Raw genomic sequence first — 72,089 nt, 5'->3', positions numbered from 1 at the left:
AAATAAAACTGAATTCCTTAATGGATTTATTAAAGAAGAGTTGTATACGATACAACTAGAAGGTTTTGTCGATCCTAAAGGTGTTAACTAAATATGCAAGCTCCAGGGATCCATCTATGGACTGGTGCAAGCATCTCGGAGTTGGAATATACGCTTTGATAAGTTGATCAAAGCATATAGTTTAATACAGACTTGCGGTGAAGCCTGTATTTACAAGAAAGTGAGTGGGAGCACTACAGCATTTCTGACAAGTATATGTGAATGACATATTATTGATCGGAAATAATGTAGAATTATTCTGTAAAGCATAAAGAAGTGTTTGAAAGGAGTTTTTCAAAGAAAGACCTCGGTGAAGCTGCTTACATATTGAGCATCAAGATCTATAGAGATAGATCAAGACGATTGATAAGTTTTTTTTCAATGAGTACATAGCTTGACAAGATTTTGAAGTAGTTCAAAATGGACCAGTCAAAGAAAGAGTTCTTGCCTGTGTTACAAGGTGTGAAATTGAGTAAGACTCAAAGCCCGACCACGGCAGAAGATAGAAAGAGAATGAAAGTCATTCCCTATGCCTCAGCCATAGGTTCTATAACGTATGCCATGCTATGTACCAGATCTATTGTATAACCTACACTGATTTTGGCAAGGGAATACAATAGTGATCTAGGAGTAGATCACTGGACATCGGTCAAAATTATCCTTAGTGGAATAAGGATATGTTTCTCGATTATGGAGGTGACAAAAGGTTCGTCGTAAAGGGGTTACGTCGATACAAGTTTTGCCACTGATCCGAATGACTCTTAGTCTTCATCTGGATACATATTGAAAGTGGGAGCAATTAGCTAAAGTAGCTCCGTGCAGAGCATTGTAGACATAGAAAATTGCAAAATACTTACGGATCTGAATATGGCAGACCCGTTGACTAAACTTCTCTCATAGGCAAAACATGATCACAACTTAGTACTCTTTGGGTGTGAATCACATAGCAATGTGAACTAGATTACTGACTCTAGTAAACCCTTTGGGTGTTGGTCACATATTGATGTGAACTATGGGTGTTAACCACATAAAGATGTGAACTATTGATGTTAGATCACATGGCGATGTGATCTAGATTATTGACTCTAGTGCAAGTGGGAGACTGATGGAAATATGCCCTAGAGGCAATAATAAAGTTATTATTTATTTCCTTATTTCATGATAAATGTTTATTATTCCTGCTAGAATTGTATTAACCGGAAACATAATACATGTGTGAATACATAGACAAACAAAATGTCACTAGTATGCCTCTAATTGACTAACTCGTTAATCAAAGATGGTTATGTTTCCTAACCATAGACAAAGAGTTGTTATTTGATTAACGGGATCACATCATTAGGAGAATGATGTGATTGACTTGACCCATTCCGTTAGCTTAGCACTCGATCGTTTAGTATGTTGCTATTGCTTTCTTCATGACTTATACATGTTCCTATGACTATGAGATTATGCAACTCCCGTTTACCGGAGGAACACTTTGTGTGCTACCAAACGTCACAACGTAACTGGGTGATTATAAAGGAGCTCTACAGGTGTCTCCAGAGGTACATGTTGGGTTGGCGTATTTCGAGATTAGGATTTGTCACTCCGATTGTCGGAGAGGTATCTCTGGGCCCTATCGGTAATGCACATCACATAAGCCTTCCAAGCATTGCAACTAATGATTTAGTTGCGAGATGATGTTTTACGGAACAAGTAAAGAGACTTGCCGGTAACGAGATTGAACTAGGTATTGAGATACGGACGATTGAATCTCGGGCAAGTAACATACCGATGACAAAAGGAACAACGTATGTTGTTATGCGGTCTGACCGATAAAGATCTTCGTAGAATATGTAGGAGCCAATATGAGCATCCAGGTTCCGCTATTGGTTATTGACCGGAGACGTGTCTCGGTCATGTCTACATTGTTCTCGAACCCGTAGGGTCCGCACACTTAAGGTTTCGATGACAGATATATTATGAGTTTATGAGTTTTGATGTACCGAAGGAGTTCGGAGTCCCGGATGAGATCGGGGACATAACGAGGAGTCTCAAAATGGTCGAGACGTAAAGATCGATATATTGGACGACTATATTCGGACATCGGAAAGGTTCCGAGTGGTTCGGGTATTTTTCGGAGTACCGGGGAGTTACGGGAATACGGAAGAAGAAGTATATGGGCCTTATTGGGCTTTAGGGGAGAGGGAGAGGCAGGCCGCGCGCCCCCCAAGGCCATTCCGAATTAGACTAGGGGGAGGGGCTGCGCCCCCTCCTTTCTTCTCTTCCCTCTTCCCCTTCCTTGTCTCCTACTCCTACTACATGGAAGGACTCCTAGTTGGACTAGGAAAGGGGGAATCCTACTCCCGGTGGGAGTAGGACTCCCCTAGGGCGCGCCATAGAGAGGGACGGCCCTCCCCTCCTCCACTCCTTTATATACGGGGGCAGGGGGCACCCCATAGACACACAAGTTGATCCTCGTGATCATTTTCTTAGCCGTGTGCGGTGCCCCCCTCCACCATACTCCTCGATAATATTGTAGCGGAGCTTAGGCGAAGCTCTGCGACGGTAGAACATCAAGATCGTTACCACGCCGTCATGCTGACGGAACTCTTCCCCGACACTTTGCTGGATCGAAGTCCGGGGATCGTCATCGAGCTGAACGTGTGCTAGAACTCGGAGGTGCCGTAGTTTCGGTGCTTGATCGGTCGGGCCGTGAAGACGTACGACTACATCAACCGCGTTGTCATAACACTTCCGCTTCCGGTCTACGAGGGTACGTAGACAACACTCTCCCCTCTCGTTGCTATGCATCACCATGATCTTGCGTGTGCGTAGGAAATTTTTGAAATTACTACGTTCCCCAACAACACCGGCATCCTCCGCCTCACCTCGGACTTGCCAGAGGTGCGATAGGGCGCGTTGCTCACGCGCGTTGGCCCTTTCCATGCCGGCGTGGTCCGCCGAAACTTCGGCTTCCAAGCGGGAAACCTACTTGACGAGCTAGTAGTAAAAATCAGCGTCGCAAACGCGTGTGTGCCCGACAGCCTCGGTTGCGGGTGCTCTGCTCGCGACTTAGAGTGTCGGTGCGCTGCTGCTCCATGTCCCGCTGGCGGCGCAAATCGGTGATACGCTGCTCCTCCGCCAGGCGGTCGCGCTCCAACAAGTCCTACTCCTCCGCCATGCGGTCGCGCTCCAACAACTCCTCGATCTCCGCATTGCCATCTAAAGACAGATAGAATGCCTCCTCCATCCGTCTGCCTTCCGGTGAAAACCTGAACACTAGTTCCGGCGGTGACCGCCTCCGGCATCGCCTACCGCGGACGGGTGGGGCATGGCGGACGTGGCGAGCGACGTCGGGCCGGTGGGGGATTATGAGGATATGGCAAGTTGGGTCACGGTGGCACCTGAGAAGGCCGGGAAACAGTACTTATAGGCGGAAGGTAGTGCGGCGGTCATCGGAATTCAATGCATAATGGCTTAGCGCGCCAGCTTGCCGTGGAAAAATAGAGAAACTGAAATTATGACTGTGCCGTCCTGTCCCGTCTGGGTCGCTCGCCGGCATGGCGGTCAAACGAGTGCACTCGAATCATCTCCCTCCTTGTCAATAATGATTCCATGGATTTAAAGCATATCTTTTTTCGCATTAGTTAGCTGCCTTAATTACGGCCGGCTGCATGCAGGCACTCAGAATCACTCGCAGGCAGTACGCGAAGTAGCATGCAACGAGTCGCAGCCGAGGCCACGCATGCAACCACTTAAATCGCTGTAATTAATTAGGCTTAAACTTCTGCATGCCGTTAATTATTGCCATGCCTTGGTCTTGCTGCTTTGCTCACGGGACTAATAAATCCCGGACGGAGGGAGTACCTTGGTTGGTGAGAGGTTTGAATTAAGCCCTGCAAACCGGAAAGGAGGTACTAGTACGTGCGTGATCCGCTATTTATCCGTGTAGGATCGAGTAGGTCGTTTCTTGAATTGAACCCTGCAAACCGGAAAGGAGGTAGTACGTGCGTGATCCGCTATTTATCCGTGTAGGATCGATAGTGTAGCTTGTCAGTTTCTTCAGAGGTAGGCATTTTTATCCGTGTAGGATCGATAGTGTAGCCTGTCAGTTTCTTCAGAGGTAGGCATTTTTATTCAAAAAACTGCCACTTCACATCTTGCGTCGCAAATAAAACTGCCAGGAGCGCATTTGTAGGCTAGCTAGTGATCGCTTAGTAACTTGTAAACACTGAGCGAACAGAAATAAGTAACTGTTAATGCATCTCAATGATTCACAGATCATATACAAATATGTAGCTCCAAAAGTAAAGATCAGCCACTTCGGATCTTGCGTCGCAACTAAATCTAACTAGTACGATTCCCATACATAAGATCAACATGTTAATGCATCTCAATGATTCACAGATCATATACAAATATGTAGCTCCAAAAGCAAAGATCTAGAAAAAACATCTGTTCTTCCTACTAACATGGATGCTTCTCTTGGCCAACATTCAGTACAGACTAAAAGACAAATTTGTTTGTGAAGTCTACAATTCCTCTTGCAAATGTAAGTGGTTTCACCAACAGCTGGAACCATGAGAATTAACCACACATGATGGAGGAACATCCACTGCAATATAGCAACGGGCACTTTGTTTGTTTGCCAAATAGCAACGGGCAGACATCTCTGTCTGCACAAATATCAAGAAGCTAGTAAACATATACCACACCTTGTATTTTCGGTTTAAACATGTCTCTTCCGCTTAGCATCTGTCATGTTCTGCACTGGACAATCTGATACAGTTATGTTTTGCCCTGGACAATTTCATACTGAATTGATTTGCTGGTTCAGAGCAGAAATATATCGCCTATTCTTCATCAGACCAAGGATATCCATGTTCGCAGTGATGGAAGAGGTGAAATCGGTACAACCAAAATTGAGCATCCAATCATTGAATCCTGTCCTACACCTCCAATGTAGGTCCACCCTGCCAATAAATTCACATGCAAACCAATAGTATTACTATCTAATGACAGTACAAAAAGAGTGTCAAGATAGCAGCAAACCATGTACCTTCGTAATGAACAGCTCATAGTGCCACCAATTGGATATAAAGGTTTGGAAAAAAACATGCTCCTAATGTTGAACCAGTTGGACTTTTTGTGCAGTTCCACTAAAATCGAGCATCCCTGTTTGCATAGATATTGAAAGTGTGATTACTCTAAAAGTGGCACTAGTTGAAGCATAGACTCACAAATATAAGGATTCCAATTTATTAATGGGAAAAAGTAGCAAGACTGTTTCTAACCACCTGTTTGAAGGAATAAATAAAGCAACAACGGCTGATGTCAGGAAGGCATACATAGTTTTTTCTGGAAAAGTGAGCCATTCTTGACCTTTCCTCTTCTTTTAAGCAAATTTTGTGCAGTTCTACTAAAATAAAATGCCATCACCGCCTTGACAATTCAGTGACACTATACAAAAGGAAATGACTTAACATTACATCATGATGTCAGGTATGTAGTCGACAGGCATTCGAGACAAACATACAGACCTCCACAAGAGAACAGCCGGAGGAGGTGCCCACTCTTGACCTTTCCTCTTGTCTTCATAATTGTCGGTGAAGTTTAACCAAAATAAAATGACATCAGCGCCTTGGCATTTTGGTGACACTGTACAAAAAATTAACTTATCTCATGAAAGTGAGGTATGTAATCTATAAGCATTAACAGTGCAAAAATCTGAAGGTAGTAACAAGTTTCATCGTTGGTATACTGGCTGTGCAACAACATTAGAATGCCTTAGCTGAAAAATCTTTAATACATCCACAATCAATAGCTAACCCTGAAATAATCCAATGACATTAAATGGAATTGCTTAAATTTATGGGTGGCATTAGACTGAGAGCGGCATTAGTTAAATGTGGCATCACTTTAGCAGTAGCATTGCTTGACTTGACTGCTGGCGTTATAGTAACAACAAAAAAGTGGCAATAAGTGCATGGGAGGCCCATTCGGACAGTGGGCGCACCAGTACGATGTACCTCCACGGACGTAGAGTGGTGAGGGAGGTATGGTTGCCCAGAGCAACAAATATCCAGGCAACATATGTGGATTACGTCCCATTTTTGTTCTCTTTAGCCACCTTTTTCCTATACGAGGACAACAAACCAATCGAACTGGTCATTCTCTATTGCGTTGTCATGCCTTTCTACCCTTCTTCAACCAAGAGACACGAGACTCGTTCCTTAGCTACTGATTTTCCCCTTTTCAACCTAAATGCAGGTTCGATGCCTACTCTCTTGGATAGTACAATCTCCCTTCCTTTCCTTATTCAACCCAGACATGGATTAGTCTGCATGAAGTAGGGTTTCCTTTAATAGTGCAAAATATGGTTTTCATCTGTGTGGCCAGCAAAGCAGAGGATAGCAAATTGGGAAGATGGTGGAGTGGAAAAAGATCCACATGCAACGATGTGGCAGATGGGGCACTAGAACAAGGTTATGGTTCGAAAAGAGGTAGCATACCTGAGGGTCGTCGGGAAGTGGCTTCGCTCGTGGTCGTCATCCTCTGCACACACTACGGCAACAAGCTTGGGGATGGAGGCCATCCCGCGCGGGTGCTAGGTCTGAGAGGACGGCCTTGTTGTCAGTGCGTGACCTCGCTCGCCGACGATGAGTGCATCAACGCTGCACGTCTTTTTCTTCCCCGGCGGATCTGTGACCACCGGTGAGGAGGGAGAGAGGGGCCGTCTTTTTTAGATCTGGAGAGAGGGTGGTAGTGTGAGAAGCAAGTGGGCAGCCCTTAGCAAGAAAGCGCTCAAGCTCCAGCCTATATATCTTTTTTATACTACTAGTACTGGAGGTGGAGTAGTGGTAGAGTAGTTTATATTTTCTCTGCGTATAGTACCAGTTAGTCGTGCTTCAAAACTGATCGGCACGCCATTAAAAAAATAAAGGTTGATAACTAATGCGGCACCTTGGGCCAACGCGGCCAGATCACATTTTGCACGAGAAATTACACACCATGTTTCGTTGACATGTGGTCCCGTTCCAACATATCAGTGAGACGACGGCGAGTAGTAGGAGTATTTCCGAACGGACGTGTAGGCCGGGGGCTCTTCGTGAACCGTGGCAAACTCGCAACCGTCCACCGACTCTTCGCCTTTACCTCTCGATTTGGAACTGCTGTCGCACGCTCTTCCTCTCCCTCCTCCATTTTCCTTCAGCCCTTCACCCTTTCTTCTGCCATTGTTCGATCATCTTCTCCATGGAGGGAACATGCCGGAAACGACCCCGTTATTCTTGCCCCGATCTAAAAGATGATGTGGTGGAGGAACTCATTGATCGGTGCGACGTCATCACCTCGGCTAGCATGGCAGGTTCGTTCAAGCCCATTCTCGACTCAACTAATAACATCATTACAAAGAACCCAAGAGTCAAGGAGCGGTTTGATCTCCCCTATCTTCTTCGCCGTGACCCTGATGACTGGCGCCGGCACGACGGAGGCCTCGCCCTGTGGCAGTTGATGCCGCTTGATAATGATACGTATGATGTTAAGATGCCATCGCTTGAGGGCAAGGCTTGGGCGGGCGCAAATGGAGATTGGGTTGTTTACATTGGGTCCAACTGCGAGTGGGAACTTGCGAATGTGTACACTCATGACCGGGTTCCACTTCCAAAACTCTCAGCAGACTGCCCAGAGGTTGAGCACACCGGTATTGTACACACGTTCAAATATGATCATGGTGATTGTCTTCTACGGAAGATAGCAATTTGTCGAGTTCCCAACCGCTCTTGGAATTACAACAACTATCAAGTTGTTGCTACCTTCGACAAGCTTGCTGCCGTCCTTCGTGGTTCGACTCGATGGATATTGCTCAAAAATCAGTTTCTGTACACGAATGAGTACTTTGATGCAATTCAATACGAGGGCCTTCTGTTTGCTGCCACCACTCGTGGCACTGTTTTTGCATGGGATCCTCGTAGTTTCGGTACGTTTGTCTTCCACCGTAATTATAATTGTTTCATCCACATGCATGCGGGTTAGCAAATTTCCCTTTACTAATTAACCTTCTTCTTGTGTTTCCAAGGTCCTGTGAACATCCCACCACCTATACTTGAAAATTTTATAACCAAGGGGGAGATGACGATGGTGATGACCACGAGCATGAGGACGAGCAGAACCCATATACTCAGTGTCGCCTGGCAACTAATTCTGATGGATCACCTCTTCTTGTGTGTATACAACCCACTGATGATGTTACTACTAAGGAAGCAGGTGTAGTCTCCCATGGTTGCACTCTCCGGACCTATTCCAACACCCGTTGCATGGTATTCGGGATGGATACTAGTGTGCTAGCACCAACTCCTTCTCCCTGGTACAGAATTGATAGTCTTGGAGAAAACTCCCTCTTCCTTGGACAAAACTATCCGATGATGGTGAAAGGCGATCCAACTGCTGTTAACACAATGTTAACAATACCATTTATGAGAAGCAACTGTGTCTATACCTCGGACATTTGGGTGGTTCCCTACCCTGGTACTAATATAGTAGGCCGCTTCAGCCTGAATGATCAGTCCTGCATTGGTTTCCAGATCGACAATCGATGGCCCGTCCCAGAGAATCACTTGTGGTTCAAAGCAAGCATTTCCAACGCCGAGGAATGGTTGAGTTTAAGTTCATTTCATTGCTTGTTATTTGTTGTGTGGTGAAAAATTTAGTATTTATAATGTATACTCGTTGTCGATGTGGGTTGATGACCTGTTGTATGTAATAAAATGATATGCCTGTGATAAACTTACTAAATTTATGAATGGCTTTCGAGTCGCTTCTCTGAGTGAGTGGTGGAACGAGGCAAAAAAATATTTTCCAAATACATAATTGTACGTGCATTGCAACAGGTTATCGGATGATCCCAATCAACAATAGTAGTACACTATTTGTACTAGCTTCACATGCTTCGCGCGTCGAGCAGGTGTTTTTGCTGTAGCCATATGTTAATGTGTTCGCTGTATGTAACCAACACCTCTAATCCTCGATACTAGTACTATATAGTAGGAGTAAGTAGTAGGAGTAGTAGGGTGGCATGGGCCAGAACAAGCATTCACGTCCAGGAGTACGGCACACGCCACCACCACGACATCCATCTGACACCATATTATTTCTTGGAGTCCGTGCTAGAGCAATCTCTTCAACCTCATCATTTCTCTAACTTCAGCCACCGCACGGCGGACAAGGTGGGGGTTTGCGGATAGTCGGTTTCCTTAACTGTGGTCCCACTTGTAAGGCCAACTCCAACGCACGACCCCAAACGCACCTCCATTTTGCACGAACTCCAACGATAATTTTGACTAGAAAAGCAAGACCAAAGAAAACAAGAACCACAAGAATACATTTTACTACTCCTGTAAGTTGGATTAGTGCCTTCTCGATGCATTCATTGTTGATCTGCGGAGGCCTGATCTTGCGTCTGTGCTAGCTAAAAGTGATAGAACATCTACTAAATTGAGCTCTATCAATATATGGATGTACTCTTCTTCCCAATACAAAAACTTGCATCCATTCTACTCCCTCCGTTGCACAATACATGCCTTCTATTTGTCAAAATATATATGTATCTAGACATGTCTTAGTATATAGGTACATCCATTTTTGGACAAATGGAAGTCAAGTATTTTGGAACAGAGGGAGTACACAATAAAATTTTTAAGTTAGCACAACTAGTCTAATCCGAGAGCAGAACCGAAGATTTGGTCGGGTTCTTCCTCCTTTTGCCGACACGTGGGACATCCAGCATCCAGGTCGTGTCATGAAAGAAAATAGAGTGGTAGTTGAATCCACGAGATGTGCATCTTGGGTTAAACTGTAAATAGAATTTTACTACTCTTGAGTAACTCCAAAAGCGGCCACCGAAGATCTTTATTGGATTTGTTTTTCATCACCAGCACATCGAGGTGAAAGATGTGCAGGTTCAGTGGGTCCTCTTGCGTTTTCACTGACATATGGGGCCGCATGTGAGCAAACAGATGATGGGCTCCGCGCGTCCGCTGGCTGGCTAAGAAGAGAGATAGAGGAGGGCTGAGCATGGACTGCAGGAAATTTGTTCTACGTACCTCGATATAGGCTCGATATAGTGGGGTGGCATGGGCCATAACTAGCATTCACGTCTAGCAGTATGGCACACGCCACCCACATGAGTCCCATCCGACACCAATTTTCTTGGAGTCCATGCTACAGCCATCTCTTCTCCCTCCTGTTTTCTCAGCCATCACGCGGTGGGCGGGGTGGGGGTTTGCTGATAGTCGGTTTGCTCAACTGCGGTCCCACTTGTAAGTGAAAATGCAACACCACACGCATTCCCGCTTGAGCGGTGTGCCGGACCAACCGTGTGGGGGTGCGACGCGAACACGGCAGGCTTTTCCTTTTAAACTCGTAACTTGTAAAATTGGGTTCTGCTCCATGGCGCGACCGATAGATAGAAAATAACGATTTTGCCTAGAGTAATGAGAAGTTTGGTTCTAGCGCTGTTCATGCATGGAGTATGTACGAAAATTATGAAGTTGATGCGAAAGGTAAGATAATTACTGTAGTATCATATACTACTACATGGATTTGACGAACAACAACAACAACAACAACAACAACAAAGCCTTTAGTCCCAAACAAGTTGGGGTAGGCTAGAGGTGAAACCCATAAGATCTCGCTACCAACTCATGGCTCTGGCACATGGATAGCAAGCTTCCACGCACCCCTGTCCATAGCTAGCTCTTTGTCGATACTCCAATCCTTCAGGTCTCTCTTAACGGACTCCTCCCATGTCAAAATCGGTCGACCCCGCCCTCTCTTGACATTCTCCGCACGCTTTAGCCGTCCGCTATGCACTGGAGCTTCTGGAGGCCTGCGCTAAATATGCCCAAACCATCTCAAACGATGCTGGACAAGCTTCTCCTCAATTGGTGCTACCCCAACTCTATCTCGTATATCATCATTCCGGACTCGATCCTTCCTCGTGTGGCCACACATCCATCTCAACATACGCATCTCCGCCACACCTAACTGTTGAACATGTCGCCTTTTAGTCGGCCAACATTCCGCGCCATACAACATTGCGGGTCGAACCGCCGTCCTGTAGAACTTGCCTTTTAGCTTTTGTGGCACTCTCTTGTCACAGAGAATGCCAGAAGCTTGGCGCCACTTCATCCATCCGGCTTTGATTCGATGGTTCACATCTTCATCAATACCCCCATCCTCCTGCAACATTGACCCCAAATACCGAAAGGTGTCCTTCCGAGGTACCACCTGGCCATCAAGGCTAACCTCCTCCTCCTCACAGCTAGTAGTACTGAAACCGCACATCATGTACTCGGTTTTAGTTCTACTAAGCCTAAATCCTTTCGATTCCAAGGTTTGTCTCCATAACTCTAACTTCCTATTTACCCCCGTCCGACTATCGTCAACTAGCACCACATCATCCGCAAAGAGCATACACCATGGGATATCTCCTTGTGTACCCCTTGTGACCTCATCCATCACCAATGCAAAAAGATAAGGGCTCAAAGCTGACCCCTGATGCAGTCCTATCTTAATCGGGAAGTCATCGGTGTCGACATCACTTGTTCGAACACTTGTCACAACATTATTGTACATGTCCTTGATGAGGGTAATGTACTTTGCTGGGACTTTGTGTTTCTCCAAGGCCCACCACATGACATTCCGCGGTATCTTATCATAGGCCTTCTCCAAGTCAATGAACACCATATGCAAGTCCTTCTTATGCTCCCTATATCTCTCCATAAGTTGTCGTACCAAGAAAATGGCTTCCATGGTCGACCTCCCAGGCATGAAACCAAACTGATTTTTGGTCACGCTTGTCATTCTTCTTAAGCGGTGCTCAATGACTCTCTCCCATAGCTTCATTGTATGGCTCATCATCTTAATTCCACGGTAATTAGTACAACTCTGAACATCCCCCTTGTTCTTGAAGATTGGTACTAATATACTCCGTCTCCATTCTTCTGGCATCTTGTTTGCCCGAAAAATGAGGTTGAAAAGCTTGGTTAGCCATACTATCGCTATGTCCCCGAGACCTTTCCACACCTCAATGGGGATACAATCAGGGCCCATCGCCTTGCCTCCTTTCATCCTTTTTAAAGCCTCCTTCACCTCAGACTCCTGGATGCGCCGCACAAAACGCATGCTGGTCTCATCAAAGGAGTCATTCAGTTCAATGGTAGAACTCTCATTCTCCCCATTGAACAGCTTGTCGAAGTACTCCCGCCATCTATGCTTAATCTCTTCGTCCTTCACCAAGAGTTGGCCTGCTCCGTCCTTGATGCATTTGACTTGGCCAATATCCCTCGTCTTCCTCTCCCGGATCTTAGCCATCTTATAGATGTCCCTTTCACCTTCCTTCGTGCCTAACCGTTGGTAGAGGTCCTCATATGCCCGACCCCTTGCTTCACCAACAGCTCGCTTTGCGGCCTTCTTCGCCATCTTGTACTTCTCTATGTTGTCTGCACTCCTATCCAGGTATAGGCGTCTGAAGCAATCTTTCTTCTCTTTAAGTGCCTTCTGGACATCATCATTCCACCACCAGGTATCCTTATCTTCGCTTCTCCTTCCCCTGGACACTCCAAACTCCTCCGAGGCCACCTTACGAATCCAAGTCGCCATCTTCATCCACACATTGTCCGCATCCCCTCCTTCCTCCCAAGGGCCCTCCTTAAATACCATCTCCTTGAACACCTGAGCTACCTCCCCCTTGAGCTTCCACCACTTCGTTCTAGCGACCTTGGCACGCTTATCCCACTGGACACGAATCCGAAAGCGGAAGTCAGCAACCACCAGCTTATGCTGGGGTACAACACTCTCCCCAGGTATCACCTTACAGTCTAGGCACGCACGCCTATCTTCTCTTCTCGAGAGGATGAAATCAATCTGGCTAGAGTGTTGGCCACTACTAAAAGTCACCAGATGTGATTCTCTCTTTCTAAAGAGGGTGTTAGCTACAATCATGTTGTAGGCTAGAGCAAAGCTTAAGACATCTTCTCCTTCTTGATTCCTGATGCCATAGCCAAAGCTCCCATGCGCCCCTTCAAAACCTGTGTTAGATGTACCCACGTTGCCATTGAGGTCTCCTCCTATGAAGAGCTTCTCACCAATCGGTACACTCCTAACCATGTCTTCCAAGCCTTCCCAGAACTCCCTCTTGGTGTTCTCATTGTGGCCTACTTGCGGGGCATATGCGCTGATAACATTGAGAACCAAGTCCTCAGCTACCAGCTTGACCAGGATAATCCGGTCCCCACGTCTCCTGACGTCTACCACTCCATACTTGAGGCTCTTTTTGATCAAGATGCCTACGCCATTTCTATTTGCAGCCGTCCCCGTGTACCACAGCTTGAAGCCGGTATCCTCCACCTCCTTCGCCTTCTGTCCTCTCCATTTGGTTTCTTGGACGCAAAGGATATCAACACCTCTCCTCATTGCTGCATCAACTAGCTCCCGAAGCTTCGCTGTCAGAGACCCTACGTTCCAGCTACCTAAGCGAATCCTCCTAGGCTCGGCTAGCTTCCTTACCCTTCGCACTCGTCAAGTCAAATGCGAAGACCCTTGCTCATTTTCCACTACATCCGGGCGCCGATGTAGCGCGCCACTAAGGATGCGACGACCCGATCCTCGCTCACTTGCCACCGTATCCGGATCAAGATACGGCGCGCCACTTGGGGGGTGACGGCCCGGCCCTTGCCCATTTTCCACCACACCCGGGTTCTGATGTGGCGCGTCGCTGAGAGGGTTACGCCCCAACGAAAATCTTTTGGGTTTCATCTCCATAAGACTGGCTGAGTTTTTACGTTGGCTCGCCAAGCCTATCACAACCCTCCTCCTTTACCCGGGCTTGGGACCGGCTATGTTGAGACAACATAGGCGGAGTTTACTACATGGATTTGATGGAAAGATAAAAATATTTACGGATCCATCAACGTTCAACAACATCCTCACGCCCTAGTGCGCCGGGTCACCAACCGACGTATGAGGAGCAGTGGCGTTGGCGGCGAGCTCAACGTGCTTCTGAACAGTGCCGTCCAAGGTTGCCCTGCGCTCCAAGAAGGCCAGCGTTCTATCGTCCTCCTCTTGCATGTAGTAGTCCTTGTGGATGATTTGCGCGTAGACGTGGGTGATTATGTCGATGGTGTCTTGCTGCGCCAGGCGCTGCGCGGAGAGCGCGACCTCGAGGTGGACATTCTCCGGCGCGACGGTGGGCAGTCGCAGGGCCACCAGTGCGTCAAAGAGGTTGTTACCATAGTGGCCGTTGAGGGTGGCGGGCATCGCAGAGCCTGGGCGCGTAGGCTGGAGGCTTACGTCAAAGTCGTCCGCAAGCTTCTTGACGATGGTGAACTTGTCGAGGAAACCGACGAGGACCTCGTCGAACAAGGAGACGAAGCTGTCGTCCAAGTGGCCCCTCGCCCTGGTGGCCTCAAGCAATACTACCTGGAGACGTTCCTCGGTGCCGGGCCGCAGGCCGGTGTCGTGGACCATCTGGCACAGCCGGCTGATGCTTGCACTCATCGCCTCCATGGGTCTAGCGTAGCTTCTAGTCAACTGATCTTGCGATTCGAGGGATCACTCAGCCCTTGGTTAGCGTGCGTAGGTGCGTATGATTTCATACTACTCCTCAGCCCTCTACTGATAGGTGGGCCAGCCACCCCCTGGGGCCACGTGTCATTCACCCAAAGGCAGTTGCCGTAAGTCAATGAAGCTGCGTCCCCCTCCGTGCCGGTGCAGTATAGTCATCTCACCGGACCTCTAGTTGGGGCCAAACGAGAGAAGTTTGATGTTTACTGGTTTATAGGTCCCCTTTGCATTTTGCGCCAAGTTTTGACCTTTGATTTAACTAATAAAATGTTAATGCATGTAAACAAAAATGTTGTGTAAGTCACCTTACGAAAACCAAATAATCCCAAAATACTTAGACACGGTGCATTAACTCCCTCCTTGTTTCTTATTTCGTGACATATCAACCAATGAGAGATGTGGGCCGTGAATGCTTTCAATGACTTGAGACTACCAAACATGACATGCAGTGTTTAGTTCATTGCATGTAATCCTATTAGTACTCTAGTTAGGAGTAGAAAAAACATTAAGTTCTCTCGCTGATAGGAATAAAACACCAGGTATTTATTTACAGAGGGAGTAGTACATTTTTGGTGACATGCGTTACTAGATATTGCTAGTCAAATACTAAAATCCAGATGGACGTGGTAGTACTCCTAAATCTAGACGGTGGTGCTACTAGTACTACTAGTAGTACTACCAATGTAGTAGTAGGAGTACTAGCACTGTACTACCCGTTGGTCAAATTATTACGTGCTCCTCCTCACAGTGAAGTGACAAGACCCTGCGCCGGAGATGACACCTGAAGGAAATATACCCTAGAGGCAATAATAAAGTTATTATTTATTTCCTTATATCATGATAAATGTTTATTATTCATGCTAGAATTGTATTAACCGGAAACATAATACATGTGTGAATACATAGACAAACAGAGTGTCACTAGTATGCCTCTACTTGACTAGCTCGTTAATCAAAGATGGTTATGTTTCCTAACCATGGACAAAAGAGTTGTTATTTGATTAACGAGATCACATCATTAGTTGAATGATCTGATTGACATGACCCATTCCATTAGCTTAGCACCCGATCATTTAGTATGTTGCTATTGCTTTCTTCATGACTTATACATGTTCCTATGACTATGAGATTATGCAACTCCCGTTTGCCGGAGGAACACTTTGGGTGCTACCAAACGTCACAACGTAACTGGGTGATTATAAAGGAGCACTACAGGTGTCTCCAAAGGTACATGTTGGGTTGGCGTATTTCGAGATTAGGATTTGTCACTCCGATTGTCGGAGAGGTATCTCTGGGCCCTCTCGGTAATGCACATCACATAAGCCTTGCAAGCATTACAACTAATATGTTAGTTGTGAGATGATGTATTACGGAACGAGTAAAGAGACTTGCCGGTAACGAGATTGAACTAGGTATTGGATACCGACGATCGAATCTCGGGCAAGTAACATACCGATGACAAAGGGAACAACGTATGTTGTTATGCGGTCTGACCGATAAAGATCTTCGTAGAATATGTAGGAGCCAATATGGGCATCCAGGTCCCGCTATTGGTTATTGACCGGAGACGTGTCTCGGTCATGTCTACATTGTTCTCGAACCGTAGGGTCCGCACGCTTAAGGTTTCGATGACAGTTATATTATGAGTTTATGAGTTTTGATGTACCGAAGGAGTTCGGAGTCCCGGATAAGATCGGGGACATGACGAGGAGTCTCGAAATGGTCGAGACGTAAAGATCGATATATTGGACGACTATATTCGGACATCGGAAAGGTTCCGAGTGATTCGGGTATTTTTCGGAGTACCGGGTAGTTACGGGAGAAGCAATGGGCCTTGATGGGCTTTAGTGGGAAGAGAAGAAAGGGCCAAGGGGCTGCTGCGCCCCCCTCCCTCTGGTCCGAATTGGACTAGGGAAAAGGGGGCCGGCCACCTTTCCTTCTCCTCCACTTCCTTCTCCCTTCCTCCCCTCTTGATGGACTCCTACTAGGACTTGGAGTCCTAGTAGGACTCCCATCATGGCCGCACCAATTGCCTTGGTCGGCCTCCTCCTCCTCCATCCTTTATATACTGAGGCAAGGGGCACCCCATGAACACAAGTTGATCATCGTGATCGTTCCTTAGCCGTGTGCGGTGCCCCCCTCCACCATATTCCACCTCGGTCATATTGTAGCGGTGCTTAGGCGAAGCCCTGCGACGGTAGAACATCAAGATCGTCACCACGCTGTCGTGCTGACGGAACTCCTCCCCGAAGCTTTGCTGGATCGGAGCCCGGGGAGTGTCATCGAGCTGAACGTGTGCCAAGAACTCGGAGGTACCGGAGTAACGGTGCTTGGATCGGCCGGATCGTGAAGACGTACGACTACATCAACCGCGTTGTGCTAACGCTTCCGCAGTCGATCTACAAGGGTACGTAGATCACACTCTCCCCTCTCGTTGCTATGCATCACCATGATCTTGCGTGTGCGTAGGAAATTTTTTGAAATTACTACGTTCCCCAACAGTGGCATCCGAGCCTAGGTTTTATATGTTGATGTTATATGCACGAGTAGAACACAAGTGAGTTGTGGGCAATATAAGTCATACTGCTTATCAGCATGTCATACTTTGGTTCGGCGGTATTGTTGGACGAGGCGACCCGGAAGGACATTACGCGTACGCTTACGCGAGACCGGTTCTCCCGACGTGCTTTGCACATAGGTGGCTTGCGGGCGACAGTCTCTCCAACTTTAGTTGAACCGAGTGTGGCTACGCCCGGTCCTTGCGAAGGTTAAAACAACACCAACTTGATAAACTATCGTTGTGGTTTTGATGCGTAGGTAAGATTGGTTCTTGCTTAAGCCCGTAGCAGCCACGTAAAACTTGCAACAACAAAGTAGAGGACGTCTAACTTGTTTTTGCAGGGCATGTTGTGATGTGATATGGTCAAGACATGATGCTGAATTTTATTGTATGAGATGATCATGTTTTGTAACCGAGTTATCGGCAACTGGCAGGAGCCATATGGTTGTCGCTTTATTGTATGCAATGCAATCGCGATGTAATGCTTTACTTTATCACTAAGCGGTAGCGATAGTCGTGGAAGCATAAGATTGGCGAGACGACAACGATGCTACGATGGAGATCAAGGTGTCGCGCCGGTGACGATGGTGATCACGACGGTGCTTCGAAGATGGAGATCACAAGCACAAGATGATGATGGCCATATCATATCACTTATATTGATTGCATGTGATGTTTATCTTTTATGCATCTTATCTTGCTTTGATTGACGGTAGCATTATAAGATGATCTCTCACTAAATTATCAAGAAGTGTTCTCCCTGAGTATGCACCGTTGCGAAAGTTCTTCGTGCTGAGACACCACGTGATGATCGGGTGTGATAGGCTCTACGTTCAAATACAACGGGTGCAAAACAGTTGCACACGCGGAATACTCAGGTTATACTTGACGAGCCAAGCATATGCAGATATGGCCTCGGAACACGGAGACCGAAAGGTCGAGCGTGAATCATATAGTAGATATGATCAACATAGTGATGTTCACCAATGAAACTACTCCATCTCACGTGATGATCGGACATGGTTTAGTTGATTTGGATCACGTAATCACTTAGAGGATTAGAGGGATGTCTATCTAAGTGGGAGTTCTTAAGTAATATGATTAATTGAACTTTAATTTATCATGAACTTAGTCCTGGTAGTATTAGCATATCTATGTTGTAGATCAATAGCTCGCGTTGTTGCTTTCATATGTTTATTTTGATATGTTCCTAGAGAAAATTGTATTGAAAGATGTTAGTAGCAATGATGCGGATTGGATCCGTGATCTGAGGTTTATCCTCATTGCTGCACAGAAGAATTATGTCCTTGATGCACCGCTAGGTGACAGACCTATTGCAGGAGCAGATGCAGACGTTATGAACGTTTGGCTAGCTCAATATGATGACTACTTGATAGTTTAGTGCACCATGCTTAACGGCTTAGAATCGGGACTTCAAAGACGTTTTGAACGTCATGGACCATATGAGATGCTCCAGGAGTTGAAGTTAATATTTCAAGCAAATACCCGAGTTGAGAGATATGAAGTCTCCAACAAGTTCTATAGCTAAAAGATGGAGGAGAATCGCTCAACTAGTGAGCATGTGCCCAGATTGTCTGAGTACTACAATCGCTTGAATCAAGTGGGAGTTAATCTTCCAGATAAGATAGTGATTGACAGAATTCTCTAGTCACCATCACCAAGTTAGTAGAACTTCGTGATGAACTATGATATGCAAGGGATAACGGAAACGATTCCCAAGCTCTTCGTAATGCGAAAATTGACGAAGGTAGAAATCAAGGAAAACATCAAGTGTTGAAGACCACTAGTTTCAAGAAAGGGCAGAGGGAAGAAGGGGGACTTCAAGAAGAACAGCAAGCAAGTTGCTGCTCAAGTGAAGAAGCCCAAGTCTAGTCCTAAGCCTGAGACTAAGTGTTTCTACTACAAAGGGACTGATCACTGGAAGCGGAACTACCCCAAGTGATTGGCAGATAAGAAGGATGGCAAAGTAAACATAAGTATATTTGATATACATGTTATTGATGTGTACTTTACTAGTGTTTATAGCAACCCCTCAGTATTTGATACTAGTTCAGTTGCTAAGATTAGTAACTCGAAACGGGAGTTGCAGAATAAACAGAGACTAGTTAAGGGTGAAGTGACAATGTGTGTTGGAAGTGGTTCCAAGATTGATATGATCATCATCGCACACTCCCTATACTTTTGGGATTAGTGTTGAACCTGAATAAGTGTTATTTGGTGTTTGCGTTGAGCATGAATATGATTTGATCATGTTTATTGTAATACGGTTATTCATTTAAGTAAGAGAATAAATTGTTGTTCTGTTTACATGAATAAAAACCTTATATGGTTACACACCCAATGAAAATAGTTCATTGGATCTCGATCATAGTAATACACATAATCATAATATTGAAACCAAAAGATGCAAAGTTAATAATGATAGTGCAACTTATTTGTGGCACTGCTGTTTAGGTCATATTGGTGTAAAGCGCATGAAGAAACTCCATGCTGATGGGCTTTTGGAATCACTTGATTATGAATCAGTTGATGCTTGCGAACCATGCCTCATGGGCAAGATGACTAAGACTCCGTTCTTCAGAACAATGGAGCGAGCAACAAATTCGTTGGAAATCATACATACTGATGTATGTGGTCCGATGAATATTGAGGCTCGCGACAGGTATCATTATTTTCTGATCTTCACAGATGATTTGAGCAGATATGAGTATATCTACTTGATGAAACATAAGTCTGAAACATTTGAAAAGTTCAAAGAATTTCAGAGTGAAGTGGAAAATCATCGTAACAAGAAAATAAAGTTTCTACGATCTGATCGCAGAGAAAATATTTGAGTTACGAGTTTGGTCTTCAGTTAAAACAATGTGGAATAGTTTCACAAACTCATGCCACATGGAACACCACAGCATAATGGTGTGTCCGAACGTCATAACCGTACTTTATTGGATATAGTGCAATCTATGATGTCTCTTACCGATCTACCACTATCGTTTTGGGGTTATGCATTAGAGACAGCTGCATTCACGTTAAAAGGGCACCATCTAAATCCGTTGAGACGACGCCTTATGAACTGTGGTTTGGCAAGAAACCAAAGTTGTCGTTTCTTAAAGTTTTGGGTTGTGATGCTTATGTGAAAAAAGTTTCATCCTGATAAGCTCAAACCCAAATCGGAGAAATATGTCTTCATAGGATACCCAAAGGAGACTGTTGGGTACACCTTCTATCACAGATCCGAAGGCAAGACATTCGTTGCTAAGAATGGATCCTTTCTAGAGAAGGAGTTTCTCTCGAAAGAAGTGAGTGGGAGGAAAGTAGAAAACTTGATAAGGTAATTGTACCTTCTCCCTTATTGGAAAGTAGTTCATCACAGAAATCTGTTCTTGTGACTACTACACCAATTAGTGAGGAAGCTAATGATGATGATCATGTAACTTCAGATCAAGTTACTACTGAATCTCGTAGGTAAACCAGAGTAAGATCCGCACCAGAGTGGTACGGTAATCCTGTTCTGGAAGTCATGTTACTAGACCATGACGAACTTGCGAACTATGAGGAAGCGATGATGAGCCCAGATTCCGCGAAATGGTTTGAGGCCATGAAATCTGAGATATGATCCATGTATGAGAACAAAGTATGGACTTTGATGGATTTGCCCGATGATCGGCAAGCCATAGAAAATAAATGGATCTTCAAGAGGAAGACGGACGCTGATAGTAGTGTTACTATCTACAAAGCTAGAATTGTCGCAAAAGGTTTTCGACAAGTTCAAGGTGTTGACTACGATGAGAGTTTCTCACTCGTATCTATGCTTGAGTCTGTCCGAATCATGTTAGTAATTGCCGCATTTTATGAAATCTGGCAAATGGATAAACAAAACTGCATTCCTTAATGGATTTATTAAAGAAGAGTTGTATATGATGCAACCAGAAGGTTTTGTCAATCCGAAAGGTGCTAACAAAATGTGCAAACTCCAGCGATCCATCTGTGGACTGGTGCAAGCATCTCGGAGTTGGAATATACGCTTTGATGAGTTGATCAAAGCATATAGTTTTATACAGACTTGCGGTGAAGCCTGTATTTACGAGAAAGTGAGTGGGAGCACTACAACATTTCTGATAAGTATATGTGAATGACATATTGTTGATCGGAAATAATGTAGAATTATTCTGTAAAGCATAAAGGAGTGTTTGAAAGGAGTTTTTCAAAGAAAGACTTCGGTGAAGCTGCTTACATATTGAGCTTCAAGATCTATAGAGATAGATCAAGACGCTTGATAAGTTTTTTCAATGAGTACATACCTTGACAAGATTTTGAAGTAGTTCAAAATGGAGCAGTCAAAGAAAGAGTTCTTGCCTGTATTACAAGGTGTGAAGTTGAGTAAGACTCAAAGCCCGACCACGGCAGAAGATAGAAAGAGAATGAAAGTCATTCCCTATGCCTCAGTCATAGGTTCTATAAAGTATGCCATGCTGTGTACCAGATCTATTGTATACCCTGCACTGATTTGGCAAGGGAGTACAATAGTGATCTAGGAGTAGATCACTGGACAGCGGTCAAAATTATCCTTAGTAGAATAAGGAATATTTCTCGATTATGGAGGTGACAAAAAGGTTCGTCGTAAAAGGTTACGTCGATGCAAGTTTTGACACGGATCTGGATGACTCTAAGTCTCGATCTAGATACATATTGAAAGTGGGAGCAATTAGCTAGAGTAGCTCCGTGCAGAGCATTGTAGACATAGAAAATTGCAAAATACATAACGGATCTGAATGTGAAAGACCCGTTGACTAAGATTCTCTCACAAGCAAAACATGATCACACCTTAGTACTCTTTGGGTGTTAATCACATAGCGATGTGAACTAGATTACCGAATCTAGTAAACCCTTTGGGTGTTGGTCACATGACGATGTGAACTATGGGTGTTAATCACATGATGATGTGAACTATCGATGTTAATCACATGGTGATGTGATCTAGATTATTGACTCTAGTGCAAGTGGGAGACTGAAGGAAATATGCCCTAGAGGCAATAATAAAGTTATTATTTATTTCCTTATATCATGATAAATGTTTATTATTCATGCTAGAATTGTATTAACCGGAAACATAATACATGTGTGAATACATAGACAAACAGAGTGTCACTAGTATGCCTCTACTTGACTAGCTCGTTAATCAAAGATGGTTATGTTTCCTAACCATGGACAAAGAGTTGTTATTTGATTAACGAGATCACATCATTAGTTGAATGATCTGATTGACATGACCCATTCCATTAGCTTAGCACCCGATCGTTTAGTATGTTGCTATTGCTTTCTTCATGACTTATACATGTTCCTATGACTATGAGATTATGCAACTCCCGTTTGCCGGAGGAACACTTTGGGTGCTACCAAACGTCACAACGTAACTGGGTGATTATAAAGGAGCTCTACAGGTGTCTCCAAAGGTACATGTTGGGTTGGCGTATTTCGAGATTAGGATTTGTCACTCCGATTGTCGGAGAGGTATCTCTGGGCCCTCTCGGTAATGCACATCACATAAGCCTTGCAAGCATTACAACTAATATGTTAGTTGTGAGATGATGTATTACGGAACGAGTAAAGAGACTTGCCGGTAACGAGATTGAACTAGGTATTGGATACCGACGATCGAATCTCGGGCAAGTAACATACCGATGACAAAGGGAACAACGTATGTTGTTATGCGGTCTGACCGATAAAGATCTTCGTAGAATATGTAGGAGCCAATATGGGCATCCAGGTCCCGCTATTGGTTATTGACCGGAGACGTGTCTCGGTCATGTCTACATTGTTCTCGAACCGTAGGGTCCGCACGCTTAAGGTTTCGATGACAGTTATATTATGAGTTTATGAGTTTTGATGTACCAAAGGAGTTCGGAGTCCCGGATGAGATCGGGGACATGACGAGGAGTCTCGAAATGGTCGAGACGTAAAGATCGATATATTGGACGACTATATTCGGACATCGGAAAGGTTCCGAGTGATTCGGGTATTTTTCGGAGTACCGGGTAGTTACGGGAGAAGCAATGGGCCTTGATGGGCTTTAGTGGGAAGAGAAGAAAGGGCCAAGGGGCTGCTGCGCCCCCCCTCCCTCTGGTCCGAATTGGACTAGGGAAAAGGGGGCCGGCCACCTTTCCTTCTCCTCCACTTCCTTCTCCCTTCCTCCCCTCTTGATGGACTCCTACTAGGACTTGGAGTCCTAGTAGGACTCCCATCCTGGCCGCACCAATTGCCTTGGCCGGCCTCCTCCTCCTCCATCCTTTATATACTAAGGCAAGGGGCACCCCATGAACACAAGTTGATCTTCATGATTGTTCCTTAGCCGTGTGCGGTGCCCCCCTCCACCATATTCCACCTCGGTCATATTGTAGCGGTGCTTAGGCGAAGCCCTGCGACGGTAGAACATCAAGATCGTCACCACGCTGTCGTGCTGACGGAACTCCTCCCCGAAGCTTTGCTGGATCGGAGCCCGGGGAGTGTCATCGAGCTGAACGTGTGCCAAGAACTCGGAGGTGCCGGAGTAACGGTGCTTGGATCGGTCGGATCATGAAGACGCACGACTACATCAACCGCGTTGTGCTAACGCTTCCGCATTCGATCTACAAGGGTATGTAGATCACACTCTCCCCTCTCGTTGCTATGCATCACCATGATCTTGCGTGTGCGTAGGAATTTTTTTGAAATTACTACGTTCCCCAACAGTGGCATCCGAGCCTAGGTTTTATATGTTGATGTTATATGCATGACTAGAACACAAGTGAGTTGTGGGCGATATAAGTCATACTGCTTATCAGCATGTCATACTTTGGTTCGGCGGTATTGTTGGACGAGGCGACCCGGAAAGACATTACGCGTACGCTTACGTGATACCGGTTCTCCCGACGTGCTTTGCACATAGGTGGCTTGCGGGCGACAGTCTCTCCAACTTTAGTTGAACCGAGTGTGGCCACGCCCGGTCCTTGCGAAGGTTAAAACAACACCAACTTGATAAACTATCGTTGTGGTTTTGATGCGTGGGTAAGATTGGTTCTTGCTTAAGCCCGTAGCAGCCACGTAAAACTTGCAACAACAAAGTAGAAGACGTCTAACTTGTTTTTGCAGGGCATGTTGTGATGTGATATGGTCAAGACATGATGCTGAATTTTATTGTATGAGATGATCATGTTTTGTAACCGAGTTATCGGCAACTGGCAGGAGCCATATGGTTGTCGCTTTATTGTATGCAATGCAATCGCGATGTAATGCTTTACTTTATCACTAAGCGGTAGCGATAGTCGTGGAAGCATAAGATTGGCGAGACGACAACGATGCTACGATGAAGATCAAGGTGTCGCGCCGGTGACGATGGTGATCACGACGGTGCTTCGAAGATGGAGATCACAAGCACAAGATGATGATGGCCATATCATATCACTTATATTGATTGCATGTGATGTTTATCTTTTATGCATCTTATCTTGCTTTGATTGACGGTAGCATTATAAGATGATCTCTCACTAAATTATCAAGAAGTGTTCTCCCTGAGTATGCACCGTTGCGAAAGTTCTTCGTGCTGAGACACCACATGATGATCGGGTGTGATAGGCTCTACGTTCAAATACAACGGGTGCAAAACAGTTGCACACACGGAATACTCAGGTTATACTTGACGAGCCAAGCATATGCAGATATGGCCTCGGAACACGGAGACCGAAAGGTCGAGCGTGAATCATATAGTAGATATGATCAACATAGTGATGTTCACCAATGAAACTACTCCATCTCACGTGATGATCGGACATGGTTTAGTTGATTTGGATCACGTAATCACTTAGAGGATTAGAGGGATGTCTATCTAAGTGGGAGTTCTTAAGTAATATGATTAATTGAACTTAATTTATCATGAACTTAGTCCTGGTAGTATTAGCATATCTATGTTGTAGATCAATAGCTCGCGTTGTTGCTTTCATATGTTTATTTTGATATGTTCCTAGAGAAAATTGTGTTGAAAGATGTGAGTAGAAATGATGCGGATTGGATCCGTGATCTGAGGTTTATCCTCATTGCTGCACAGAAGAATTATGTCCTTGATGCACCGCTAGGTGACAGACCTATTGTAGGAGCAGATGCAGACGTTATGAACGTTTGGCTAGCTCAATATGATGACTACTTGATAGTTTAGTGCACCATGCTTAACGGCTTAGAATCGGGACTTCAAAGACGTTTTGAACGTCATGGACCATATGAGATGCTCCAGGAGTTGAAGTTAATATTTCAAGCAAATACCCGAGTTGAGAGATATGAAGTCTTCAACAAGTTCTATAGCTAAAAGATGGAGGAGAATCGCTCAACTAGTGAGCATGTGCCTAGATTGTCTGAGTACTACAATCGCTTGAATCAAGTGGGAGTTAATCTTCCAGATAAGATAGTGATTGACAAAATTCTCTAGTCACCATCACCAAGTTAGTAGAACTTCGTGATGAACTATGATATGCAAGGGATAACGGAAACGATTCCCAAGCTCTTCGTAATGCGGAAATTGACGAAGGTAGAAATCGAGGAAAACATCAAGTGTTGATAGTAGACAAGACCACTAGTTTCAAGAAAGGGCAGAGGGAAGAAGGGGAACTTCAAGAAGAATAGCAAGCAAGTTACTGCTCAAGTGAAGAAGCCCAAGTCTAGTCCTAAGCCTGAGACTAAGTGTTTCTACTACAAAGGGACTGATCACTGGAAGCGGAACTACCCCAAGTGATTGGCAGATAAGAAGGATGGCAAAGTAAACACAATTATATTTGATATACATGTTATTGATGTGTACTTTACTAGTGTTTATAGCAACCCCTCAGTATTTGATACTAGTTCAGTTGTTAAGATTAGTAACTCGAAACGGGAGTTGCAGAATAAACAGAGACTAGTTAAGGGTGAAGTGACGATGTGTGTTGGAAGTGGTTCCAAGATTGATATGATCATCATCGCACACTCCCTATACTTTCGGGATTAGTGTTGAACCTGAATAAGTGTTATTTGGTGTTTGCGTTGAGCATGAATATGATTTGATCATGTTTATTGTAATACGGTTATTCATTTAAGTAAGAGAATAAATTGTTGTTCTGTTTACATGAATAAAAACCTTATATGGTTACACACCCAATGAAAATAGTTCATTGGATCTTGATCGTAGTAATACACATAATCATAATATTGAAACCAAAAGATGCAAAGTTAATAATGATAGTGCAACTTATTTGTGGCACTGCTGTTTAGGTTATATTGGTGTAAAGCGCATGAAGAAAACTCCATGCTGATGGGCTTTTGGAATCACTTGATTATGAATCAGTTGATGCTTGCGAACCATGCCTCATGGGCAAGATGACTAAGACTCCGTTCTTCAGAACAATGGAGCGAGCAACAAATTCGTTGGAAATCATACATACTGATGTATGTGGTCCGATGAATATTGAGGATCGCGACAGATATCATTATTTCCTGATCTTCACAGATGATTTGAGCAGATATGAGTATATCTACTTGGTGAAACATAAGTCTGAAACATTTGAAAAGTTCAAAGAATTTCAGAGTGAAGTGGAGAATCATCGTAACAAAAATGAAAGTTTCTATGATATGATCGCAGAAGTAAAATATTTGAGTTGCGAGTTTGGTCTTCAGTTAAAACAATGTGGAATAGTTTCACAAACTCATGCCACATGGAACACCACAGCATAATGGTGTGTCCGAACGTCATAACCGTACTTTATTGGATATAGTGCAATCTATGATGTCTCTTACCGATTTACCACTATCGTTTTGGGGTTATGCATTAGAGACAGCTGCATTCACGTTAAAAGGGCACCATCTAAATCCGTTGAGACGACGCCTTGTGAACTGTGGTTTGGCAAGAAACCAAAGTTGTCGTTTCTTAAAGTTTTGGGTTGTGATGCTTATGTAATAAAAAGTTTCATCCTGATAAGCTCAAACCCAAATCGGAGAAATATGTCTTCATAGGATACCCAAAGGAGACTGTTGGGTACACCTTCTATCACAGATCCGAAGGCAAGACATTCGTTGCTAAGAATGGATCCTTTCTAGAGAAGGAGTTTCTCTCGAAAGAAGTGAGTGGGAGGAAAGTAGAAAACTTGATAAGGTAATTGTACCTTCTCCCTTATTGGAAAGTAATTCATCACAGAAATCTGTTCTTGTGACTACTACACCAATTAGTGAGGAAGCTAATGATGATGATCATGTAACTTCAGATCAAGTTACTACTGAATCTCATAGGTAAACCAGAGTAAGATCCGCACCAGAGTGGTACGGTAATCCTGTTCTGGAAGTCATGTTACTAGATCATGACGAACTTGTGAACTATGAGGAAGTGATGATGAGCCCAGATTCCGCAAAATGGTTTGAGGCCATAAAATCTGAGATATGATCCATGTATGAGAACAAAGTATGGACTTTGATGGATTTGCCCGATGATCGGCAAGCCATAGAAAATAAATGGATCTTCAAGAGGAAGACGAACGATGATAGTAGTGTTACTATCTACAAAGCTAGAATTGTCGCAAAAGGTTTTCGACAAGTTCAAGGTGTTGACTACGATGAGAGTTTCTCACTCGTATCTATGCTTGAGTCTGTCCGAATCATGTTAGTAATTGCCGCATTTTATGAAATCTGGCAAATGGATAAACAAAACTGCATTCCTTAATGGATTTATTAAAGAAGAGTTGTATATGATGCAACCAGAAGGTTTTGTCAATCCGAAAGGTGCTAACAAAATGTGCAAACTCCAGCGATCCATCTGTGGACTGGTGCAAGCATCTCGGAGTTGGAATATACGCTTTGATGAGTTGATCAAAGCATATAGTTTTATACAGACTTGCGGTGAAGCCTGTATTTACGAGAAAGTGAGTGGGAGCACTACAACATTTCTAATAAGTATATGTGAATGACATATTGTTGATCGGAAAAAATGTAGAATTATTCTGTAAAGCATAAATGAGTGTTTGAAAGGAGTTTTTTCAAAGAAAGACTTCGGTGAAGCTGCTTACATATTGAGCTTCAAGATCTATAGAAATAGATCAAGACGCTTGATAAGTTTTTTGAATGAGTACATACCTTGACAAGATTTTGAAGTAGTTCAAAAATGGAGCAGTCAAAGAAAGAGTTCTTGCCTGTATTACAAGGTGTGAAGTTGAGTAAGACTCAAAGCCCGACCACGGCAGAAGATAGAAAGAGAATGAAAGTCATTCCCTATGCCTCAGTCATAGGTTCTATAAAGTATGCCATGCTGTGTACCAGATCTATTGTATACCCTGCATTGATTTGGCAAGGGAGTACAATAGTGATCTAGGAGTAGATCATTGGACAGCGGTCAAAATTATCCTTAGTAGAATAAGGAAATATTTCTCGATTATGGAGGTGACAAAAGGTTCGTCATAAAAAGTTACGTCGATGCAAGTTTTGACACGGATCTGGATGACTCTAAGTCTCGATCTAGATACATATTGAAAGTGGGAGCAATTAGCTAGAGTAGCTCCATGCAGAGCATTGTAGACATAGAAAATTGCAAAATACATAAACGGATCTGAATGTGAAAGACCGTTGACTAAGATTCTCTCACAAGCAAAACATGATCACACCTTAGTACTCTTTGGGTGTTAATCACATAGCGATGTGAACTAGATTACCGAATCTAGTAAACCCTTTGGGTGTTGGTCACATGACGATGTGAACTATGGGTGTTAATCACATGATGATGTGAACTATCGATGTTAATCACATGGTGATGCGATCTAGATTATTGACTCTAGTGCAAGTGGGAGACTGAAGGAAATATTCCCTAGAGGCAATAATAAAGTTATTATTTATTTCCTTATATCATGATAAATGTTTATTATTCATGCTAGAATTGTATTAACCGGAAACATAATACATGTGTGAATACATAGACAAACAGAGTGTCACTAGTATGCCTCTACTTGACTAGCTCGTTAATCAAAGATGGTTATGTTTCCTAACCATGGACAAAAGAGTTGTTATTTGATTAACGAGATCACATCATTAGTTGAATGATCTGATTGACATGACCCATTCCATTAGCTTAGCACCCGATCGTTTAGTATGTTGCTATTGCTTTCTTCATGACTTATACATGTTCCTATGACTATGAGATTATGCAACTCCTGTTTGCCGGAGGAACACTTTGGGTGCTACCAAACGTCACAACATAACTGGGTGATTATAAGGAGCACTATAGGTGTCTCCAAAGGTACATGTTCGGTTGGCGTATTTCGAGATTAGGATTTGTCACTCCGATTGTCGAAGAGGTATCTCTGGGCCCTCTCGGTAATGCACATCACATAAGCCTTGCAAGCATTACAACTAATATGTTAGTTGTGAGATGATGTATTACGGAACGAGTAAAGAGACTTGCCGGTAACGAGATTGAACTAGGTATTGGATACCGACGATCGAATCTCGGGCAAGTAACATACCGATGACAAAGGGAACAACGTATACTGTTATGCGGTCTGACCGATAAAGATCTTCGTAGAATATGTAGGAGCCAATATGGGCATCCAGGTCCCGCTATTGGTTATTGACCGGAGACGTGTCTCGGTCATGTCTACATTGTTCTCAAACCGTAGGGTCCGCACGCTTAAGGTTCCGATGACAGTTATATTATGAGTTTATGAGTTTTGATGTACCGAAGGAGTTCGGAGTCCCGGATGAGATCGGGGACATGACGAGGAGTCTCGAAATGGTTGAGACGTAAAGATCGATATATTGGACGACTATATTCGGACATCGGAAAGGTTCCGAGTGATTCGGGTATTTTTTGGAGTACCGGGTAGTTACGGGAGAAGCAATGGGCCTTGATGGGCTTTAGTGGGAAGAGAAGAAAGGGCCAAGGGGCTGCTGCGCCCCCCTCCCTCTGGTCCGAATTGGACTAGGGAAAAGGGGGCCGGCCACCTTTCCTTCTCCTCCACTTCCTTCTCCCTTCCTCCCCTCTTGATGGACTCCTACTAGGACTTGGAGTCCTAGTAGGACTCCCATCCTGGCCGCACCAATTGCCTTGGCCGGCCTCCTCCTCCTCCATCCTTTATATACTGAGGCAAGGGGCACCCCATGAACACAAGTTGATCTTCGTGATCGTTCCTTAGCCGTGTGCGGTGCCGCCCTCCACCATATTCCACCTCGGTCATATTGTAGCAGTGCTTAGGCGAAGCCCTGCGACGGTAGAACATCAAGATCGTCACCACGCCATCGTGTTGACGGAACTCCTCCCCGAAGCTTTGCTGGATCGGAGCCTGGGGAGTGTCATCGAGCTGAACGTGTGCCAAGAACTCGGAGGTGCCGGAGTAACGGTGCTTGGATCGGTCGGATCGTGAAGACGTACGACTACATCAACCGCGTTGTGCTAACGCTTCCGCAGTCGATCTACAAGGGTACGTAGATCACACTCTCCCCTCTCGTTGCTATGCATCACCATGATCTTGCGTGTGCGTAGGAAATTTTTTGAAATTACTATGTTCCCCAACAACACCTGACACTACAAGAAATTTTTTCATTGTTGACCCTCCATTTTGGTCACTAAATCGTCATTATTCATGTTCTATGACCCTGTTTTGACCAAATTCAAAAGGTCAACAGTTGGCCGTCAAGAACGAACAAACATGACCTTTCTAAAATTTTGGTCGCAAATCTCTATTGACCAAAATTTTCGTTTAGTCATTACCCATTTCTCTGAGCCACGTAGGATCTGATGTGGCTGAGCTGACATGGCATTGCTAGTGACCAAATGGAATCATCATAAATTTCACAGCCCAGTCCACCAATCTAGCCTACATGGGCCTGGCCCAATACATATTTTAATATAAAAAATGTCTGATCTGTTTGGGCTGATGCATTATTTTGTCAGCAGCATGCATATCTCAAGATAGGCCCATTAAAAAACAAGTACAACAAAATACAATATTGCAGATAAACTGTATATTTCATTTGAGTAGCACATCACATGAAATACAATACATCGTCCATCGACTCCTCTACACACCAAGGTTCAAGGCCCAACAAGTGCACATCAAAATGATTCTAAAAGTGTACAGAAAAATAGTTCTACATGTGCAAGTGCACAACAAAAGGATCCAACAAGTGCACAAGCGCACATCAACATAGTTCTACAAAGATTGGATGAGAAGCACAAGTTTTAAGTTATCACACATAACAGCAATGAGAAATGAAGCTTCTTGTGCCCTCCTTCTACCATCCGCTTCTTCTGAGTGATTCAGATCATCCTGGTAATAGGAATAATCAAACATAAGAAAGCATACAAAATATGAGCGGACGAAAGACAAATGGTGGTTTTACATTCAATAGTGAGACTTAAAAGTTCACATCAATGAACAGAAACACAAGACTTTAAGACATACTCCCATAGAAATTTCAGGACTTGCAAGATTATTCATCTGTTAGCTCTCAACACTGTGCAAAAAAAGCTCGCATCAATAACTTCCAAGATCAAGATATGTGAATCGTGTAACTTTAACACAGTATAATAAATAGCACTGCCATGAGAAGTACAACACAACACAACTCATAAACAACAAAAACAAACTGATTGCAAACTATAAGTTAACCTCAAAGCAAACAACACATGCACACAAAGTATACATGGCGGAAACACAACCTCATATGTAGAATTTAACATAATTCATATGTAGAACCAATCAGAACCATTTCTTGCAATGATCTCAACCTTTATTATTGAACAGGAAATAGTTACAGAAATAAACTAATGAAATAATCTTCTCAGAAGAGTCCCAACAATTTGCATTAACTATTAGCATGGTTGCAAAACATCAGTAGTAAAGAGGGTACCATGTTTCTGTTGTCTTTACTTGACTAGAATTACAACATGAAGCACATGAAAAAATCATATGAACAAGCAACCCCATAAACGCTCACTTGAATCTTGTTTATACTTTTCTTTTAGAACAACATGTGGGGTAAGAGCATTACCTTGATGGTTCTCAAGCGAAGCATACAACATGGACAATGTAGACTAAATCTAGAGGAAAAATATTACTTGTACACAAGGGTAAGATTGACCTACACATTGCCAAACAACCCTTGCAGTCACTTGGTTCAGATCTTCCCTATGAGGTGATGAGCATTCCGCTGCAGCAAGCAAATAGAATTAAATTCAAAATAAAACCACTTTTATGGAGACTACTACAAGGCAAGTTTAGCTAATAGGACTTCTATAGCATGCAAGATGTTTCTTAGATCAACAAAAACAAGAACAAGAGCTATGACAGAGCATCAAATACTAATGCATAGATAAGCCTCTATACAACGATCCACATATAATAAAAAAGGCAGCCGATAATAACCGACTATAGGTTCATGCACATGTACCACAAAAAATCTCCTTATATTATTTACCTCAAGAATTCCATGTATATGTTAGACATGCATGAAAAGAAACCTAGCTTCAAGAGAAAAATAAATCTACAATTTTGGATAATCAAGACAATCTTGGTATAACAAGAATCTGGCAACAAGCAACAGGTCAGGCGACATACAGATAAAAGAATTAAGTATTGTAATTTCAGCTAATAACCAGTTCTAAAAATTCTACTTAAGCAGATGCTGCTAACAATGGAGAAATTGTGAATAATTTGTAGCAAGTAAGTTTACCCATAGAGGCAAAATGGAGGGACAAGGCCGGTGTAGAGCTTGTCGTGGACCTGGAAGGCCCTCTAGAAGTCAATGGTGATGGTTTGGAGCTGCACACCGAGCCTGTAGGGTAAGGGGAGCAAGCCTGAAGGTGGGGAAATCAAGATCCGAGGCAGGGAGGCGCGGTATTGAGGTCCTTGAACGGGGTGGACTTGCCGACATGGCCAGAATCTTGGGTGGATTCTACATTTGGTGAACAGGTAGGCTATGTTCACAAACACTAGTAATTGAATTTGTGTCATGTTGGGGATTCGGAATGTACACAACATATTTATGTCAGATGGTTCATTATTCAGAGAAGTTAAACTAGGTGCAGGTCACCCGAAACTGAATTTCTTGCAATCCAAACCATACAAACAAGAGGGAGATGGTTGCATAGATACAAATCCATGAAGTGGCAGCCAAATTGACCAATCTGGACCTCATCTTCTCTCTCTGTTTGGCACTAACTAAATAAAAAATTGGACTTGTTCATACAAATCCCTCTTGAATTCCTTGAGGCAACCAGGATTTGCATCAAATATTCCTTAACTTAGCTTCATTAGTGAGCAGAGGTAGAGAGGGAGGGATATGCTACCTGCCGCAGTGGGTCATCGTGGCCGTGCTTGAGCTCGGGCAGGATCTCTTGGTCTCCCTAGCAGGAGACCCCTCCCGTCCCTCCTCCTTGAGCAGAGCATGGCCGGCGGCTAGGTGCGTCCCTCCTCCTCCTCGAGCAGGGCAAGGCCTTGCGCCCTCCTGCCGTCGTCGCTGCCTCCACGCCATTGTGGCCTGCAGCAAAGGGGCGGATAGGAGGAGAAGGTGAGATGAGGAGGAGAGGGTGGATCCAGGCAAGGAAGGATGGGAAGGTCCTACCTGGGCAATGCTGGTGATGGATCTCGCGAGCTTAGGCCTCGCCATCGCCGGTTGTGGCGGGTTCTGACTAAGAAACCCTAGCAGCGGGCGAGGTTGCGGGCCTTGAGGCTCGGGTCTGAATGGAGGGGGGGGGGATCTTGGGGAGCTCAGGGTCGTGCGCGCGTGGCCTGAGCTCGCCGGAACCGGCCAGCATGGTTGGTGGCGGCGGCGAGGAGATCCTAGGTTGGGAAGGAGAGGTTCGCACGAGGGAGGGAGGGAGAGATTGGTGCGGTGGGCTTCTCCTTTTTTTCTCCTTTTCTTTAGATGGATGGATGGATGAGTGGACGGTGGGAGTGCTGGGAATGAATGGCAGGATGTTTGCCATGTCATCAATCCATGGTCATCAATCCATGGCACAAATGATTCCACCAATGAGAATTAAGCATATGCAAATTGTATGTTTTTCCTTTTGTTTCTTTTATATTTTTTACCCTCCAATTCGGGGTAAACACTCAACATATTACCCTCTTATAGTTTGCTCAAATGACTCAATATTTTTCTAATGGCCTCTTATTTCGGGTAAACAATGTTATCGAATCGAGCTTTTATTTTCATTGCACGTTTTTTTTCTAATTCCGAAGTGCCAAAGATGGACCTTTTTAAGAACCTACCAAATACTTGTCAAAAAATTGTACCAAAACAATTTAAAAAAATATTAAACCACATTTTATGTATAGATAACCAAATGGTTGCATGTGAAAAGCTTTCGATACACCTCTTATCAAAAAGACATATTATCGTCGATTCAGGAGGAACTATGTCAAATTTGAACTAAAGCTGCTTTATTGTTTGCTCTTTTTTCCCAAAAATTATTTCTAGACAGGAAAGTAGTTACTTCATCAGAGATTCACCAGGAGTTTTGCATTATTAAGCCCCTACCTACTAACGGTCCCACATGTCAGGTCTGAGGCAATGCTGAGGTGGCTTGACACATGGACACGCCACATCGGCAAAATTGGTGAGGTGTCTGACCAGTCATTTTGAAGCATTGTGAATCAGTAGTCATGACCATTTAAATTGGTCAAGAGAGGCTAAAATGAAAGGTGTAGATCAATGTTGTCTATGTTATGACCATTTTAGATAAGAAAACTACGACCTTCTTGACAAAAATGGTCATGATGATTTAGAGTTTGGACCCTCCCAAACGGCTCATGACCATATTCCGCACAATGGTCATAGATTTATGACCAATTCACCCACGGTCACTACGAGAAGGTCACAATTAAGCATATTTCTTGTAGTGTGAGTATAGGCGCCGTGTTCGGCATTCCATAGTCAGCCTCACCGTCTGCAGTCACTATCATCATGGCTGTAGAGCTAGCCTGCTTACAACTAGCCCTGTTCGACATAATTTCCCGTGCGTAGATGCCCGTGCATTGCACGGAACACCAAGATTGGGGGTGGACGACCTTCTACTCATAGATGAGGCTGATTGTGAGAGACAAGGAGTTGTTTGTAAATAGGGAAAAAGTGCGGGCATCTTTTTGCAAAAATGGAGAAGCTTGGTTTGTATGCGTCAGATCTAGATCCGATGGCTATTGGTGAAAGATGGGAGGCACAACATCATCATCAACTCAGGACCTGTTTAATTGGCAGGATTTTGAAAACGCAGGAATAGGACACGGCAATATTACAAGTTTCAAACTGATATTACAAATGTTAGGAGTAATGCTGCACCTACGAATAGGGAATTACTAGGAAGTTTACGTAAGAACTTTCGTTACTTTAGGTGGATGCAACATTATCATACAAACTAAAATCCACCGCCCTGACAAGTCACTAACGGGTAAATAAGTTTTCGAGTCTCTGGCCGCTTGATGTTTCAAAAACAAATTCAGCTTCTGCGGAGACTTTGTCATTTAGGCTTAGACGCTTGCGGTGATCAGCACGCCATTCATTCTTGCGCCAGAGAACGCCAAACCTCATTACCTTGAGCACACTTGCCTCCAGAACAAAGAACCTGGCCAATTTAATCTTAGATGTGCTGCCTCGGTACTCGATCAAATCAATTTCTGTAAGATGGAGATCAAGGCATTCGATGAGATTGTTATAGTGCACCACATTTTTCACTTTCAGGTCTTTTTTTATCTGCAAAAGAAGAGAACATATTAGAGCAGCTGGCTGCATAAGATTGCCATGTCATCAAGAGGTACCAATATCATTCGCTCATACGATAGGGTTGGCTGGCTAGTGATATTTTTTCACTCTCTCTCTCTCTCTCTCTCTGTTTCCTCTCATTTAACTAGGAGCACGTGAAGAGCTTGGGCATTTGTTGCCTTCCACTATGTGGCCAATGCCATATTTCGCAAAAGTATGCCACATAACACGCATCAATGTCAAATCAAAAGATTTTGGCACCGCTCTCGCGATGTGAGAGAGTTGGCACCGCTGTGCACACAGACCCACATGTATAAACAAATCAATCAAACCAACTACACCAGCCTCTCACTCTCCCAAACAAGTGTTTTTTATTGCCTCAGTCCTCTCTCTCCCACGCAGTGTTTTTTCATTGCGTGAGTTAATTTGGCACCGGAGCAAAGTAGGTGATCCAGATTGGGACACTAGGTGAGCAATGGAGGGGCATCGATGCCAAATGCATCACAAGTGAATTTGGCACATGTTTTGGCCTACATAGCCCACTTTTGTAATACTACCTCGTATTTAGTATAAAATTTTGATCATAGATTTACCTAAGAAAATGCCAATGCATGTCACAAAAAATTACACCATTTGAAATTATGTTCAAATACGAATCCAACGATATAGTTCTTAGTGACATGCATTAACATTTTTTCAGTTAAATCTATGGTCAAATTTTGATACTACAAAATTGGAAGAGTAAACCAGGACAGAGGTAGTACTTGCTCTTAGGGTAACCATAGAGTTACTGGAGTAGTCTAAGTTACTTTCCACTATGACTAGCCTAGGCTACTATAGTAGTACAGCATAAAAATGATGCAGGTGATCACATGAGAAAAAAATACTAAAAACATTTCTTTCGGTGCAGTGCGTAGATGCAGTTTTGAACACTATAGTTGTCATCGTAATTTGGGAAAATTACGAAAAAATTGAGCTACGTTGTGATTACCGTTTACTTATACGAAAGAAGTTTCACCTCGATGAGTAGCTTCTCTGTGCACGGAAAGCATGTAAGGAATCCAACAACTTGATCCAGATTGGGGCCGGTAGATTTTAGTGCTAAGATCTTCACTGTGCGCATGGACTGGGTCAAGCTTGTCGGAATCATTTTCTGGAAGATGGTCATAAATACATCAAGAAGAAATTTAAAAATGTGAATTTCAAGAAGACAGAGAAGAAGATGAGTGCTGTACCTGAACGATTACGGATCCAATAAAGAGTTCGGAGAATTTGGCAGATGAGTACACCAGCGCTGTCAATTTCGGCGCGTCAATGACCCTGATTTTTGTTGGACCTTCTAGATCCGATACAAGCAATTTCTCAAGGAAAGGCGCATTCTCAATGACCATAAGGTGGAACAACTGGAGTGATCTCTTCCCAATTGATGTCTCGTTGCGGGGCCAACAAGACACATAAATCCATTGGAGATTCGTCGAGGCGATGTGGAGGCTAATGAACCCGTGGATCTTCTCAAGATGAAGGTACTCGAGCGCAGTACAGCTGCGGAGCAGGTGCTCCATAGCCTTCTTCGAGATGACAATGTCGAAGAGGTCGAGCTGCTTGAGTTGAGGGAGAAGAAGAGCGGGCGCGACATTAATCCGGGGAAGATAGCAGGAGCTGAAGCTGGCGTGGCGCAGCGTTGGCGTGAGGCGGAGCGCGGACGGCGACAGAGAGCGACATCGTCCAGCTTCAAAGCTGAGCTCCTCGAGCTGATCTAGGGTGGGGGATAAGAACCACTCGTTGAACTTGGGTTGGACCTTGCAGTTGGTACTAAACATGCGGATGTCAAGGCATTTGGCTGGCCCAGGGTGCGATGAAAGGATCTTGGAGACCGCGGCCATGCGTTTACAATCCCCGTCGCAGAGGCAGCTGTCGACGGTGAGGTTGAGGGGGACGCAGCGCCAGAGGGGGCGCCACCGCCGGGAGAGCAGGGCGGTCCGCACGGCAGATTTGGTGGGAGGAGGCCAATGATGACAAGCAGCATGTCATCGGGGAGGCTGCTGATGAAGTCTAGGCTCGCCGGATGCGGTTTTGGCTCGAGCCGCCTCCGCTTGTTGGCTACCTCACCGTCCATCTCAACCGGCGGCGACGCCGGTGTACACGTGTGCTGGTGTGTGTTGTGTGCTGGGTGTGCGCGAGTGCGTCCTTCTGTGCATGCCGCCGTGCAGTGGTGAATTGTGCGCGAGTGTGTCCTTCGCACGCAAGAAGTTTGTCCTCAATGCGCCCTCAATTTACTAGCGCGCGGGGTGCTACCCCGAGTGGTTTCAACTTTGTTTACTTCACTGCGTGTCAGATGGGCCTCTAGTTTACTTATTTTCACCCACTGCCACATGGGCCAGCACACGAAGATACAGAACACGAGCTGACAAGGCAGCATGTGGATTGGTTGACCGGTCAACTGAACAATATGCGATGCTATACGCTGACATAGTGAGCGTATAATCCGTCGGTATAGAGAGTTCGAGTGAGAGGGGAGGCCCGTGAGAGATAGCAGAGAGAGAGAGAGAAATAGCTACTCCCTCCATTCGATAATGTAGTTCCAACATTTTTTAAGTCAAACTTTTGAAACTTTGACCAAGTTTATAAAGAAATTACTTATATCTACAATAACAAAGATAAATGATAGTATGAAGTAAGTACATATTGTGATGAATCTAATGATCGTTCCAGATGTAAATGTTTTTCTCCACATATACCTGGTCAAACGTTTCTAAGGTTTGACTTTTCAAAACATCCATATGCTTATGGACGTCATAGAGTCCCTAACAAGAGAGAGAGAGAGAGAGTGAAAAAAGTGTGTGTGCGTGTGTGAAAGAGACATGGACAACACACGATAAAAGTAGAGAAAAAGCATGCGTGTCTTATGCAAACATATCACACATGCATCTTCGACAATGGAGGCAAGGTGAGGAGATAGTGTGTGGTTGTTTGGAATCGAGAGAGCAAGACCCCTAGCACGTGGCCAAGAGGGGTCTGACAAACAAGGGAGAGAGGTCGAGAGAGATGTACGGAGAAAATGCAGACATGGGGAGGAGAGAGTGTATGTTTGTCATAGACAGATCCCCTAGAGATCGTGATGGGACTACATGGGTGGGAGATCGAGTGACAAGGTGTGTGCGCGATAGAAGATGCCCCGAGAGATACCGAGATAGACATATGGATGGAAGGAGACAATATGTGTGTTCCTGATGGATAGTAAGAGATAATCATACTTAGGAGGGGGGGAGTGCTTGCGCCTATGATGGATTGAGGGATTATGGTACTTAGGGGGGTGCGTGTCACATGGAGAGAGAACAAGGGCGGAGAGTGTTGGATGGGTCTATATATATAGCGCGAGCGAGACATGTGTATGTGTGAACCAGGGAGATATAAGGCCAGTTTGGCTTGCGTCCTAAGCATCTTTTGCCTGGCCTGGGGTTGTGGCTGGATTTCATGCACGCTTGTTTGGTTGCTACCCTTTGAAAAAGAAAGCCCGCCTGGCCTGGGTTCCCTTGCACTTTAATTAGCCTGGCTGAACTCCAAACACTGAAAGTAGTGTAAGTGCACCTAGTGCCACCCCTAGTTGGTTTTGGAGTATTGACGACAAACCTAGTTGAGGGACTAATGTGTTTGTGAGAATTGCAGGATAACACAGGTAGAAGTCCCTCATTGATTCGGTTTTCCCACCAGAGATGACCCCTAAAAATGTAAGAAGGCATTGAAGACAAAGGTGGTATGTGAAGACATTCACATTGAAGACTATGACAAGAGAAGACATCGCATGAAGACTATGGAGCGCGAAGACTTAGTTCTTTCATCGTTCTTTTTCTTCTTTGTTGAGTCATAGGAACCACCATACTGTTAAGTGGGGTCCAAGAGAACCAGTCAGAATGACTGAAATGATGCTTAACCGAAATCCTATGTCTTCGAGTGAAGACTATGAGAGCAAATCTTGTCCAGAGTTGGATAAGTCAGCTTTGCTTGTAGCCCAAGTAAAGTTGCCGTGTGTGTTTGAAATTTGACCGTTGGAACACGTGTTAGTTCCTTAGTGACCCAGGGTCATTTCGGACAAATCAGGTCAGGTTGCCTAGTGGCTATAAATAGCCCACCCCCTACAACCATAAACGGTTGGCTGCTTAGAGTTAGAGTACGGCTTTTGTCGTTTGAGATCAACCCACCTCAAAGCCTTTGAGAGAGAATTCCTTGTGAGGATAAAGCCCTAAACACCCAGAGCCAAAGAGTGTTAGGCATCACTTAAGTCTTCCTGTCTGTGTGATCTGAAGACTTATTACACTTGAGGATTGTGAATCCTCCAGCCGGTTAGGCGTCGCGTTCTGAGCATCCAAGAGTCATTGTGGATCTCTGGTGAACGAAGTCTATGAAGGTTTGGAAGTCTACCTTGAAGACTTACCGAAGTGATTGGGCGAGGTCTGTGTGACCTTAGCTCAAGGGGAATACGGTGAGGACTGAGTGTCCTGAGCTGCGTGTTCATGACTGGGTGTCCGGGACTGTGTGTCCTCAGGTTTAAATACCTAGCCGCCCTAACCAGATGTACAGTTGTCAAAACAACTGGAACTGGTCCAACAAATCATTGTCTTCAACGAGTCACTGGTTTCATCCTTCCCTTCCCTTTACTTACTATTGGTCCTTGTGATGTCATTATATGATTGCATTATCTTTTGTCTTCACTGAGTGACTGCTTGTTCTGATTGGCTTCACAATATCTTCCTGCCTGATCTTTACTGCCTAGCTGCTATTAGTCATTGTGCTTTCACTTCATTGAATACTTGACTATGGTTTGCCTAGTGTAGTCTACCTTCCGCTGCATGGTAATAGGTTTATTTCTATCGTTTGTCTTCGAAACTTCCATGTTTTGAAGACTTTCATAAAAATCGCCTATTCACCCCCCTCTAGTCAATCACTAGCACTTTCAATTGGTATCAGAGCGAGGTACTCCCTTGTTCTGTGTGATTCGGTTTAACCACCTGGAGTTTTAGCTATGTCGACTGTAGGGATAATTAAAGTCTCCGCTGCATGCCCCGTCTTCGATGGAACTGAATATCCCTACCGGAAGAATAAGATGCGCATGTATCTTGAAGCCATTGATGTCGACCTATGGTATGTCGTCAAGAATGGCGTTCCCAAGGCTGGTGAGGGTGTCACCGCTGCTGATGTCAAGAAGTTCGTTCAACTGGACTCCACTGCCAAGAACATCATCTGTGGTCATCTAACCAAAGGACAGTATGGCCGCGTGAGTGCTTTGGAAACATCTAAGCTAGTCTGGGACTGGCTCTCCAAGGTTAATGAAGGCGTCTCAACCCAGAGAGATCAGAGAATCAGTGTGCTTCGCAATCTCTTCAACCGCTTCAAGAGAAATGACAATGAGAATGTCCAGCTCACGTTTGATCGACTCACTCACATCACAAATGAGCTTCAAGCTCTCGGCGCCACTGAGATCACCAAGCATGAAGTCATCAAGACACTCCTGAGATCACTTGACAGCTCGTTTGACACCCTAGCCCTTATGATTCAAGAACGTCCTGACTTCAAGACACTCGATTCGTCTGACATACTTGAGAGGCTCAACACACACGAGTTTCAGCTTTCTGAGAAAAGAGACATCTACGGTCCCAACTATGGGCGAACTCGTGCCTTGAAGGTAAAAGGTGTCTCCTCATCTGAAGAAGAATCTGACAGCAGTTCTGATGATCCTGAAGACATTGGAAAGGAGCTTGCTATGCTTGTGAAGAAGTTCCAAAAATTCACCAAGAAGAAAGGCTTCAGAAAGTCTTCACGATCAAGCTCAAGGAATGATGAAGCTTCTGCTCATGACTACAAGAAGAGATCATGCCACAAGTGCAAGAAACCTGGCCACTACATCTCTGAGTGTCCGCAGTGGGATAATGAGAACAACAAGAAGAAGAAGAGCAAAGAGTATGACTCTGACGACAACAAGAAGAAGAAATACTCAAAGTCTTCTTCCAAGTCTTCCTCAAAGTCTTCATCACACAAGAAGAGCTCATCTGGCAAGGCATGTGCGTTTGTTGGCAAGGAAATGGATTCAGAGGAGGAGTCCGCTTCTGAGGAGGCGGAGGTGGAGTCTGAGGAGGAGTCTGATTCTGGCGTTGCGAGTCTGGCTACAGCATACGTTGCCAAGTCCATCTTCAACACTGAAGACAATGACTTCATCACCGACACCGATGCAAATGAAAAGGACTACTCCGCTCCTACCTACTGCTTCACGGCACGCGGTGCCAAGGTAAACACACGCACTACTCACTATCAAACATCTAGTGAAGATGACTCTGATTGTGGTTCCAAACCCAGCTATAAAACACTTGCTAAAATTGCAACTGAACAGCAGAAAGCTATGGAACATATTCAAAAACTGTGAGACAGAAGCGATGATCTGTTAGACGCTGAAATGACTCGATCTCAGTCCTTAATTGAAGACATAAAAAATCCTCATGTTAAGTATGAGGAACTTGAAAGTCATCATGAAACTCTCTCAACAACTCATGAAAAGCTTTCCTATGATTATCTTCAAAGGAAGCAAGATCTTGAGAAATTGAGAGCGGCTCATGAAGATCTTCAAAAGGAAAATGAGTCACTTCGCGCCGAACAAATCAGTTCAGCCCAGGAAGGATTTGAACCACCATGTCTTAAATGCATCGAGCGTGACAATGCTACTTCTGTTGCTGGGTGTTCTACTGCTGCTACTATTGCAATATCTTCAACTGTTGATGTCGTAACTAACCCCTCTGCTGAGGATACCACTGCTATTGCTGATGAGAATGCTAGGTTGAAGACATTGCTTGAAACAGGGATGTACAAAAGTCTCAAAGGGCATCAGACACTATGTGATGTCCTCAAAAGGCAGATCCTGAACTGAAACCCTAGGAAAGAGGGTGTTGGGTTCGAAAGGAAAATGAATGCTGATGGCTCTTACTGGAAACCTGAGCAGTACCCCAAAACCACATGGGTTGCTGCAAAGGAACCTTCAGCGGATCCATCCACCCTATCTGGCTTCACCTGTGCTAATCCCATTGTTATTGATGAATCCTTTGATGCAAACTATAAACTGTTTAAGAATCAGAATAGTGAAGTGTTTGCCAGGTATATTGGTAGTAACTGTTGGGGAACGTAGTAATTACAAAAAATTTCCTACGCACATGCAATATCATGATGATGCATAGCAACGAGAGGGGAGAGTGTGATCTACGTACCCTTCTAGATTGCAACGGAAGCGTTGACACAACGTAGAGGAAGTAGTCGTACGTCTTCCTGATCCGACCGATCCAAGCACCGTTACTCCGGCACCTCCGAGTTCTTAGCACACGTACAACTCGATGACGATCCCCGGGCTCCGATCCAGCAAAGCTTCAGGGATGAGTTCCATCAGCACAACGGCGTGGTGACGATGATGATGTTCTACCAACGCAGGGCTTCGCCTAAGCACTACAACGATATGATCGAGGTGGAATATGGTGGAGGGGGGCACCGCACACGGCTAAGGAACGATCATGAGGATCAACTTGTGTGTTCTAGGGTGCCCCCTGCCTCTGTATATAAAGGATCCAAGGGGGGTGTGGCCGGCCCTAGAGGAGGCGCGCAGGAGGAGTCCTACTCCTACCGGGAGTAGGACTCCCCTCCCGTTCCTTGTCCAACTAGGAGAGGTGGAGGGAGAGAAGGAAAGGGGGGGGGGCGCCCCTCCCTCCTTGTCCAATTCGGACTAGGGGGAGAGGGGGCGCGTGGCCTGCCCTGGCAGCCCCTTCCTCTTCTCCACATTGGGCCCATGAGGCCCATTAACCCCCCGGGGGGTTCCGGTAACCCCCCAGTGCTCCGGTTTTATCCGAAACTTCACCGGAACCCTTCCGGTGTCTGAATATAGTCATCCAATATATCAATCTTTATGTCTCGACCATTTCGAGACTCCTCGTCATGTCCGTGATCATATCCGAGACTCCGAACAAACTTCGATACATCAAAATGCATAAAACTCATAATAACTGTCATCGTAACTTTAAGCGTGCGGACCCTACGGTTCGAGAACAATGTAGACATGACTGAGACAAATCTCCGGTCAATAACCAATAGAGGGACCTGGATGCCCATATTGGCTCCTACATATTCTACGAAGATCTTTATCGGTTAGACCGCATAACAACATACGTTGTTCCCTTTGTCATCGGTATGTTACTTGCCTGAGATTCGATCGTCGGTATCCAATACCTAGTTCAATCTCGTTACCGGCAAGTATCTTTACTCGTTCTGTAATACATCATCTCGCAACTAACTTATTAGTTGCAATGCTTGCAAGGCTTATGTGATGTGCATTACCGAGAGGGCCCAGAGATACCTCTCCGACAATCGGAGTGACAAATCCTAATCTCGAAATACGCCAACCCAACATCTACCTTTGGAGACACCTGTAGTGCTCCTTTATAATCACCCAGTTACGTTGTGACATTTGGTAGCACCCAAAGTGTTCCTCCGGCAAACGGGAGTTGCATAATCTCATAGTCATAGGAACATGTATAAGTCATGAAGAAAGCAATAGCAACATACTAAACGATCGGGTGCTAAGCTAATGGAATGGGTCATGTCAATCAGATCATTCAACTAATGATGTGATCTCGTTAATCAAATAACAACTCTTTTGTCCATGGTTAGGAAACATAACCATCTTTGATTAACGAGCTAGTCAAGTAGAGGCATACTAGTGACACTTTGTTTGTCTATGTATTCACACATGTATTATGTTTCCGGTTAATACAATTCTAGCATGAATAATAAACATTTATCATGATATAAGGAAATAAATAATAACTTTATTATTGCCTCTAGGGCATATTTCCTTCAGTCTCCCACTTGCACTAGAGTCAATAATCTAGATTACACAGTAATGATTCTAACACCCATGGAGCCTTGGTGCTGATCATGTTTTGCTCGTGGAAGAGGCTTAGTCAACGGGTCTGCAACATTCAGATCCGTATGTATCTTGCAAATCTCTATGTCTCCCACCTGGACTAGATCCCGGATGGAATTGAAGCGTCTCTTGATGTGCTTGGTTCTCTTGTGAAATCTGGATTCCTTTGCCAAGGCAATTGCACCAGTATTGTCACAAAAGATTTTCATTGGACCCGATGCACTAGGTATGACACCTAGATCGGATATGAACTCCTTCATCCAGACTCCTTCATTTGCTGCTTCCGAAGCAGCTATGTACTCCGCTTCACATGTAGATCCCGCTACGACGCTTTGTTTAGAACTGCACCAACTGACAGCTCCACCGTTTAATGTAAACACGTATCCGGTTTGCGATTTAGAATCGTCCGGATCAGTGTCAAAGCTTGCATCAACGTAACCTTTTACGATGAGCTCTTTGTCACCTCCATATACGAGAAACATATCCTTAGTCCTTTTCAGGTACTTCAGGATGTTCTTGACCGCTGTCCAGTGATCCACTCCTGGATTACTTTGGTACCTCCCTGCTAAACTTATAGCAAGGCACACATCAGGTCTGGTACACAGCATTGCATACATGATAGAGCCTATGGCTGAAGCATAGGGAACATCTTTCATATTCCCTCTATCTTCTGCAGTGGTCGGGCATTGAGTCTTACTCAACTTCACACCTTGTAACACAGGCAAGAATCCTTTCTTTGCTTGATCCATTTTGAACTTCTTCAAAATTTGTCAAGGTATGTGCTTTGTGAAAGTCCAATTAAGCATCTTGATCTATCTCTATAGATCTTAATGCCCAATATGTAAGCAGCTTCACCGAGGTCTTTCATAGAAAAACTCTTATTCAAGTATCCCTTTATGCTATCCAGAAATTCTATATTATTTCCAATCAGTAATATGTCATCCACATATAATATCAGAAATGCTACAGAGCTCCCACTCACTTTCTTGTAAATACAGGCTTCTCCAAAAGTCTGTATAAAACCAAATGCTTTGATCACACTATCAAAGCGTTTATTCCAACTCCGAGAGGCTTGCACCAGTCCATAAATGGATCGCTGGAGCTTGCACACTTTGTTAGCTCCCTTTGGATCGACAACACCTTCTGGTTGCATCATATACAACTCTTCTTCCAGAAATCCATTCAGGAATGCAGTTTTGACATCCATCTGCCAAATTTCATAATCATAAAATGCGGCAATTGCTAACATGATTCGGACAGACTTAAGCATCGCTACGGGTGAGAAGGTCTCATCGTAGTCAATCCCTTGAACTTGCCGAAAACCTTTTGCGACAAGTCGAGCTTTGTAGACAGTAATATTACCGTCAGCGTCAGTCTTCTTCTTGAAGATCCATTTATTCTCAATTGCTTGCCGATCATCGGGCAAGTCAACCAAAGTCCATACTTTGTTCTCATACATGGATCCCATCTCAGATTTCATGGCTTCAAGCCATTTTGCGGAATCTGGGCTCACCATCGCTTCTTCATAGTTCGTAGGTTCATCATGATCTAGTAGCATGACTTCCAGAACAGGATTACCGTACCACTCTGGCGCGGATCTCACTCTGGTTGATCTACGAGGTTCAGTAGTATCTTGATCTGAAGTTTCATGATCATCATCATTAGCTTCCTCACTAACTGGTGTAGGTGTCACTGAAACAGTTTTCTGTGATGTACTACTTTCCAATAAGGGAGCAGGTACAGTTACCTCGTCAAGTTCTACTTTCCTCCCACTCACTTCTTTCGAGAGAAACTCCTTCTCCAGAAAGTTTCCGAATTTAGCAACAAAAGTCTTGCCTTCGGATCTGTGATAGAAGGTGTATCCAATAGTTTCCTTTGGATATCCTATGAAGACACATTTCTCCGATTTGGGTTCGAGCTTATCAGGTTGAAGCTTTTTCACATAAGCATCGCAGCCCCAAACTTTCAGAAACGACAACTTTGGTTTCTTGCCAAACCATAGTTCATAAGGCGTCGTCTCAACGGATTTTGATGGTGCCCTATTTAACGTGAATGCGGCCGTCTCTAGAGCGTATCCCCAAAACGATAGCGGTAAATCAGTAAGAGACATCATAGATCGCACCATATCCAGTAAAGTACGATTACGACGTTCGGACACACCATTACGCTGTGGTGTTCCGGGTGGCGTGAGTTGCGAAACTATTCCACAATTTTTCAAATGTACACCAAACTCGTAACTCAAATATTCTCCTCCACGATCAGATCGTAGAAACTTTATTTTCTTGTTACGATGATTTTCAACTTCACTCTGAAATTCTTTGAACTTTTCAAATGTTTCAGACTTATGTTTCATTAAGTAGATATACCCATATCTGCTTAAGTCATCTGTGAAGGTGAGAAAATAACGATATCCGCCACGAGACTCAATATTCATTGGACCACATACATCTGTATGTATGATTTCCAACAAATTTATTGCTCTCTCCATCGTACCAGAGAACGGTGTTTTAGTCATCTTGCCCATGAGGCACGGTTCGCAAGTACCAAGTGATTCATAATCAAGTGGTTCCAAAAGTCCATCAGTATGGAGTTTCTTCATGCGCTTTACACCAATATGACCTAAACGGCAGTGCCACAAATAAGTTGCACTATCATTATCAACTCTGCATCTTTTGGCTTCAACACTATGAATATGTGTATTACTACTATCGAGATTCAATAAGAATAGACCACTCTGCAAGGGTGCATGACCATAAAAGATATCACTCATATAAATAGAACAACTATTATTCTTTGATTTAAATGAATAACCGTCTCGCATTAAACAAGATCCAGATATAATGTTCATGCTCAACGCTGGCACCAAATAACAATTATTTAGGTCTAATACTAATCCCGAAGGTAGATGTAGAGGTAGCGTGCCGACCGCGATCACATCGACTTTGGAACCGTTTCCCACGCGCATCGTCACCTCGTCCTTAGCTAATCTTTGCTTAATCCGTAGTCCCTGTTTCGAGTTGCAAATATTAGCAACAGAACTAGTATCAAATACCCAGGTGCTACTGCGAGCATTAGTAAGGTAGACATCAATAACATGTATATCGCATATACCTTTGTTCACCTTGCCATCCTTCTTATCCGCCAAATACTTGGGGTAGTTCCGCTTCCAGTGACCAGTCTGCTTGCAGTAGAAGCACTCAGTTTCAGGCTTAGGTCCAGACTTGGGTTTCTTCTCTTGAGCAGCAACTTGCTTGCTGTTCTTCTTGAAGTTCCCCTTCTTCTTCCCTTTGCCCTTTTTCTTGAAACTAGTGGTCTTGTTGACCATCAACACTTGATGCTCCTTTTTGATTTCTACCTCCGCAGCTTTCAGCATTGCGAAGAGCTCGGGAATAGTCTTATTCATCCCTTGCATATTATAGTTCATCACGAAGCTCTTGTAGCTTGGTGGCAGTGATTGGAGAATTCTATGAATGACGCAATCATCTGGAAGATTAACTCCCAATTGAATCAAGTGATTATTATACCCAGACATTTTGAGTATATGCTCACTGACAGACCTGTTCTCCTCCATCTTGCAGCTATAGAACTTATCGGAGACTTCATATCTCTCAATCCGGGCATTTGCTTGAAATATTAACTTCAACTCCTGGAACATCTCTTATGCTCCATGACGTTCAAAACATCGTTGAAGTCCCGATTCTAAGCCGTAAAGCATAGCACACTGAACTATCGAGTAGTCATCAGCTTTGCTCTCCCAGACATTCATAACATCTGGTGTTGCTCCAGTAGCAGGCCTGGCACCCAGCGGTGCTTCCAGGATGTAATTCTTCTGTGCAGCGATGAGGATAATCCTCAAGTTACGGACCCAGTCCATGTAATTGCTACCATCATCTTTCAACTTTGCTTTCTCAAGGAATGCATTAAAATTCAATGGAAAAACAACACGAGCCATCTATCTACAATCAACATAAACAAGCAAGATACTATCAGGGACTAAGTTCATGATAAATTGAAGTTCAATTAATCATATTACTTAAGAACTCCCACTTAGATAGACATCCCTCTAATCTTCTAAGTGATCACGTGATCCAAATCAACTAAACCATGTCCGATCATCACGTGAGATGGAGTAGTTTCATCGGTGAACATCACTATGTTGATCATATCTACTATATGATTCACGCTCGACCTTTCGGTATCCGTGTTCCGAGGCCATATCTGTATATGCTTGGCTCGTCAAGTATAACCTGAGTATTCCTTGTGTGCAACTGTTTTGCACCCGTTGTATTTGAACGTAGAACCTATCACACCCGATCATCACATGGTGTCTCAGCACGAAGAACTTTCGCAACGGTGCATACTCAAGGAGAACACTTCTTGATAATTTAGTGAGAGATCATCTTATAATGCTACCGTCAATCAAAGCAAGATAAGATGCATAAAAGATAAACATCACATGCAATCAATATAAGTGATATGATATGGCCATCATCATCTTGTGCTTGTGATCTCCATCTTCGAAGCACCGTCGTGATCACCATCGTCACCGGCGCGACACCTTGATCTCCATCGTAGCATCGTTGTCGTCTCGCCAATCTTATGCTTCCAGGACTATCGCTACCGCTTAGTGATAAAGTAAAGCATTACATCGTGATTACATTGCATACAATAAAGCGACAACCATATGGCTCCTGCCAGTTGCCAATAACTCGGTTACAAAACATGATCATCTCATACAATAAAATTTAGCATCATGTCTTGACCATATCACATCACAACATGCCCTGCAAAAACAAGTTATATGTCCTCTACTTTGTTGTTGCAAGTTTTACGTGGCTGCTACGGGCTTAAGCAAGAACCAATCTTACCTACGCATCAAAACCACAACGATAGTTTGTCAAGTTGGTGCTGTTTTAACCTTCGCAAGGACCGGGCGTAGCCACACTCGGTTCAACTAAAGTTGGAGAGACTGTCGCCCACAAGCCACCTATGTGCATAGCACATCGGGAGAACCGGTCTCGCGTAAGCGTACGCGTAATGTCGGTCCGGGTCGTCTCGTCCAACAATACCGCCGAACCAAAGTATGACATGCTGGTAAGCAGTATGACTTATATCGCCCACAACTCACTTGTGTTCTACTCGTGCATACAACATCAACATATAAAACATAGGCTCTGATACCACTGTTGGGGAACGTAGTAATTTCAAATTTTTTCCTACGCACACGCAAGATCATGATGATGCATAGCAACGAGAGGGGAGAGTGTGATCTACGTACCCTTGTAGATTGCAATGGAAGCGTTGACACAACGTAGAGGAAGTAGTCGTACGTCTTCCCGATCCGACCGATCCAAGCACCGTTACTCTGGCACCTCTGAGTTCTTAGCACACGTACAGCTCGATGACGATCCCCGGGCTCCGATCCAATAAAGCTTCGGGGATGAGTTCCGTCAGCACAATGGCATGTTGACGATGATGATGTTCTACCGACGCTGGGCTTCGCCTAAGCACTACAACGATATGATCGAGGTGGAATATGGTGGAGGGGGGCACCGCACACGGCTAAGGAACGATCATGAGGATCAACTTGTGTGTTCTAGGGTGCCCCCTGCCTCCGTATATAAAGGATCCAAGGGGGGGTGCGGCCGGCCCTAGAGGAGGTGCGCAGGAGGAGTCCTACTCCTACCGGGAGTAGGACTCCCCTCCCGTTCCTTGTCCAACTAGGAGAGGTGGAGGGAGAGAAGGAAAGGTGGGGCGCCGCCCCTCCCTCCTTGTCCAATTCGGACTAGGGGGAGAGGGGGCGCGCGGCCTGCCCTGGCAGCCCCTTCCTCTTCTCCACATTGGGCCCATGAGCCCTTTAACCCCCCGGGGGGTTCCGGTAACCCCTCGGTGCTCCGGTTTTATCCGAAACTTCACCGGAACCCTTCCGGTGTCCGAATATAGTCATCCAATATATCAATCTTTATGTCTCGACCATTTCAAGACTCCTCGTCATGTCCGTGATCATATCCGGGACTCTGAACAAACTTCGGTACATCAAAATGCATAAAACTCATAATAACTGTCATCGTAACTTTAAGCGGTTCGAGAACAATGTAGACATGACTGAGACAAATCTCCGGTCAATAACCAATAGAGGGACCTGGATGCCCATATTGGCTCCTACATATTCTATGAAGATCTTTATCAGTCAGACTGCATAACAACATACATTGTTCCCTTTGTCATCGGTATGTTACTTGCCCGAGATTCGATCGTCGGTATCCAATACCTAGTTCAATCTCGTTACCGACAAGTCTCTTTACTCGTTCTGTAATACATCATGTCACAACTAACTTATTAGTTGCAACTCTTGCAAGGCTTATGTGATGCGCATTACCGAGAGGGCCCAGAGATACCTCTCCGACAATCGGAGTGACAAATCCTAATCTCGAAATACGCCAACCCAACATCTACCTTTGGAGACACCTGTAGTGCTCCTTTATAATCACCCAGTTACGTTGTGACGTTTGGTAGCACCCAAAGTGTTCCTCCGGCAAACGGGAGTTGCATAATCTCATAGTCATAGGAACATGTATAAGTCATGAAGAAAGCAATAGCAACATACTAAACGATCGGGTGCTAAGCTAATGGAATGGGTCATGTCAATTAGATCATTCAACTAATGATGTGATCTCGTTAATCAAATAACAACTCTTTTGTCCATGGTTAGGAAACATAACCATCTTTGATTAACGAGCTAGTCAAGTAGAGGCATACCAGTGACACTTTGTTTGTCTATGTATTCACACATGTATTATGTTTCCGGTTAATACAATTCTAGCATGAATAATAAACATTTATCATGATATAAGGAAATAAATAATAACTTTATTATTGCCTCTAGGGCATATTTCCTTCAGTCTCCCACTTGCACTAGAGTCAATAATCTAGATTACACAGTAATGATTCTAACACCCATGGAGCCTTGGTGCTGATCATGTTTTGCTCATGGAAGAGGCTTAGTCAACGGGTCTGCAACATTCAGATCCGTTTGTATCTTGCAAATCTCTATGTCTACCACCCGGACTAGATCCTGGATGGAATTGAAGCGTCTCTTGATGTGCTTGGTTCTCTTGTGAAATCTGGATTCCTTTGCCAAGGCAATTGCACCAGTATTGTCACAAAAGATTTTCATTGGACCCGATGCACAAGTGAGGAAGACAAACCCCAGACCACAGGCTTCATATGGTCGAAAGGCTTCATACAGACAGATGACTCACCTGAGTCGCACTAACGCAAATGTTTTGCAGGGAAACCTTACTCAGGCATAAGAATATGAGCGCGTTTCATCAAACCGCCATGTTCATAAGACCAAAAACTATTCTGCTTATCCTTATGAGTACTATTGTCCACCTGCAAGACTTTTTGCTAGGGCTCCAAAGCCAAAGTTCTCAGATGCTGCACTTAGACTCATTGCTTCGAAGCCACCCTTGAAGATGTGGGTGGCTAAGAAATCTTAACTCTCTTTTGCAGGGAAAGGTCTCCAGCCGAAAACCAAAATCGTCGGAAGCTATTGCTGGGGACCTTAAACGTCTTGTAGGGTGCAAGATCAAATGCCCAAATGGTCTTATTATGTATTTTGTTCCTGAGTCGCTTGCCACTTGCTCTATCAGTCCTAACCTCGATCTAAGCTTTCATAATCCACTTGCTCGTCAAATGTTTATGCTTCACAATTCTCTTCGTGAAGCCTATCCCCCTAACTGCACCGTAGGGTACGACACCAGCTGCTTCAGAATGGATTATTGATAGTGGGTGTACTAATCACATGACTGGCAAGCGAAGCCTTCTCATGGACTCAACCTTACGTCCATATGACAAAAGTCACATCACATTTGCTGACACTGGTAAAAGCAAGGTATTGGGTCTAGGTAGAGTTGCAATCTCAAAGGATCAACACATGGATAAAGTCATGCTTGTTGAATCCCTTGGTTTCAACTTAATGTCTGTCTCAATGCTTTGCGATTTAAACATGATTGTGATGTTTGGAAAATATCATTGCCTTGTTCTAATGGAATCTAACAAGTCTCTAGTGTTTGAAGGGTATCGGAAAGTTGATTTGTACGTGGTAGATTTCTCAGCAGGACCACCACTTGTCGTATGTCTTCTAGCAAAGGCTTCTGAATGCTGGCTCTGGCATCGGAGGCTAGGGCATGCTGGCATGAGGAACCTCCACACCCTTGCAAGGAAGAAGCATGTCATAGGCATCGAGGGCGTCAAGTTCAATAAGGATCACTTATGCGGTGCCTGTGAAGCAGGAAAGATGATGAGGGCCAAGCATTCCTCGAAGACAATCATGACAATGACTCAACCCTTCGAACTACTCCACATGGACCTTTTCGGTCCCACTCATTACTCAACTCTTACTACTACTGCTTGTCTCTATGGCTTTGTCATTGTTGATGATTATTCAAGATATACCTGGGTGCATATAATCCTCTACAAGATTGAAGTGCAGGATGTCTTCAGACGCTTCGCCAATCGAGCCATGAACAACTATGGCGTCAAGATCAAGCACATCAGAAGTGACAATGGCACTGAATTCAAGAACACTAGTCTAGACACTTATCTTGATACTTTGGGCATTACACATGAATTCTCAGATCCGTACACACCACAGCAGAATGGAGTCGTGGAACGCAAGAACAGAACACTTATTGAGATGGCCCGGACGATGCTTGATGAATACAAGACTCCAAGAAAGTTCTGGCCTGAGGCCATTGATACTGCATGCCATATCATCAACCGTGTTTATCTTCACAAACTTCTCAACAAGACATCCTATGAGCTCCTTACTGGCAAGAAGCCAAATGTCAGTTACTTCAGAGTATTTGGTGCCAGGTGCTGGATCAAGGATCCACATCACACTTCAAAATTTGCACCAAAAGCACATGAAGGTTTTATGCTTGGATATGGAAAGGATTCGCACTCCTACAGAGTCTTCAACCTTTTTCACTATAAAGTGGTTGAAACAGTGGATGTGCGGTTCGATGAGACGAACGGCTCACAAAGAGAGCACCTGCCAAATGTGCTAGATGAAGTTCCATCCAGTGAATCAATCAAACTTATGGGAACTGGAGAAATCATACCTTCTCAAGCTTAGCCTGAAGAGGAACTTATCATCTCCGCACTTGATCAACCTGAGGACAATGATCAACCTGAAGACAATGCTCGGCCTAAAGACAATCCTTCTAACGATGACAATGATCTGCAAGAGCAAAATCTTCGTCCTGTACATCCTCGTGTCGCAAATGAAGTACAGATTGAGAGAATAATTGATAGCATCAATGCACCAGGTCTACTCACTCGTTCAAGGGCAACACAGCTAGCTAATTTCTGTGGGCACTTCGCATTCGTCTCAATATCTGAACCCAAGAAAGTTGAAGAAGCCTTCATGGAACCTGAATGGATTCAAGCTATGCAAGAAGAGCTTCAACAGTTTGAGCTGAATAATGTATGGGAACTAGTTAAGCGCCCTGATCCCCGCAAGCACAATATAATAGGCACCAAATGGATATATCGCAACAAGCAAGATGAGCATGGTCAAGTTGTCAGAAACAAAGCTCGTCTCGTTGCTCAAGGGTACACTCAAGTTGAAGGGATTGACTTCGATGAAACCTTTGCTCCTATGGCCAGACTTGAAGCCATACGCATACTGCTGGCCTATGCAAATCATCACAACATTCTTCTGTATCAAATGGATGTGAAGAGCGCTTTTCTCAATGGCAAGATTGACGAAGAAGTGTATGTTGCACAACCGCCTGGCTTTGAAGATCCAAAACATCGTCACATGGTGTACAAGCTCAACAAGGCACTGTATGGCCTCAAACAAGCCCCTCGGGCTTGGTATGACACACTCAAATACTTCCTGAAGAGCAAAGGCTTCAAACCTTGTTCCCTCGACCCCACTCTCTTCATGAAGACATATGATGGTGAACTGTTTGTGTGCCAAATATATGTGGATGACATTATCTTCAGCTGCACCAATCAGAAATACACAGACGAGTTTGGATATATGATGCAAGAGCAATATCAGATGTCCATGATGGGTGAGCTGAAGTTCTTCCTTGGTCTTCAAATACGTCAGCAACGCAACGACATCTTCATATCTCAAGAGAAGTACCTCAAAGATTGCTTGAAGAAATTTGGGATGCAAGACTGCAAAGACTTCACGACTCCAATGGTAGCCAAACATCATCTGGGTCCCGATGACAATGGTAAAGAGTTCGATCAAAAGGTATATTGCTCCATGATTGGTTCCTTGCTTTGTTTATGTGCTTCTAGGCTAGATATCATGCTTAGTGTTTGCATGTGTGCTCGATTCCAAGCGGCACCAAAGGAATAGCATCACTTAGCTGTGAAGCGAATTCTCAGATATTTGGCTCACACCCCAACAATAGGATTATGGTATCCAAAGGGCTCAGAATTTGATCTGGTTGGATTCTTGGATGTTGATTATGCTGGTGACAAGGTGGATCGCAAGTCTACATCAGGCACATGTCATTTTCTGGGACGATCACTTGTATGTTGGTCTTCAAAGAAGCAGAACTGTGTATCTCTCTCCACTGCTGAATCTGAATACATTGCTGCTGGATCTTGCTGCGCTCAGCTTCTGTGGATGAAGCAAACACTCAAAGATTATGGCATTCATCTGAAGCAAGTGCCACTCTACTGCGACAACGAAAGCACCATCAAGATTGCCAACAACCCAGTTCAGCACTCGAAGACAAAGCACATTGAAATTCATCATCACTTTCTCAGAGATCATGTTGTGAAGGAAGATATTGATATCATACACGTCAACACTGAAGAGCAATTGGCAGATATCTTCACCAAGCCCTTGGATGAGAAGAGGTTTTGCAAGTTACGGTGTGAGCTAAATATCTTGGAATCCTCAAATGTCCTGTGATCAGGCACACATCCTAACACTTATGCATGACTTAGATGTGCAACACACGAAGTAAAGTATATCTTCAATCAATGAAGACTTACATTCTAAGTGTGAATACATTAATGTGGAATTTGACTTCGGAGCGCCACGATAATTGTGTGTCGTGTATGAGTCTAATACTTCCTATACGGTGGGTAATGCCACCACCAAATTTTTCTGTTTGAAGTGTTTCACTCATGGCGTTACGTTTGGTATGTCTTCACATTTGGTTTGGCTTCAATCTCAACTTGCCTTCATGATTATCTTCACTATGTTGATTTGATTGTCTGTCTAATCTATCTATATATATATACTAGTGTTCTGTCCTCTATAGCATTCACTTATAGCTATGTCTTCTTGTTGAATCTTTTGAACTAAGTGAATGTGATCGGACCCTAACCTCTCTATGCTTTCTATCTCAAACTCTATCTCTCCAAATCATATGCATTCTATTGAAACTGTCGAATATCTTCTCTGCGTCCTTGTCAGCAGAAGATACAGAGACAAACATTAAGTACGTTTTCAATGCTAATTCCTTCACCTGAAACCCGGAGAAGTGGGAACGACCACCCGACAATCCAGGCGTGCGTGGGAACGTGGAACAACCTCCGATATGTTGCATGATGGCCACGTGTCCTTTAGATGTGAAACACGAGGGGCACCTGTGTAATAACACTGTGCCGTCCCTGTCTCTATAAATACATGCCTCACCTCAGTCATTATCCTTTCTTCCACTCTCGCACAAACCCTAGCGCCACCGCTCGCCCTCGACGATGCCAGCGAAGAAGCGCTTAGTTGCCGTGACCTCAACGACGCTGTCTTCACGCCGGCCGCGGACATCGTCTTCTCCGCCGTCGCCGTAGGTGTCCTCCGTCGCCAAGTTAGGGCACAGATGATCGATCTGCTCGGCCTCCTCTCCCACTCCGTCTTGTAGTTCTTCGTGTGGTAAATAAAACTTCTTTTTTACGGCCCCTTTGATTCTATAGATCCATCACTTTCTACCACAAGCAGTTCCTGTTCACACAAATTGGATCTATTTCATACCGCATCTCATAATATGCCTAGTATGTTCACTTATGATTCACAAAGTAGCTAGATTCCTCACTTGTACTTATTCGTGGATTCGTACAAATCTGGAACCAACTCCCTATCTATGAGTGAATGTCTTCACACTATGAGGTCAATGTCTTCTAAACTGATTTATCTTCAAAATCTTCTGAGAATGCATATGACCTCTTCCCCCTCCTTCGCACCTTAATGCTGTCACAGGTACATGTCCGTGGTAGAATCCCTTGGTTATCATAGTCTGCATTCATTTGCAGAATTCTTACAACATCATATAAATTCTCCCGAAGCCAGTTCCTATTTGACCAGCAAACGGAAGCCTTTAAAACCTTTGAACGTGTTGAAGCCATTCAGTTTGAAGATCATGGCTACAGAGAAATCATCAAGGAAGGGTGGCCGACAGCGTCGAGGGGGAACATCAAGAGATCTGCCTGATGACCTCTCAGAGCTGTACAAGGCAGACCCAGAAGAGGATTACAATCAGCGCAAGACACGAATCCAATGGATTTGAAGGTACTAGGCTGAGCAATGGTTCAACTACAGGTTTGTGACCCAGGAATATGCTGAGAAGAATGCCATCAAGCGACCATGGGGAGACATCCTATACATAAATCTTCAACCCAGGTCCAGAGATGAAGCCATTGAACAAGGTTTCTATCCCTGCATGGTCCGTGGACCACAGCCTGCGGATGCAGACCCATCATCATTGCTATGGTGTCGTGACGACAATCTGTTCAAGCGCAACTTCTAGTTTGCCAAGAATTCGGCTAAGCAGAACAAGAAGTCATTGGGACTAGACTTCAACCCTGGTCCCTCTGCTCCCCGTGCCGATGGCACCCGCGAAGCTGAACCCAATCTTGTTGGGCCCTTCTACAACCTGGAAGGTCTGATCACTCATGTCACGACCGGGTTTTCCGGGTAATAAATTTCCAGAAAAGACCGTCGTGCTCATCAGCCCCAGGATTACTGTTAGCTGATGAGACTCCAACTTGATACAGAAACTCCAAGCAAAATACAAAAATATGTAGTACAAGACCATTCTGGCCTGTGAGTACAACAAATGGTTTCTAGTGGTTGATGGCGGAAGCGGGTTGTGAACACCAGTGTCTATGGTACTCCATTTCCCACGGGAACAGCTGACCAGGCTAAATTCCTATCTTCGCGAGGCTGCTATCTCCATTGAGTGGTTTCCGGGGCTGGCATCGCGTCGCTCCTCTCCGTGCAAGAAAATCTGGCCAAGACAATAGCCAGGGACAAGCCAGTGAGTACTTTGAATGTACTCGCAAACATTATGAACACAGGTATAATATAACAATGATGTGCTGAAAAATATTTTTTTGCTCATGACGTCAGTCACAATAGATAAATGAAACTCTGATGCGTGCAGCAAGTTATTTATAAAATTGCAATAACATGGTAGTAAAAAAAACTTATGAAACAAATAACAAGTAATGCCACAGTCGGGCGTCTGAGCGACACCACATAAAGGGCTTTAAAAGAAATGCCACAGTTGGGCGTCTGAGCGACGCCACATAAAGGGCTTTAAAAGAAATGCCGCAGTTGGGCGTCTGAGCAACGCCACATAAAGGGCTTTAAAAGAAATGCCACAGTCGGGCGTCTGAGCGACGCCACATAAAGGGCTTTAAAAGAAATGCCACAGTTGGGCGTCTGAGCGACGCCACATAAAGGGCTTTAAAAGAAATGCCACAGTTGGGCGTCTGAGCGACGCCACATAAAGGGCTTTTAAAAGAAACAAACATAATGAATATCCCGGAGGTAGAACCATCCCAGAGATATTCGGTAATAACAATAATATCACGGGTTAGTCAACTATAATAATAATCATCATAGATATCACAAGTCACGAGTAGTAATTCCATTTTCTGGTTAACAGTTCCACCTCCGAAGACTGACACTAGGACCGACACCTGACCCATCCCAGACTGTAATCCTTAACCATGGACACGACTATTCGAATAGGTTTATTCTCTGCAGAGGGTGTACTCTTTACCCACGAGTAACGGATTTCTTTAGTCCAGCAGTACTAATTCCGTCTACGGTCTTTTTGTTGAAAACACACCTAACTTGCACACACCAGCTTATCTCACACGTGTCTGGAATCACCCACGACACCTGTTAAGCAAACTCTAAGTGGGGAGGCTACAACCTCGCGTAGCATGGGATCAAATTTATATCGCGCGCTCTAAGGGGTGGCCTCCCCTCTCGGTCCCAACCGGAAACACCCATGCCCCCGGACCAGGTGGCCTGCCTACCAGCTACAACCGGTATCTTCCACCATGGCCTCTCTGTACGGTGTGTGCTGGAAAGAGGTTGACAACTTACTGAACCGTACTCTACTTGCTGTAGAGACGAGTGGTAGTACGAAACAAGTATGGGGGTTTACTGGAACAAGACTCGATCTACGGTCGACTCGGGAGGTTCAAGTATTCCCTGCATGATTAGCATGACGAATATATTTTATCCAACAAAGTCACCACTCATATCACCTTACCATGCCATACCAGACATAACCGTCCCGACGGAGACCGGCGACAAACTCATGCCTACCCAAGGCAGAGGTTTTCCCGGGTTCCTGCCGGTATGGATGCAAGGCATATGAGGGTGATTATCATCACAAGTGTGTCCATTTCCAACAGCATGGAAATCAACAACATGCACCCATGCATATGATCATATCACATGAAATAACAAGTCCTTCGAAATGCGGTGGTGTTGTAAATGTATCAACGATCACACCAAAAAATATTATTTCGGGGTTCAGAATGCTTGCCTTCAATGTGTGGAAAGGCAGGGTGCACTCCAAAACTTTTGAAAGTTTCTTCTCTCTCCCAAAATCCTATTTAAAAATATATTTGAATTAACACAAATTTCAAAAACAGAGCCAAAAAGTTGTTTGAAAATTTTTCAAATAAATCTTAAAATAAACTAGACCAAATTTGAGGAAGGTAGGAAAAAGAATCAACTCATTTGGACTTATATTTAAAAAGTTATAGCCAGTCAAAGATTTGGTCAAATCTGTTTTTTTAAATTAAAACAGAAAAGAAAACGTTTCAGACGAGATTACGCTTTCGGTACAGAGGAGGCGTACTTGAGGCTTTATGCCTCCACTTAACCACGTGGACGGTGCGGGGTGTCACTGACAGTGGGCCTGCCTGGCCCACTGGTCAGGTTTGACCAGTCGCCGTGCGTCGTCTCCCTCCTTTGCCCGAGCGGAGCGGGGCTCCGGCGATCGTCACCGGCGTTAGGCTGCTCCTCGCAGGCCCCCGAGGGTGGGGATGGATCCGTAAGGTTGGGGCGGTCCTCCCGGTAGTCGTTGGGTCGGCGGGGACGGAGTGAGCGGCCGGCGGCGAGCTCCGCGGCGGAGGAAGGCTTCGGTGGCGAAGTGACTTTGTGGCGGCGTTGGCTCCCGATCAAAATCAAGTAGGGGAAAAGGCTCACGGGAGGATGAGGATGTTCTTGGTGGAGAGAACGGAGAGGGAGAGATACTGGAGGTGCCAGATTGGCCGGGGCGGTGGCGGCGGCAGGAGTTGCCGGAGATGAGGAAGGAGGCCTCCCCGGGTCGAATGCGGGCTAGGGGAGTGCCATAGGGGTGGTCTGAGGTCGCATGCGTGCTCAGAGGGGCTCGGGGTGTCCATTTATAGCGCGACGAGGTCGGTTCCGCGGTGGCCGTGGATAAGCTTCCGGCGAACCGACGTTCTGTAGCAGCAGGGCATCGAGGCGGCGACGAGCGCTAGCGGACATCGCTGCGGATGAGCACGCACTGCTCACAGGGGCAGGTGGCGAGCCGGGGTGGCTTGGGCGGCGCTGCACGGCGCAGGGCTGTCGGGCGGCGGCGGCGGCTAGTGCTTGGCCTGCCGGGCGCGGCGAGGGGCGGCTTGGCGCGTAGCTGAGAGAAGGGGAGCGCGTGGCGAGGTTCTGCAGAGCGGGCCAAAGCCGTGGGGGCCAGCGTGTCGGCTCGGGTGCGCGGCTGCAATACGCGCGCTCTGGGCGCGCTCCGGGTGTGCACGGGACGTGTTCGACACTATGCCAGAGCACGCTAGAGGTCGCGGTCGAGGCTGGCAATTAACACACCCAGGTTAGGAGCAACTGGAATCCTAGTGGACATGCTGGTCTGGCCAGGGGATTAAATCCATAGTGCAAACAAGGACTCATGTCAAAACTGATCATGCCTGAAAGGTGTTTGACAAAATGCCAAGGGCACTTAGGCATTTCTTGGAGTGGCCAAAATCTCTAGATCAGTGTCTCTGTGGATGAAAGAGAGAGTGGTGATGTTAGTTGGACAAAAGCAGAAACTTGTTAGTGTAACTTTAGCAGAATTTCAATTCTGGACAGGAAATAATTGACATTATTTCATGAACCAAAAATGACCCAAAAGGTGCATGCTCCTGGACTTAAGGGTTTAACATGGGGGACTACAAGTAGGAGAAATGATCAAGGGTTAAAGAGCAAGTAAAAACATGGTTGATGTACAAACCATCAAGTTGGTCCAGAATGAGGATGAGGTTGATTCACTCAAATTTTTCAAAGAACATAAATAGGTTTTTGCACAAAGTGAAATAATAGGCTCCTACTGACTTCCCCTAATTTTGGTAGAAGTTTTAAAGAAATATTTAAATAGGTTGTAGTGCAAAATGCACTCTGGACCAGAGAAGAAAAATTGAGTGTAGGGCTCAAAATATTTCATGAATGAAATATATTTTAGCATAAAAGTGATTTAAAAACATCACATGACATCTCCAAATCTTTGTGGGAATTTTAAGTGAATTTATCAAATGGTTGCAGTTCAAATATGGCCATTTAACCTAGAAAAACCCTTTTCAAGAAAATAATGATCAAGCAACTAAATTAGTTAATTAGTTATACTGGAAAAGGGAAAGTTTTTCTTGAGAGGTTAAAACAAGTCCAACAACATTTTTGAAAAGTTTTCTCTTTGGAAAAAACTCATCATAACAGGGAAGGAAATGATTTAAACAAAAATCAAAATGGAGCTCAAAAATTCAAAGTTTTAAATCCTGGCAAAATTTTATTCCATTAAAACAAGGCCAAAATTTTGGGGTGTCACAATACTAACCCCCTAAAAAAATCTTGCCCTCGAGATTTGCTAAAAGCGGTGTTAAGAAAATAATTACGCAATGACGATGTGGCTACAGTGAGAGGGCAATAAGTGGTGAAAAACCACAGTGTGAAAAACTGGGGCTGCGCGGAAAAGTCTACGGTTCGGGACAAAACGGGTGATTTCTACGCTGGATATAAATTTAGGATAACTCCTAAATTTAGATATACGCTGGTTGTACCCGAGAGCACAGTGCTCTCTCTGGCCGACAGGTGGACCCGGGGTCCATTGTCAGTCTCCTCTTCTTCTCCCTCTGGCCCTTTCTTCCTCCTCTCTCCCGCGTGCTTTCTCCACCGGCGACGCCTAGTGTGTAGGGTATCTAGGCTGTACCATGGTAGTGCGCGGCGTGCTAGCTGCCGGTGCAGCATGCACTCACCTCGCGGGCCAGCGCGCTGTCGGCACTGCTCGCGGATTCGACTCCGAACACCGGCGATCGGCGACGAGCGGCATTGGTGGACTTCGCCCACCGTACACCGAGCTCGAGCTATAAAAACGGCCGGGGTGCCTCTCTCTTCTTCCTCACACCTGGCCTCACTTCTCCTCCTCCTTCTTTCTCCGTTACAGCTTACAGAAGCTCGGTCAAGGCTCTAATGGCGGAGGCGATGCCGGACTGGTTTGTGATCCTGATATGCGGAGGGCTGGCGACGTTGCTGGGGCTCTCTGTGCTCCTGTGCGCGATAATCTTCGACGAGTATCGCGATGCTGCGGCTCGGGTGTTGGTTCTCCGCGGTGGTGGTGATCATGAGGAGTAGATGGAGTGTGCCGGGTGCTAACTGTTGTTAGGGGGTGATTAGCTGGATGTAACACCGTTGCAAAATTTTGCAAACAGTGTATGTGTCCGAATGATTATGGTTGTGAGTCTGCTCGTGGTGCTGAGTGAAATTAAATAATCCATGTCGTGAGAAAGTGTAGATGTAGCAACTCAGGGAAAAGAAAATCTCACTCCAGGGTTTTGCGAGGGAAAACATTTAATTTAAAGGAGCATAAACCACAACAAAAACTACACATATCAGCAGAAGCCAAATAATTGACTCGTCATACAAACTCAGGGCATCACGCATAAGTCACACACATAAATATAAATGCTGAAAAAACAAATACAGTAGCGACGTCTAAAATGAAAATGGTAACTGGGCGGAGTCCTGATAAAATGTCTCTGGTAAAGGGATACATTCTTCTTCAATCGGAGGCAGGGGATTGACCAGTCGATGTATGCGTCTCTCTGGGTCGGGTCTCAGTGGTCTGCCGATGGCAACCTGAGGATTTAAATCTGTGAGGCTCTGGAGATAATCCATCACTCGCTGGTTTAAATGCTCTTGAGCAATGATGTACTGGATAAGGTTGGCCAGAACTGGGTCTCTCTCAATACGTCCACCGGGAAAAGACGTTACTTCTCCGGGTGCTGCACGACTCGGAAAGTAATAATATCCTCGTTCGCGGGCATAGGGTACTGCGGATCGAAGACGAGCAATCGCTTCTTTCGCAGCAGCCTCTATGGCCAAGTGTGGGGTTGGCATAGATTTCCCCACGAAGGAAACTTCTATTGGATCTTGGTTGGGGTCTACAGGAGGAATGTGTACTGTTGCCCAATATTCCGAGGTGGATGGGGTGATCGTCGATTTGAACAGCTCGTACTGGGGTGGCTGGGTAGAACCCATGGTACTGCGGGTAAAATCCCACAATATTTTGACAAAGCTACCTGGAGTTGCATCTGGGGTTCTCAGATGAATGCTGGGGTTCGGCATGACAGGAAAAAGCGTGAGTGTTGTGCACAAAGTGAGGGTTGCTGGGTAAGGTCACAAGGTGGCCTTTATATAGAAATGGAGCCTGATCGTTTTACCGTGGTGAAAGGTAAAAATTTGCCAGCTTAGCTCCAAAGGTCGGGTCAGTGTCAGAGATACACATATCTCATAAAAAGACGCGTTACTGTGGTTGTCGTCGGGTTGGTTTTGGTAGTTGTGCCCGGAAAAATATGCAGCTATGCGCTGACTAAATATGCAAGGCTACTATTAAAACAGAGGCACAAAGACAGGCTGCGTTAATATACGCGGTCGCATGATTACAAAACGAGGATACATTGAAACTTGGTGCTACTCATACGGCTTAGTCTACCTCGTTTATGTATAAACGGGCGTGCCTGGTGGATGTCGAGGCTTCTCCACGTGTCTCTCTGCCGGGATTAGTCGGAGATGGCGGAGGAACTGCAGGGTCGGGGTAGTGAGAATGACCATTGCGGGGATTGTTGGCCACAACCCCGTTGGAGGGTGCTCCCAAAATGCGACGAAGCACTTCTGGGGTTATCGCAGCACCTTGGCCGATGGCTGGGGCAGATCTCGGGGTCTCGATCGGTTGTCCAAACAGCACGACTGGGTTGTCGGTGTTGGGCTCGTTTTCTTCTCTCGCCGGGGCTCGACGAACCAGCTCTCCACGAGCTGCGATTAGATCAATAGTGATCTGGTCGAACAATGCCTCTAGTGCACTTACATAGCACACTAGGTGCAACAATGCGGGGTCCGTCTCGTGATCTCCATTGGCAACTTGGGGTGGTCTACCATACCCTTCTCGTCTGGGGTAGTAGTGGAACGAGCGACAGTTAACCCTGGGCGACAAGTGCCTGAGATGAACTATAGCCTCTCGAGCGGCTAGCTGGATGGCTTGTGGCTCAAAGGAAGTTGTTCTTCCGGTGAACCGGTAGGGACGCTCGGGTGCTAGACTCCTACCGTAAATGTGCACAGTGGCCCAGAATTGGCGGTCTTCACCGCTCATGGGTCCTTGATACACAACATATTCTGGTGGCTCCTCTAACGCGTAGGCATGACGGGTGAGGTTTGCGAGGATGGTCACAAAACCTCCAAGGTTGGTTGCTGTGGTTTCGTTGTGCACTATAGGTCCAGGCATTGTGGCTCGGTTTGGGGTAGCGGCTGTGTGTGCTGGTTTGGTGTTAGCGCGCCCCTTTTTATAGGGAAAAGGGGACGGAATCTTTCTTTGAACGCTTGTGAGAAAGGACTATTTAGGGGCCGGTCACTGGCGCATGAGTGACAGGTTAGGTTGATAGGTTGGGCACCGACTGCCAAAAAGTGTTGGGTCACTGTGTGGCTATCTTGCCCGAGAAGCTTGGCTGGGGTTTGGTTAAGGTCTGGTGGGTTGGTTTGCCTAGTTTATTGACCTGGCTAAGATAGGATTAGCCAATGGTCAGCCTGGCTCTGATACCAAGTCTGTCACGACCGGGTTTTCCGGGTAATAAATTTCCAGAAAAGACCGTCGTGCTCATCAGCCCCAGGATTACTGTTAGCTGATGAGGCTCCAACTTGATACAGAAACTCCAAGCAAAATACAAAAATATGTAGTACAAGACCATTCTGGCCTGTGAGTACAACAAATGGTTTCTAGTGGTTGATGGCGGAAGCGGGTTGTGAACACCAGTGTCTATGGGACTCCATTTCCCACGGGAACAACTGACCAGGCTAAATTCCTATCTTCGCAAGGCTGCTATCTCCATTGAGTGGTTTCCGGGGCTGGCATCGCGTCGCTCCTCTCCGTGCAAGAAAATCTGGCCAAGACAATAGCCAGGGACAAGCCAGTGAGTACTTTGAATGTACTCGCAAACATTATGAACACAGGTATAATATAACAATGATGTGCTGAAAAATATTTTTTTGCTCATGACGTCAGTCACAATAGATAAATGAAACTCTGATGCGTGCAGCAAGTTATTTATAAAATTGCAATAACATGGTAGTAAAAAAAAACTTATGAAACAAATAACAAGTAATGCCACAGTCGGGCGTCTGAGCGACACCACATAAAGGGCTTTAAAAGAAATGCCACAGTTGGGCGTCTGAGCGACGCCACATAAAGGGCTTTAAAAGAAATGCCACAGTTGGGCGTCTGAGCGACGCCACATAAAGGGCTTTAAAAGAAATGCCACAGTCGGGCGTCTGAGCGACGCCACATAAAGGGCTTTAAAAATAATGCCACAGTTGGGCGTCTGAGCGACGCCACATAAAGGGCTTTAAAAGAAATGCCACAGTTGGGCGTCTGAGCGACGCCACATAAAGGGCTTTTAAAAGAAACAAACATAATGAATATCCCGGAGGTAGAACCATCCCAGAGATATTCGGTAATAACAATAATATCACGGGTTAGTCAACAATAATAATAATCATCATAGATATCACAAGTCACTAGTAATTCCATTTTCTGGTTAACAGTTTCACCTCCGAAGACTGACACTAGGACCGACACCTGACCCATCCCTGACTGTAATCCTTAACCATGGACACGGCTATTCGAATAGGTTTATTCTCTGCAGAGGGTGTACTCTTTACCCACGAGTAACGGATTTCTTTATTCCAGCAGTACTAATTCCGTCTACGGTCTTTTTGTTGAAAACACACCTAACTTGCACACACCAGCTTATCTCACACGTGTCTGGAATCACCCACGACACCTGTTAAGCAAACTCTAAGTGGGGAGGCTACAACCTCGCGTAGCATGGGATCAAATTTATATCGCGCGCTCTAAGGGGTGGCCTCCCCTCTCGGTCCCAACCGGAAACACCCATGCCCCCGGACCAGGTGGCCTGCCTACCAGCTACAACCGGTATCTTCCACCATGGCCTCTCTGTACGGTGTGTGCTGGAAAGAGGTTGACAACTTACTGAACCGTACTCTACTTGCTGTAGAGACGAGTGGTAGTACGAAACAAGTATGGGGGTTTACTGGAACAAGACTCGATCTACGGTCGACTCGGGAGGTTCAAGTATTCCCTGCATGATTAGCATGACGAATATATTTTATCCAACAAAGTCACCACTCATATCACCTTACCATGCCATACCAGACATAACCGTCCCGACGGAGACCGGCGACAAACTCATGCCTACCCAAGGCAGAGGTTTTCCCGAGTTCCTGCCGGTATGCATGCAAGGCATATGAGGGTGATTATCATCACAAGTGTGTCCATTTCCAACAGCATGGAAATCAACAACATGCACCCATGCATATGATCATATCACATGAAATAACAAGTCCTTCGAAATGCGGTGGTGTTGTAAATGTATCAACGATCACACCAAAAAATATTATGCCGGGGTTCAGAATGCTTGCCTTCAATGTGTGGAAAGGCAGGGTGCACTCCAAAACTTTTGAAAGTTTCTTCTCTCTCCCAAAATCCTATTTAAAAATATATTTGAATTAACACAAATTTCAAAAACAGAACCAAAAAGTTGTTTGAAATTTTTTCAAATAAATCTTAAAATAAACTAGACCAAATTTGAGGAAGGTAGGAAAAAGAATCAACTCATTTGGACTTATATTTAAAAAGTTATAGCCAGTCAAAGATTTGGTCAAATCTGTTTTTTTAAATTAAAACAGAAAAGAAAACGTTTCAGACGAGATTACGCTTTCGGTACAGAGGAGGCGTACTTGAGGCTTTACACCTCCACTTAACCACGTGGACGGTGTGGGGTGTCACTGACAGTGGGCCTGCCTGGCCCACTGGTCAGGTTTGACCAGTCGCCGCGCGTCGTCTCCCTCCTTTGCCCGAGCGGAGCGGGGCTCCGGCGATCGTCGCCGGCGTTAGGCTGCTCCTCGCGGGCCCCCGAGGGTGGGGATGGATCCGTAAGGTTGAGGCGGTCCTCCCGGTAGTCGTTGGGTCGGCGGGGACGGAGTGAGCGGCCGGCGGCGAGCTCCATGGCGGAGGAAGGCTTCGGTGGCGAAGTGACTTTGTGGCGGCGTTGGCTCCCGATCAAAATCAAGTAGGGGAAAAGGCTCACGGGAGGATGAGGATGTTCTTGGTGGAGAGAACGGAGAGGGAGAGATACTGGAGGTGCCGGATTGGCCGGGGCGGTGGCGGCGGCAGGAGTTGCCGGAGATGAGGAAGGAGGCCTCCCCGGGTCGAATGCGGGCTAGGGGAGTGCCATAGGGGTGGTCTGAGGTCGCATGCGTGCTCAGAGGGGCTTGGGGTGTCCATTTATAGCGCGACGAGGTCGGTTCCGCGGCGGCCGTGGATAAGCTTCCGGCGAACCGACGTTCTGTAGCAGCAGGGCATCGAGGCGGCGACGAGCGCTAGCGGACATGGCTGCGGATGAGCACACACTGCTCACAGGGGCAGGTGGCGAGCCGGGGTGGCTTGGGCGGCGCTGCACGGCGTAGGGCTGTCGGGCGGCGGCGGCGGCTAGTGCTTGGCCTGCCGGGCGCGGCGAGGGGCGGCTTGGCGCGTAGCTGAGAGAAGGGGAGCGCGTGGCGAGGTTCTGCAGAGCGGGCCAAAGCCGTGGGGGCCAGCGTGTCGGCTCGAGTGCGCGGCTGCAATACACGCTCTCTGGGCGCGCTCCGGGTGTGCACGGGACGTGTTCGACACTATGCCAGAGCATGCTAGAGGTCACGGTCGAGGCTGGCAATTAACAGACCCAGGTTAGGAGCAACTGGAATCCTAGTGGACATGCTGGTCTGGCCAGGGGATTAAATCCATAGTGCAAACAAGGACTCATGTCAAAACTGATCATGCCTGAAAGGTGTTTGACAAAATGCCAAGGGCACTTAGGCATTTCTTGGAGTGGCCAAAATCTCCAGATCAGTGTCTCTGTGGATGAAAGAGAGAGTGGTGATGTTAGTTGGACAAAAGCAGAAACTTGTTAGTGTAACTTTAGCAGAATTTCAATTCTGGACAGGAAATAATTGACATTATTTCATGAACCAAAAATGACCCAAAAGGTGCATGCTCCTGGACTTAAGGGTTTAACATGGGGGACTACAAGTAGGAGAAATGATCAAGGGTTAAAGAGCAAGTAAAAACATGGTTGATGTACAAACCATCAAGTTGGTCCAGAATGAGGATGAGGTTGATTCACTCAAATTTTTCAAAGAACATAAATAGGTTTTTGCACAAAGTAAAATAATAGGCTCCTACTGACTTCCCCTAATTTTGGTAGAAGTTTTAAAGAAATATTTAAATAGGTTGTAGTGCAAAATGCACTCTGGACCAGAGAAGAAAAATTGAGTGTAGGGCTCAAAATATTTCATGAATGAAATATATTTTAGCATAAAAGTGATTTAAAAACATCACATGACATCTCCAAATCTTTGTGGGAACTTTAAGTGAATTTATCAAATGGTTGCAGTTCAAATATGGCCATTTAACCTAGAAAAACCCTTTTCAAGAAAATAATGATCAAGCAACTAAATTAGTTAATTAGTTATACTGGAAAAGGGAAAGTTTTTCTTGAGAGGTTAAAACAAGTCCAACAACATTTTTGAAAAGTTCTCTCTTTGGAAAAAACTCATCATAACAGGGAAGGAAATGATTTAAACAAAAATCAAAATGGAGCTCAAAAATTCAAAGTTTTAAATCCTGGCAAAATTTTATTCCATTAAAACAAGGCCAAAATTTTGGGGTGTCACAACTCATATCATGGTTCAAGGGACAACCGTGGATGAGCCTGCAGATGACGCTGAATCTGATGAAGCGCCTGCACCGCCGAAGCCAAAGAAACTGAAGAAGCCTAAAGCTTCAACATCTGCTTCAGCACCAAAAATCTCACGTGCAAAGCCACTGGCTACTGCACCTCCTGAAGACAGTGTGCAGTCTGAAGATCTATCCCGCATCTCCAAGAAGACTAAGATGAGAAAGAGTACTGATCAGGCACTGACTGCTGCTGCTATTCTGCGCAACGACGCCATTGATCTGTCCAGCGATGAAGATATTGCAGATGATGCTCTTGAGCAACTGATCAAGAGCAAGGAAGAAGCAGAGATCTTCAATGATTTGCCTCTCTTTGATGTGGCAATCATCCATGACTTCATTGATGAGTGGTTTGACATGCCCAACCTCAGCTTTAAAGACCTGCAACTTCCAGTTGGCCTCAGTGTCGCCTTCACTGGCGCCATTGCTTCTGAGCTAGCCCTAGCTCAGCGCATCGTTGAACTGAAGCAAAAGATCGACTACGAGAAAGCTCAGTTCAAGAAGCACATGGCCAAGCTCAGCGTGCAAGATGTCAAAAACTTCAAGATCATGCTGCACGAGCTCAAAGAAGCCTTTCTCCAGAAGCGTGAAGAAGCTCAAGGTTCTCGTGAGCGCATGAAGAGCCTGGCTGACAAGTGTGTGCAAGCCTACAATGAGGCTGAGAAGCGCAAGGCTCTTGGTCGTCCTGGCATCGACCCAAGAATGGCTGCAAAGAAGAAGAAGCCCTCAACTGACCAATCTGCACCTTCAAGGCAGGAAGAACCTCGCATAGTCTTCCCAAGCAGCATGACTGGCTCGAAGCCAAAGGTCAGGTCAATCGCTTCAGAACTGAAGAAGACGAGTTCTGCCGAGGCTGAAGCCAGAAAAAGGAAAAATCCTGAAGCTTCTGATGTCGCTCCCTCTAAGAAGAAGCGCAAAACTAAGAAGGATCGGGCTGCTCCCACAGAGCCCTTAGTTGTTGAACCCATCTCAATGGTTCGCCCTGCATCTGAACACCACAAGCGCCAACTGATTGTTCATGAGCCTGCTTCCACAGAGGCTCCTGAAGCTGAAGACATTCCAGCAGTTGACCCCACCGCTGCTGAAGACATTGGTCACCATGACAATGTTGAAGATGATGAAGTCCTTCCTCAGATCGAGCACCAACTGGTATCATCGCCTGTGCTTACGCACAACGAACTCATCAGCATTGGTCGTCCTCTGACGCCAACTGCTCAGGATGCATCATGGGCTGATCGCCCACAGAGACAAGACACTCCAAGCTCTCCCCAAGTAACCCCATCAGTGCAAGAAGAGGATGACTTTGAGGCCCAGCCAACTCCATCTCCAGAAGCGTCACCAGTGCTACACAGGCTTCGCAAAGGACCAAGGTCTCAAGTCCCTCTTCCGAGCGTTCCAGAAGGAGAAGTGCACCACCAATCTGTTGCACGTCAAGTGTTTCCAGATGCCACTCCTACTGTGACTGTCTCTGAGTATGAAGCCCAAGGTGCTGAAGACAATCTGGCTGCATCAGCCAATGACAAACAAGAAGAAGATCGTGTCCCTACACCCCCAAACTCTGAAGAAGCTATTCCTGAAGTGAACGTGTCTGTGCCCGACCCTCCAGCTCATCAAGTGGAGGTTGAGAATCTTGAGGCTGCCACCACCAACACAAATGAAGCCAATGACGTAGTCATGGCTGAAGCAAATGTGGAGCCTGCACCAACCAATGTGCCAGAAGCTAATGAAGCCAATGATGCACCCGCAATAGATGTGCAGCCTGACGCTTCTGTCGATGCCACTGCTCCTGTTCCGCCACCAAGGCCACACACTATCGAGCAAGCATTCAACTATGGCCAACTTATCACTGTCAAATGGCCTTTTCTGACTCCTCCGCCTACTGCTGGTCCTCAGTTTGACTATCACGTTGAGCACAGGCCTTAGGTTCAGAAGCCAATGCCAAGTTTGCCCAGGTTTCCAGGCACTGCATCTGCACCCGAATCGTTCAATATCAATGGCTTCAAGGCACACAACACCTTCTTTGATAGCGCCAAGAACCCCTACACCAAGGCAAGAATATCTTCTGATCGGTTCTGGAGTTATCAACAGCGCAGTTATTACTCATGCATTCTGTACAATCAAGGTCGCATTTTCCCACATATGCGTCTTGACAGTGAAGCCATAACTGGACTGCCCTGTTTGGAAGAAGCTCTGGATTGCTTTAGAGAGTCAGGCTTGCTGCAGTTCATCACTGATAAGGAGCACTGGAATGAAGAATTGCTGCTCCAATTCTATGCCACTCTTCATATTCGTGGCTACAACAGGGATCCGAAGACTTGGGTCCTTGAGTGGATGACAGACAATGTTCATCATGAAGCCAAAGCCTTTGATATCATTGAGCTTACTGGCCTGCCCACTCCAGGAGATCTGTATGAACCTGGTTGTCAGCTTCATAGTGCTGCTATGGAAAGCATCTTCCACAAGCCTGAGCCCAATATGAGTCAGATGCTTAGCATGATGAAGCCTTTGTCTCCAGATGCTGAATATCCTAAGGAGTTATTTGTTGAAGACCTTG

The sequence above is a fragment of the Triticum aestivum genome, chromosome 2A (assembly GCF_018294505.1).
Source record: "Triticum aestivum cultivar Chinese Spring chromosome 2A, IWGSC CS RefSeq v2.1, whole genome shotgun sequence".
Classification (NCBI taxonomy): Eukaryota; Viridiplantae; Streptophyta; class Magnoliopsida; order Poales; family Poaceae; genus Triticum; species Triticum aestivum.
The sequence above is the reverse complement of the archived record's forward strand: the minus strand, read 5'-3'. Positions refer to the sequence as shown.